Here is a 72,089-nt window from a genome sequence, read left to right as displayed (position 1 = left end):
TGTGCGTGAAATTTCACATTAAATAAAAATGAGAAGAGTAGTGAATGGTTAATATAACATATTTTCAATCTTCCCCTCGTGTATAAGTATTTTCCCTTTTGTACTTGGACTTCCTAACTTCTATTTGGGCCAATGAACATGTCCTACTAGCTTCTATTGCCTAGGGGATATATTGACATGATTCCCATGGATGACGTACGAAGAGGCCCATAGATGAGACTATAGTGAAGGAAGAGCTCATTGGCAAGGGGGAGCGAGTAGGAACTATTTGTTGGCCGAAATAAAAATTTAGAGATACAAAGACTCACATGTGAGACCGTGGCGGGCTAGCGGTCCAAGATTTCTTTTTAGGGGGTTCATTAAAAAACTTAAGTTAAACAAAATTAAATAAAAAGAGAACTTAAAAATATTGAGTTATAGATAATAAAAAAAGTCACACAAAAATATATGAAGTTTTACAATTTTCTTTTACAAGTCTTCATATTTTGTTAAGTTTGTATAACATTTTTATTTTTATGCAATTGTCATTATCTATTTGTCATTGTTTTTATAAAAATATTTTAAACTGAATGACATGCATTGAATTATTTATTAACCCAAAGAGCTACATTCATCTATATATATATATATATATATATATATATTACACTATGTGTCTACTTAATCAATCAAATGTTTGAACAATCACTAACTTTACTTTCTTTCTTTTTTAAATCACTAACTTCATAATAAAATGTTATTATAATATGATAACAATACACACATGTAACAAACCCTATATAGTTACTAATTATTAAATTATATTATATTTATATTATACACGCACACATTCATACAAATAACATTATAACAAAATATAAATAAATAGATAATGCACACGATCTGTATCCAATACACACTCACACAAATAATATATAAATTTATAATAAAAAGTGAACTCACAAACATTCACTCTTTACTCTTAGAATTGGGGATATTGATAGTTAGATAGAAAAAAGAGATTCATGAGAGAGAGAGAGAGAGAGAGAGAGAGAGAGAGATTTGTGATCTATATTGTTGGTTGGTTTTGGGATGGGCTGATTTGTATTATTGTTATATATATATATATATTTATTTATTTATTTATCAAGTCAAGGGTTCATTTGAACCCTTTGAAAAACAAGTAACGCGTCCCTGACGTGAGAGGGGGATTCTTAGGTATACATGTGTGAGCAAAATCCAACACAAAATAATAATGAAAAGATGAAATGATTAATGTACCATAGTTGGATCCATATTTATAAGTTTAACCTTTTGGGTAAGTAGTGTCACTGTAATATGTTATATAAACCCCACAACTAGAGGCTCTCAGGTTGTTATGGGCCTGCTTGGTAATGTTGTTCTAGTAATGTTGTTTAAGTGTTGTGAAAATACATGTAGGTGAGTGTTGTGAAAATACGTGTGGGTGAGTATTGTGAAAATATATGTTGTTTTGTTTAAACAATAAAAACTGTTGTTTAAGCAACACAACCAAACATGCCCTATATGTCTATCACTTATAGATAACTCAAGAGAGCAAAGTTCCTTGACTTTGACTTGAAAGAAGATGATAGAGGAGGAGGAAAATATAGTTGTGTGAGTGAGAAGAAAACAATAGATTGGATTTGGAAAAAAAAAAAAAAAAAAAAAAAGAATAATTAAATAAATTAGAGAAAGGATATAAAATCTATTTGGAGACTGCATTTGGAAAGTGAACAAGCTAATAGATAGATTTTATATTAAAAAAATTCCAACGACAACCTTTTTTTTTTTTTTTTTTAGCTTAATTCCAACGACAACTTGAATGTAAACTTGCCCACATTGTTGGAGATGTTTTAAGAGCCAATCCTAAACTTAAAAAGCCCAACAGTCGTATAACGCAACAACAAAACATAAGCATAATCTGAATGTGTGTTGGGTCAGGTTCCGCGCAAGTTTGCAACCACTTCTGAATCCAAAATAAACCAAACACATGCCACTGTGGCTTGGTAGCCCCTTTCAAGTTTCAAGTCATTACAATTTACACGTACAGCAAGGACAGTTGAGGAATCAAGCAATTGGGTGTTGATCCATTTTATACTCCAAACAAAGGAGACACCAAACGGAGTGTGGTTTGACGGTAGGAGTTTTTGTCCCAGCACCTAAAAAAGAGCGGTTTGAACGATAATCTCATTAAGACCTGTGTGGTACACGTGATATTATTCACTATCGTCACGTGACGTGAGCAGGGCCGGCTCTATGGTGGAGCAAGAAATGCGACCGCCTAAGGTCCCAAGTAAAAAAAAGGCCCCCAAATTTTAATCAATAGGATTATTTACTGCCGTCACGTGGCGTGAGGTCGATGAGTTCACACCAGAGACCTCCGTTTTTTAATTCAGCATAAACAAAAACAAAAACAAAACAAAGGAGATAGCATGGCATGATACCTTTGATTCAAACTCATGTAGAATTGCATTTCTTGATTTAATGTTTTTGCGGGGTGGACCATCCAACTCATGACTAGAAATAAATAAAAAGTAGTATATAATTTTACACTACCAATAATGACCTATTATTGACGCTTAGAGATAGAGTAGAGTGAAAGAAAAGTCATGCTCACAACTAACAAATTGAAAAGCGATTAATTATTTGGAATTGGTGCCCACTAACCTACCAAACTGCCCACTGTTTTTCTTTCTAGTAATAGCACTTAATCTTATGGGGTTAGTGCCGATGCAAGTAAAGGACTTTTTAATGTCTCTGTATCATCACCCATTAACAGAATATCATCATAAAAAAACTGTCATTACCTATAATAATATTGATTAGTGATACAGTGATTAGTTCATACTGTCCTTAAAATTTCATTTTGGAGTCTTTATGGACCTTTAAAACCTTCAATTCTAACACATTCCCGAAAACTGAGGCTATAAATGACCCCAGCACTTGAGGCAAGAATAAATGGGTTGCCTTTTGTTGGTTCTATTTTCTCTTGAAATCAATCATTTAGTTAGGTTCACACACACCATTCTTTTGACTTTGAGTCCTCATTGTAAGTTGTAACTTAAATTTTAAGACAATAGTTTCGGCGATGGATAGAGAAAAAAAAAAAGTCATTTGGTGAAATGAAGGGAACAGAATAACTTTGTATGTATTCTAGTCTATCTTTTTTTTTTTTTTTTTTTTGAGAAAAAGTATTCAAGTCTATCTAAGAATAGAAGCAAATAGGTTAGTTTGATGCAATATTAGCACATTCCCTCTGCAGTTAAAATGTAGTCATAGTGTAGCAAACACGAAAAATTAATGAGTTGTAATGACGTACTTTACAAATTAATGTCCTATATTTTCTTAGGTAGACTTTTTTTTCTAAGTCTCAAGTCTTTTTAGGTACAATTCATGCGTGTGGAATAATTAATTTTCCTTAAAAAATATATTGGTAAAAAATTAAGAGTGCTCAAAAACCCAATAGACTCATAAAAGTCTTATAAGACTCAACCCGAGTTGTTTTGAACTATTTTAACAGGGTCTTGTAACTTAATTAGCACCTCTTCAAGTACTCTAGAAAGGACTCAAGTTGCAGGATTATTAGCATATTGTAATTATCTTTTTAAAAAAAAGTTAAAAATATAGGAGTAATTATATATAGAAAAATAAAAAGTTTTTAAAACATTGCATCACTTAACACACATTTAGTAAAATTTAGTTAATCTAAAACACAAGCTTAGTCAAATTCAATTTATTTTTATCTCACACATATACTAATATATATTGAAAGAGGTTAAGAGCTTTGTAATTTTGTAATATAACCTAGCCTCTTTCATAAAGAGAAATAGAGTTCAAACCCTCTCTTTTTACTTGTAACAATTGAATTATGAACTTGACTAATGCTCCTATGCACTGAATCTACCAAGATCACGAAACGTAATCAAAATTGAACATGTTCCATAATTGTGACTAGTCCAATGCAAAGGAGTATTAGTTGAATGACTGGACCTAATCTTTGCTCTAGAATTATTTGTATATATACACACCAAATTTCACTCTTAATAAAATTAAAAAAAAAAAAAAAAATTTATTTATACATGCATGTTTGCCTCCACCAAATTAACTTTAGATATGGTCCATGGAATATGAGTCACGTGAAAGGTATACGAATGACCGGTATGTATTTGAAGACCTTTGCCAATGACCTTTGTAACGATCTATCGATCAGCAATTCCAATCTGCATGGATTCCAAATTTTCCAATGTATACTGTTTTGTGGGAGAAGTAGACTTGACTTTACGTTAAAGGTGTGTTAGGCAAACCGAACTAGTACCATCCGTTGCCCATTGCGAACAAAAGAGAAAACAATCCAATGACACTACTTGGGCCCCCCCTAGGCCTATCCATACGTCACGTCACTTTCTAACTTATATTATTAATTTATTTTTATTGCTTTTTATTTTCTATTTTGTGTCCTACACCAAATTCTTGCTGCCACGGTTTTTTTTTTGGATAAACCGGATGCATTTAAGAAAAGCTAAGAGTTTGACCGAGGCACATGGTACATACCGTTAATCAAAATACACCAGCATTGAAATTTCTAAAGGGAGAATCAAAAATAGAAAGGTCTTCCATATTGATGGCTCCAAACTTTGCGAGGGCGTCGGCACATTGGATGGCCTCTCTAAAGTAATGCTTGATCTACATTTATGGCAGCTGATTAAGAAGGTATTTGCAGTCCACAATACCAGAAGAATGAGAGTAATGCCACTGTTCATATTAATAAGTGTAATGCTAAATATACTGGGAAAAAATAGGTATTTGTCCATAATTTACAATTTATGTAGAAAAAGGCCTATGTTTTGAAATTATTGGGTAAAATACCTCTATCTTTGAAACTCGATGATAATAAAATCAAGTTGAAGGGGGAACCCGACATTAATAATGTCGAGTTCTATACATATGTTTCCACTTAGATTTTAAAAAAAATTTAAGTAGAATTCGACATTAACAATGACGAGTTGCACTTAAAAATATACTTAGAACTTGATTTTGAAGATATCAAGTTTTACACCGAACTTGATTTTGTTAAATAATGATGACTTGCTTTCAAAATAAGGGCATTTTGCTAAATAGTTTTACAAACAAGAGTATTTTGCTGCATAATTTGTAAATTAAGGACAAATGCTTATTTTTTCCCATATGCTAGAGTATTTGTACTTTTGTTGATTAGTGTCGTCAAGACCTAATAATTCACTTTGTGTCAACATTTGTTTGGGAAATTTCGGTGGCTTATTGCATGGTATTTGTTAAAAGTTATAATTTTTTTTTAACTTTTATGTTAAATTTGTTATAAGAAGTTAAAAGTTACTATTAATAGTTAAAAGTTAAAATATTGACAAAAAAATTGAGACAAAAAATTAAAGTAAAATTTTTTTTTCCAACAATTCCCAAACGCATATTCAATTTGGTTTGTTGGAGCGGAAAAATTACCATAATGATGGCTCATTTCTTATATGTAAAGAAGAAGAAGCAGCCTGGCAAAGCTTGATTTACTAGAGTTTATAGTACTTGAAAAAAAAAAAAAAAACACTTATTAGATCTGCTAGGTGGATGGAAAATAAATGAACAAATATCTGATAATTTTTTTGCTTTTGAGAAATAAAAAAAATAAAAAAGATAATTGAATATATATATATATATATATATATATCAAAGAAAGAATCTCTTATATCTTATCCCAAAAAAAAAAAAAAAAAAAGAATCTCTTATATATTAGTACTTTCCTATACAACATCAACAGCACCGTTAGCTCTTTCCTTTCTCTCTTCCCGAATTTGTACTTACACTGAAAAAGTACATAGCTTAAAGGCCCGTTTAGTTAAAGAAGTGAAAAAGTAGGAAAATGAAAAATTACAGAAAAGTAGGAGAATGGAAAAATTTTGGTTTTTCTTTATGTGTGTTTGGTTGGAGAAGTGGAAAAGTGGGAGGGTGAAAAACTTTTTTATTTGATTGGAGAGAAAAATGAGAAGATGGAAAATATAGTTTATATAAATTGACTATTATATCTTAACTATATAATATATAAGAAATATATATATTTAGGGGTTTATTTGGATACCGCTTATTTACTAAAAACTGAAAATTTATTGTTAAAAATACAGTAGGAAAATAATTTTTAAAGATGTGAATAGTACTGTGAAACCCAAAAATGCATAAGTTTGGTGCTCTCATAATCAGTGCCTAAGGACCCAAAAAAACGCCAAATGCCAAATGCATTAGAGCTATCCAAACTCACACTTACACTCATTAAATAATATAAAAATTAACACAAATACATATACATTTATATTACTTTTCTTTATTATTATATATAATTTAAAATTTATGGCAACAAAAATTGATTATGCTTGGAAGATATTTTCAAAAAAAAAAACCTTTATTCACATGATCATTGTTATGTAAACTGGGAAGACGTTTTCAAAATTAAAAAACTTTATACACTTGCCTTCTCAATAAAAAGGCTAGTGGGCGACTGGGCAAACCTGGCAAAACATCCTTCACCTGACAGCAGTTCAACTAGTTTTTAACACATCCTTCACCTAGCAGCAAAACACAATTCAACAAATATTTAAATTTTCTTCACCTGGCCAACAAAACTCGATATTCAATAAATATTTATAAGTTCTTTACATGTTTCAAACTAAATTTATCAACACATTATATATATATACATTCTTCCACTTCGTGGTCAAAGCAATCATGTTGAACATGAAATGATATTAATTTCATTCATTCATAGCACAGTGCAAGTTAAAATATTAAATTATCTTCTAGTGTTTTAATCGAAATACAAAGTCATCAAAAAATCAACAAGAAACAATAGATTAATGAGGAATATAGTAAGGACAAGAAACAATAGAATGAAGAATATAACGAGGACAAGGCGAACAAAAAAAAAAAAAATCCCTGCAGTTCACGTTGTTGTGCAGTGAAGATGCTAAGAAAGAGATAAGGATGAAGAAACAAAAGGTTAATCAAGTCACAGGTAGTTGGAAAGTGAGAGGGATAGGTAAGTGCAACAAAGGTGAGGATATTTGTGTATTTTATTACCCATATCATCTTTTCTCTTTAGTTTTCCTCTCAAATTGGGAGGACAAAATTATGTGGGCCCAGAGGGATTATTTTCCACCCCATTTTATTTTTCTCTTGTTTTATTTCCTGAACCAAATAAGAGAAAAATTCATTTTTCACCCTATTTTCCTCTTCTTCTTTTCCATTCTTCATGTTTTCACCCCAACCAAACATACCCTAAATTTATACATAAGTAACATAAAGCATCCATCCACGTTCTTGAGAGAGCTACTTCAATAAACTTCAAAAGTTTTATCTTTGCGACCTGTTATAGTTCATCAATTTTTTCTCCCTTTGAGAAGATTCGCCTATTTATAGTACACTACCTTTGCGCAATAGGAGGTATAATTGCCCAATTTTATTAAGTGGTTGTGTGACTCATATCAAACAAATGGTACATATATCCTATACCCTTTATACACCAGTTGTAGGTAAAGCACCTAAGATTTTTAGTTTGAAGTGAGTGGTGAAGTTGGGTAAACAGTGATGCTACTTTCATAAAAAATTTCACAACATATTTCATATTAGTTGAATTGACAAACTTTTATTGATTCTTAATTGCATCCACTTATTTCATCCAATTTTTTCTTCCTTTGAGAAGATTCACCTATTTATAGCACACTACCTTTGTGCAACATGAGGCATAATTGTCCAATTTTATTAAGTGGTTGTGTGATTCATATCAAACAAATGGTACATAGTATCCTATGCCCTTCATACACTAGTTGTAGGTAAAGCACCTAAGATTTTTAGTTTGAAGTGATTGGTGAAATTGGGTAACTAGTGATGCTACTTTAATAAATTTCACAACATATTTCATACTAGTTTAATTGACAAACTTTTATTGATTCTTAACTGCGTCCACTTATTTCATCCAATTTTTTTCTCCCTTTGAGAAGATTCGCCTATTTATAGCACACTACCTTTGCGCAGCAGGAGGCATAATTTTCCAATTTTATTAAGTGGTTGTGTGACTCATATCAAACTAATGGTACATAGTATCCTATACCCTGTATACACCAATTATAGGTAAAACACCTAAGATTTTTAGTTTGAAATGATTGGTGAAATTGGGTAACCAGTGATACTACTTTCATAAAAAATTTCACAACATATTTCATACCAGTTGAATTGACAAACTTTTATTGATTCTTAACTGCGTCCACTGCTAACATCATATTTTTATCTACAACTAACAATATGCCACATCAATATTTGTTAAATTTGTTGTCAAATATTTTGTGTCTATAAACTCTTTATAGGGTAACTAATTTTGCTCAATTAATGTTGGGTTCCAAATAATACTATCAACAATATTAGCAATCTAAAATAACAATCACACATAAGAACACAAATATTTACGTGGAAAATTTTTTTCCTTTGAAGGGAAAAATTACGGGATAAATTCTGAATAATTTCACTATTATCAAATCAGTTACAATAATAAAGAAAAATCTCTCTTATTTTTCTTTGCTCTCTCTCTCTCTCTCTCACACACACACACACACACACAAATTATCGCTTTTAAAGGTAGCAACAATTTTCTCTCTCCTCCTTTGTTATCTTCTCAAATGTAGCAACCCTTTACTTTCTCCTTCCTCTTGCGTTCCTCCCAAGTGAAATCCATTTTTTCTCACTTGGTTTCACGCTCTATTTTCCCTCTCCCCATAGGGAGGACCTTTGGGCCAAAGCCATCAAATTCTTTATTGTATTGTCTATTTATAAGACTCTTTTGCTATTCCCTTTTAGATTAAGAATTCATTACCTGTTTAACAAGGAATAGATTTTCTTCCACACCAATGAATAGTCTTTCATTTTATAACAAGGAAACCCAAATTAATTTTTCATTCATCAACTAGGAAACTTAATTGACTTTCCAAGTCACAATTGGAATTTAAGACAATTTCCGAACAGTTAAGTCAACAGTTAGTAGATTATGTGGTCTATTATTAGGAGTGATTTTAGTACCAAAAAAGGTCATTGCCACTATCACGCATCGTGATTGGTTGCTTATCACTTTCACATAGGCTTACATTTTTCTCTATTATTTTACAATTTGCCACATGGATAATTGTAGCAAAAATTGTGATTTTTTATATGACCTAGAATTTTTGCATTATTAGAGCATTCACATCAATCTGTTTATAATAAAAAAATGTAGAATTTATACAGTTTTACCTAGAAATGACTTATATCAGTTTATATATAATTGTATAAATTTATAAATTTACTATAATAACTATATAAATTTATACTGAAACTATTTATTTTTTATTTAATTATTTATTTATTTTACATATTTTGAAAATGAGAAAAGAGAATGGATGGAGATTGTTTGGGTGAAAAAATAAAAATAATTAAAAAAAATAAAAAAAATTAATACTTTAATAAAATATAATATAAAATAGATAATTTGTAGCAAAATATTTTAAAAGACATTTAAAATAATATAAAAATAAATAAGAATTTTTGCGGTGGTAAAAGTTTGGTTACATACTTCTAAAATGTAATCATTCTGTTGTAAGAATGCATGCCAGACATTGCATACGTAGTGACATGACATTGGTCTCAAAAGTAGAGCTCATATATATTGCAAGGTAGTGACAAGTAAAAGAGTGCACTCACAGGCAACAGCAAGGGCAGTGCGGTTAGATATTATATTTTTAATCTAAAGTGTACAAAAAACCATTTGTTTTCGTTTGAAGATTATAGAATGACGGCTCTTTTTTAAGACCACGTCTTTAAAATACAAGTTTAGGCCAAATAACTAGTTGAAGAGTTGTAATCAGAAACTAATGTCATAGATTGAAACTCTTAAAAAAAAAAGAAAGAAAAGAAACAACTATTGCTTTAACATACAAGTTACATCTTCAAATTAAGCTGATAATTTTACATATGACATAGTTTTGTCCATATAGATATGATAAATATATTTACATATTGAAGATGAAATTTCATATGAATAGTTTAAATCTATCTATTTTTTAGTGAAATTTTATCTTTAAGAAATGTGAAATTGCATATTCAAGATGCAATTTGGCCATCTTCTAAGGTTTAAGACTTAAGTACAAACTCACCTAACCCATGGCTGAAAATAAGTTTTCAACGGTTGGTAGAAGCCAAAATTGCAGCTAGTTTGGCATGATTGGACAGAAGAGGTATAAAGGTTTTTCGAAATCACTAATGCTGCAATGGGGGGTTGGAAGATAGAAAGGGAGATATACATTTCAATCATACAAAAAGTTGAAGTTGCACCTAAAAAAAAAACAAGTAAAATACTAAAGTTGCATGGTAAAGAATAAAGATAAGATTTTAGTCAGCCAAAAAAAAAAGATAAGATTTCATGATCTGATTTTATAAAAATGTGAAATAACTAAAGTGGAAATGTACCTTGAATGTACCATTTTAAAAAATAAAATAAAATTACATATTAAAAAAAATAGGATTTCAAAAAGGGTGAAATAACAAAAAGTAAATTGCATTTTCAAGATCGATTTCAACTCTTCTTGCAATTTTATATCCAGTATGTGATATCATCCTATTTACAAAAACAACACTATCATGTGTGTCATTGCTAACTCAACATAAATTAATCCCATTATTATTAAGATGTGATTTCACTTGAATTGGCATTTTGAAAATACAAGTTAAAAAGAAAGTGTTTCTCAAGGTAAGTTTCACCTAACAAGTTTTTTTTTTTTTTTTAAAACACTTTTTAGATTAAAATTATTACTTCATGCCATGTCATTCTACAACTACATTTCACAATTTTTATAGTCCTATCAAGTTTGAATATGAAAGCTTCCAAAACAGAGGAAAATAGAATAAAATTCTAGGTTCAACTTAAATTTGGACAATACCAAACTTAATGAGAAATTGAAAATGGGCCCAAGAAATAGTAATCAATCAACCTGTCCGAATTGGACTTCTCCCAAACCTTGATGACAAGACTAAAAATTTATCCTGTGCAAGACAGGTCAGCATGGTCCCTAGCCCCTCAAAGCAATGAATACTATAGGCAACCCCACAGCCACAACAATGGGCTTACTCTCTGTCCTCATTTTTGTTGTGGCGGTTGACATTCTTGGTCAAGAAGGGCACCATGCCCAACTTAATTAACATATAATTTTTGTTAGTAAAACCCATTTTTGTAAGCCGCAGTCCAAGCACAGAGCACATGATTAAAGCATCTAAAATCTGTGTCCTGTGTCCCAAAAACCACAAATGCAAATTCTAGGATCTAGCCAATGGATTTTGAAGTAGCAGCTGGTCTCTGGTCACTCAGTTTGAATCAAAAAGAAGGTTGCAACCAAGTTGATGAGTTCACGTTATGGTTACATTCGAGGTAAGTTTATATTGGGTGGCTTTTTTTTTTTACCATTTAGCGTGGGTTTGCATACTGCAGTTTCAGCGTTTACGTTTGCATTTGGTTGATCTTATGGCACTGATAATGGATCAGCTAAATTGCACAAAATGTGTGAATAGTATTTTGGTTGTTTAAAAAATATTTTGTTATAGTGTTTTTAGCAATAAATTTTTAGTTTTTTATAAATAAGCGGTATCTAAACAGATTCTTAATTTATTTTTACTACTATTCATAAATCTCATTACACATTTTAGTATTATTTATATATCCTACAATACTATTTCAGTTAATTAATTTTTAACCTTATCTATGCTAGTTTAAGCAAAATTTTTTTGCTTATTTAAGTTAAATACGTTTATAATTTCTTACACTCAATCCCAAGAAAATTAAAAGTTGTGTAGTCTTAATAGTCTTTAATACTCTTTCTGTCGGTGGCATTAACCATTTGCAATGTCAAACATCCAAAACATGGTTTCCGTGCATTGTCAGGGAAATTTACTAGAATAAATTGAATATTCGTATAGATAAACCTTGCTGAGCTGTACTCAACTATTGTTTTCATGGGTCCCACAATCTACGTGTATAAGTAGGGACATACAAACAATATCTAAAAGTCCTGCTCAGAAAGACTCAGCTCAGCTCCCACCGGTTACCTCACCATCCAATCGTATTAAGCCACGTCATCATACAGAAAAAGGAGATCTGATAATTTGTTCTGTTTCACTTTCCCAACATCATGACCCCTCAACCGTACATACCACTACTGGCGCGGTGTGATTTTCATTCACAGAGCCTCAGATATTTCCATTGCATAAAGAAAAAAATAATAAAAAAAATAAATATCTTAATTACTATTTTTAAAGTAAAATCAGACCATTTAAAATGGCACTATTTGTGCCGCCGTACATGAAGACACACTTCTTTTATTCAAAACTCGCCATCTTATATGATCTTAGTATTACTTCTGTTTGTATACGTTTAACAAAAATAAAATATTATTACTTTTTATATTGTAAAAATCAATTCCAGGTAGAATGGTATTGTTGTTCTTTATAATCATATTGATACACTAATCATTTTTTTTTTTTATATGAACGTAGGATTGGAACTTTAAGTTTTTTATTTAGTGAACAACAGATTTTATCAATGAAACTAACTAAAACTCATTAAAAATTCAAGTGTAAATTTCACTAACTTAGAAGTTTTGACTAAAGTCAAATATGTACTCTATTTCAAAATTGACTTATTTAGTCCTTAAACCCGACTTTGTATCTAAAAGGTAGAAAAAGAAAATAACTAACCGCCTTAACGATATTTAGAAACTAATGTTGTGTTTGATTTTAGCTTAAAAAGTCAATTTTTTTTACTATTTAGTTTATTTTTGTTACTATTTATGGAATTTATTGTACTTTTTAATACTGTTCATGGGTTCTATTGTATTTTTTTTTTTAAATTAGACATTTTTAACAAAAAATTTTCAGTTAAATAAGTTGTTCTCAAAACGACTTTAAGTTAACTTTAATGACTAAATTAATTAGTTTTAAAATGTCTTGATCTAATTAACATTAACCCTAGTTTTTATATATTTGTAAATGACAGAAATGACCTTGTAAATAATGACGTTGCTTACGATAACAGCGTCACTTTTTGGAAAAACGTAATTCCTTGTCCTTTCCCTTGTATGCTTCACCAAATATGCATTATAAAATATAATATGTCTGATTATTTATAATTCTTATAAAAAAAAAAAAGATTATTTATAATTAATCGCCTCAAAAACCAGTTATCAGCTCATCACCTAGGAAAGAAAAAAAAAAAAAAACCGAAAAAGGCAAGGCAAACTATGGTTAAGTCAAAGACAACAGGAACCAAACCAAGGTGCACCTTAAAAAAAAAATGCATGTGCCTCGTAATTGAAAAAGAAAGTGTGGGGCGGTTTAGTAACATTGTTGTAATAATATTATTTATATTTTCTTAAAATATGTATGGATAAAAATATATAAAAATATGTATTTATTTATTTTCATTTTTCAGCGTACAAAAATATTTACTATTTTATATATATAAAAACTAATAAGAAAAAGGATTTAGTTTCAGTTTCAAAAAAAAAATAAGAAAAAGGATTTAGTAAATGACAAAGGAATTAATTAAAAAAAAATAAAAGTAATGAGTACGTTGAAGTGGACAAGGAAAAAGCTTTTCCGCATGGAAAAAAGTTAGGTTAGTGAAAAGCGGTATTGTGATACTAACAATGAAACCACAGGAAGGTATAGCGGTAATAATGGCTTTTTTACACGAAAACAGAGGTGGTACAGCTCTAGAAAACACCAAACAGGTCCCTCAATTTTTTAGTATATAAGGATGTCTAGGCCTCACACTTTAATCACCACCCTCCGTGCTTTCCCTTCATTCTTTGCATTCTTGCGTTTACTTCATCTTTGAAGTTTTGAAGCTCTGTCTTCATTTTCTCTGTTTTTTTTTTCATTCTCATTGTGGCATTGTTGGCATTGTCCCAAGGTAAAATCTTGTTGCTTTACATACTGTATATTTTATTATTAGTGTTAGATCCATATGCTACAAGATTTTATTTTAATGACTTTGACACACTATATGTTTGTTTATAATATCTACGTCCGTCCAAGGCTGAAAATGATCAAATTAGGTAGCATATTCGTCATGGATAAAGGACCTTCTAAATTTATTTACTTATATTATGAATTGTGATTGTGATTTTTGTTTTTTATTATAATGTTTATCATGATTCGTGACTCCAATGTGTTTGTATTTTTTTTTTAAGACTCTACTCTATACATGTCCCTACGCATAAAGTAAAAGGTACAAAATAAAATGGTATTTGTACAATGCCCGATTTGAGAGGGTCAGATTTTAACCTTGGCTACCGCGTGAATCCATAGGCTGGGGTCTAAAAATTCTAGCTTGTGATCATGACCTTTTAGACATTTCACCAATCACGTAAAATCACACAAACACCAAAAGAGAGAGAAACTAGGCCCCACCACATTTTCTTTTGTAGCTTCTGGGTTCGTTCATGGGCCACCCACTGCCTAATTACCGTAAGTTGTTTTCCAATTACAATTAAATTTTCCTTGACTGAAAAAAATATTTTCCTGTCCTGGCTTGGGGTCCAAGGATCTGTCAAAATGACAATTTTTTTGACCCTCACGCCTTCCATTCCCACAAGATATTTCTCATTTTAACTTTTATCTTTACGTAATCTTAGCTCATAAATTACACGTAATCTTTAATAGATTACAAAGATGAATAAAATGGTTTAAGTCATTTAAATACATATTTTTAATTTTTAAACAATATTATTTGTATTTTTATATATTTTATTTTTATATATTTTATTAAGTAATAATTTTCAATTTTTAAGTGTGGTACTAAACATCCCTTTAATTTAAAAAAAATCTTATTTAATACTATTAATATAGAAGAATAGATACTTTATTTTACATTTATTTTTTAATCAAATCTAGGAATACTTGCTGGTTTTTGAAGTAAAATCAGTGAATGACAAAAATGTAATTGTGGTAAAACTAAAACCTGTCATAAATTTCTTTACAGATAAGCACCGCTCTCAAAAAAAAAAACGCAACTCCGTCTGTGTATAACTGTATAGTATATACCTTCCATTTCGTTTGACCTGTGAAATTTATTTTATGTCAATATTTTTACCAAAATACCCTTATCCCCCGAATCAACGGTTGAATGTCCTATGTCCCCACCTTTGGAGAATTTAGACAAAAGTGAAAGGGAATATATCTTTTATTTTTATTTTTTTACCGTATCAGATGGTTTTTGTTACTTTTTACCATCTTTATTTCGCGCTCCATTGTCTATAAATGTAGCCAAAAACACTCTTATTGCACCACCACCCTTTCATTTCTCCTCTCTGTTTTTCGGGTACTGTTATTCTCTTTGATTTTTCTTCTTTCTTCTTTCTTTTTCTCTTTGTTGTTTACAGTTATACTTTTCAAATGTTTGTGATTTTTTTTTTTCAATGAGAGAATTTTTTTTTTCCTTTTCTGGGAAAAAAAACTCTTTTCTTAGTATTTTGTTTTTGTGAGCTTGCTAGTTTTTGATCTAGTGTCTTTTATCACGCTTCTCTTCAAGCTAAAGAAGCTCCGTCTGATCTTTTCTTTTTATAGACATACATATGCTTATTTTAGTCTCCCTAAGCGAAAATGTTTACAATGGATCTGCTCTGCACTTTTGTTATCTGGCAAACCCTACTCCTATGGCCATGGACATGGATGGTTGTGAATTTTTTTGGTGATCTAAGCGAAGTTTAGCACATAATAATAAAATCAATTAATAAATTAATTAAGAGAGTGGTCACGCTGCGAAAAGCCACTAGAGAAAGATCGTACCGTGCATAGATAGATTCGTTCAAATCATTCTCTGAGAACTGGTTTTGGACGGCAAATTTAGTTGAACAATAAACCTCTTCGTTTAATATTTTTCTATGTAGTTGGTGGGGATGTTAGGTTTTGAAATCTACTAGCTCACAGAATTAATATTATTTATTTATATATATATATATATATTTTTTTTTTTCTACTTTTCGGAGTTTGCGTCCTTGACTTTGTTTATGAGGTTTATCCATCTTCTTCTTAATTTAATTATATTGTCTTAAATTTTTTGGATAAAGTTGGATCTGTGCTGAATATTACTTAACACAATCTTTGTTTATTGTTTGTGTTGTGTCTCTGTCTCTGATCTAGCAGTTTAAGGTTTTTGTAAGAATTTGAAGAAGTTGGCCATGGCCGGAAGTGCTCTGACCAGAGTCCATAGCCTCCGTGAGCGCTTGGATGAGACCCTCTCTGCTAACCGTAACGAAATTGTCGCACTGCTTTCAAGGTACTTCATGATCTAAGTCTTTTCCATTTTGTTTTAGTATAGGTTGTGAATTTTGTGATCATTATCATACGAGGTGTCTCAAGAAAAAAAAAATGGTGACAATTTTAGAAATCAGAGAAAAATTAAGTTTGACAGAGTGTTTGGTTAAATTATTGAACATTATTATTACATGTGGTGTTGTAGGATTGAAGGCAAGGGAAAAGGAATTTTGCAACACCATCAATTGATTGCTGAGGTAGAAGCAATCCCTGAAGCTAACAGGAAGACACTTTTGGATGGGCCCTTCGGTGAAGTTTTGAGAGCCGCTCAGGTTGGTAACAGTAACGCAGAATAATAGATCACATTCTGTTTTTGCTTGTGCTAATTTTAGTATAGTTTTGTTAGTTTCATGCTGAATTTTGCTGTACTTAACTTTTTTTGTGGTAATATATAGGAAGCCATTGTTCTGCCTCCATGGGTTGCCATGGCTGTTCGTCCAAGGCCTGGTGTTTGGGAATACATAAGAGTGAATGTCCATGCTCTTGTTGTTGAGGAGTTGCGTGTGCCCGAGTACTTGCACTTCAAAGAGGAACTCGTCGATGGAAGGTGACTTTACTTGCTTTTCTTGTGTTGTTTAGGTTCTGTTCTGTATTTTGCTTATTACATGTGGCCGACATGACTAATTTGTTGAGGATTAATAGTAGACCCAAAAAAATTAGGGACTTAAAAGATCTTTTGTTGTTGACTCATTGTTAATTATTTGGGCATCTAAAATCTTTGCTATATATGTTTATTGATGTCAATAATTTGAATGTGCAGTACCAATGGGAACTTTGTGCTTGAGTTGGATTTTGAACCCTTCACTGCATCATTTCCCCACCCCACTCTTTCAAAGTCCATTGGAAATGGCGTGGAGTTCCTTAACCGTCACCTTTCTGCAAAGCTCTTCCATGACAAGGAGAGCATGCACCCACTGCTTGAATTTCTCAGAGTTCACTGCTACAAGGGCAAGGTCTGTTTCAACATTTTCTGTCTTTGATCCACATTGTTGAAAATAATAAGTCATATAATCTATATATGTATGCAAATTATAGCAATAATTACTTGGAAAACCTTTTGAAACTGAATTGTATGGCTTCAATGGTGTTTCTCTGCAGACTATGATGCTGAATGACAGAATTCATAACGTAGATTCCCTCCAGTATGTACTTAGGAAGGCAGAGGAGTATCTGACTACACTTGCCCCTGAAACTCCTTATTCTTCGTTTGAGCACAAGTTCCAGGAGATTGGTTTGGAGAGAGGCTGGGGTGACATCGCTGAGCGCGTACTAGAAATGATCCAACTTCTTTTGGATCTTCTTGAAGCTCCTGACCCGTGCACCCTTGAGACATTTCTCGGCAAGATCCCTATGGTCTTTAACGTTGTAATCATGTCTCCCCATGGTTATTTCGCCCAGGATAATGTGTTGGGATACCCTGACACTGGTGGCCAGGTTAGACTTACAAGCCTAATTTGTCCATGTCTAACTTCAAATTGGTTGTGTTGTGTCAATTTGTTTAGGTTGAGACTAACTTGGGCTTGGACTATTTTGTTTCACATCTAGGTTGTGTATATCTTGGATCAAGTTCGGGCCTTGGAGAGTGAGATGCTTAAGCGTATCAAGCAGCAAGGCTTGGATATCACCCCCCGAATCCTCATTGTAAGTCTCGCTTAGGTTTTGTGTAAGAATTTTAGCTCATAAATTCGTATAACTTTGTGACTATTTACTCTATTTAATGCTTAATTTTATTTCTATACGCAGGTCACCCGACTCCTCCCTGATGCAGTAGGAACCACATGTGGTCAGCGTCTTGAGAAAGTATTTGGGTGTGAGCATGCAAATATTCTTCGAGTTCCTTTTAGAGATGAGAAGGGAATGGTCCGCAAATGGATCTCAAGATTCGAAGTTTGGCCATATCTAGAGAATTACACCGAGGTAGACTTTAATTGTAGTGCTTTTTGGGGCTTATTGCTTTTTTACTTAAATTTAATGGTATCATAGTGTCCTTGTGGCCTTTGTCTATTGAGATCTAAAATTGAACAATTTATATTTTATTATTAGGATGTTGCACAAGAACTTAACAAAGAGTTACAAGGAAAGCCAGATTTGATCATTGGAAATTACAGTGATGGAAACATTGTTGCCTCATTGTTGGCCCATAAATTTGGTGTTACACAGGTTTGTCAGGACATCCTTCTTATCTCTTGTGATTTTTACTGCATGTGATCAACAGTTTTGCTTTGCAGCCTAAAATGTTGAATAAGCTCTCATTTTTTCCTGTCTTTTTCAGTGCACCATTGCTCATGCCCTTGAGAAGACAAAGTATCCTGAATCTGACATTTACTGGAAAAAATTTGAGGAGAAGTACCACTTCTCTTGCCAATTTACTGCTGATCTTATTGCCATGAATCATACCGATTTCATTATCACCAGTACTTTCCAAGAAATTGCTGGAAGGTGAGACACTCCTCTTATTTATGGTATTTATTCTTATCATCAATCATTGCTTTGAGGCTAACATTGTTTCCCTTTCATGGTTTTAGCAAAGACACCGTTGGTCAATATGAGAGTCACACTTCTTTCACCCTTCCTGGACTTTATCGTGTTGTTCATGGGATAAATGTGTTTGATCCTAAATTCAACATCGTCTCCCCTGGAGCAGATATGGATATTTACTTCCCCTACACTGAGGAAAAGAAAAGGTTGACAGCCTTCCACCCCGAAATTGAAGAGCTCCTTTACTCCTCTGTGGAGAATGAAGAACACTTGTGAGTTTTCGGCTATTTTGCCTTTTCTTCTATTTCCACTTTCTATTTCTAAGTGAACAAATTTTTATTCATATATTGCTGTCTTAACAGGTGTGTATTGAAAGACAAGAACAAGCCTATAATCTTTACAATGGCAAGGCTAGATCGTGTGAAGAACATAACCGGACTTGTTGAGTGGTATGGCAAGAATAAACGTCTTAGGGAGTTGGTTAACCTTGTTGTTGTTGCTGGGGATCGGAGAAAGGAGTCTAAGGACTTGGAAGAGCAGGCTGAGATGAAGAAAATGCATGCTCTTATTGAAACCTACAAGTTGAATGGCCAGTTTAGATGGATTTCTTCCCAGATGAACCGAGTGAGGAATGGTGAACTCTATCGGTATATTGCTGATACAAAGGGAGCCTTTGTGCAGCCTGCCGTATATGAAGCTTTTGGGTTGACAGTTGTTGAGGCCATGACTTGTGGATTGCCAACATTTGCTACTTGTAATGGTGGCCCAGCTGAGATTATTGTACATGGTAAATCAGGCTTCCACATTGATCCTTATCATGGTGAACAAGCAGCCGACCTCCTCGTTGGCTTCTTTGAGAAGTGTCAGAAAGACCCTTCTCACTGGGACCAAATCTCTCAAGGAGGATTGAAGCGGATCTATGAGAAGTTAGTGAAACTGACTTTCCCCTTCACACTTGTATTATTGTTTGGTACTGTTTATAATCAAATATCTGATTCTTTGCTTTGTTCCATAGGTACACATGGCAGATTTATTCCGAGAGGTTGTTGACCCTTACTGGGGTTTATGGCTTTTGGAAGCACGTGTCTAATCTGGATCGCCGTGAGAGCCGTCGTTATCTTGAGATGTTCTATGCTCTCAAGTACCGTAAGCTGGTAAATTTCTTTCTAGTATGAATAATTTCACTTTTGTGTTATTAATCTACCAAGGTAATTCTTGAGGTGGATTTGAAAATTTTAGCTCACCATGGTTAATCTACTAGTTTATATGAGCATACACTTGCACCGCATATATTTCTTACTAGAAATGTGTCCTTCAATCTTCATTCCCATGTTAGTAATAGTCTTGATTTCCACTCCTTATAAAAGAACAACATTGATGAACCATTCCTTGGTTCTTTTCTCACATTCCTGCTTTCATAAATGAGATATTTGTTGTTCTGGTTTTGATTCAATTTTCTTGTTTAACATTTCAGGCTGAGTCCGTCCCTCCTGCCGTCGATAATTGAAATTGAAATTTGAAGGGTAAATAAAAAGAGGCAGCATTGGGCTTGAACAATGAGTTTTTTTCTGAATTCTGAGGAAATAATGGCCATGGTTTTCGAGATATGTGATTAAAAATAGGATTAAGCTTTTTATTTTTTATTTTGGTTCTTTTTTGCTTGATGCTTGCTGGGAATGTTTGAACTTGGTATTAAGCCACATCCATTTTCCATTCAATTTAAAGTTGTGATGTTTGAATTTTCTATCTGCTGTAAAATGTATTTGTTTTCTTAGTTTCAATTATTTCCTTGTTATGGAAATGAATCAAAGATCATTTTTTCCTCTGCTTCTATGTTAATTTAAATGGAAAATAATGCATAAATGGAAGACTTGAAGGTTCTGGAGTAATTTAAAAGCATGGTCCATTGCTTTAGTGTTGCCAACAGAGCTTGTGTACTAGAATAGTATAATAAAGAAAAATCAACTATTAGCTTTGTACCATTGTCAATTTTATCATCCACCCAGAGCTTGTGTACTAGAACAGTATAATAAAGAAAAATCAACTATTAGCTTTGTACCATTGTCAATTTTATCATCCACCCAACCATGTGGATTCGAGCTTAAACCATTAATCGTTTGTCTCTTACCTTCGTGTGTACATGGTTCACAAAAATCTAGTCTTCCTTTTGGCAAAAGACGAGTCTCTCAACCTGTGTGATTGGTTCACAAATACAAATGCTCCTTTTTCTGGCAAACGGAGTAATTGATTTTGTTTACTTTTTTTAGAGAATGGTCGGAGCCTCGGAGGTTGTTGTACATGAGTGTGGTCCACAATCTATCCATTTCTCTCTTAAACGCAGAGAGACAACCTTCCAGATTTTCAACCTGCTACCTAACATTCTTGTTAGCGACCTTCCAGATTTTCAACCTGTTACCTAACATTAATGTTTTTCACCAAGTTTAGGGGTAACGATTTTTATAATTTGTTCATAATTATTGAATTATCGGGTTGTGACACTTGTATATTAGTCAATACAACCAAACGTGTGTACACATACATACACACATATATATAGGAAAATAGTATTTTGTGTTGTTTGAAAATGAGAGAAAAGATAAAAAATAGTATTTCACTCTATTTAGGTCTTGCTTAGACTTTCTCTCTCTGAGAATGAAAGTATTTTTCTTGTGTATTTTGAACTCTTTTAGTCTTCCCATTGTGAATTCTATTCCCATATTTTAGAAATTAATTGTGTACATCAAGAATACTTGTAATTGACAAAGCCTTGAGTGTTTTTCACGCCCACAATAATATATATTATATTATATTATATTATATATAATAATAAAGGAAAATAATATACCGAGTACAAAGAGTTAATAATTAATATATTATATTATATTATATCATATATCAATGTTATTTTTATTTATAATAATTAATATTTTTTTCTTATCTAATAAGTACAAAGAAATTCTATTTTAAATATTATGTACTGAGGGCATAAAAATAAATTTATATAAACTACATTTTCTATTCTTTCACTTATCTACTTAACTAAACAAAAAAGTTTTTCATCTCTTAATTTTTTCATCCCTCCAATCAAACATATATTGAAAGAAAACTAAATATATATATATATATATATATATTTTTTTGTCTTTTCACCATTTTCTATCCTTGATCCCACTACCATTAATTATATATATATTTTAACGAGTCATTCACTTGTTTAATAGCCACATAATGTGATAAAAAGATAGATTCAAACATGTTTGGTATCAAATTTCATTGAAAATTTAATAGATATAAAAGAGCACATTGTACGATAAAAAATGAAATTATTACACCAATTGTTTTTTTATAAAGCATTATTGTGGACTAAATCAAATATTTGAGAACAACTCCTTTTAAAATAACTAGCTTGTAACCACAGGTATATGCATGGATATATTTAAAAGATATATATTAAGATGCATAATATAATTCTTACATATATAATTTAAATATTATTGATAGTCATTCTTATATATATATCTTTTAACTCTTTAAAAAGTCTTGTAAGAATATTATTAAGTAGAAAATGTAAATTGTCCATTTAAATTTTTTTTTTAATGTTTATTAATTCTAGATTCTTTGGTTTTTGTACGCAATAACTTATTTGGATAGATATTTATGATATGGTCCCATATTTGACTCCAAAATCTATATATATTAATAGGCAAAACTTAGAGAAAATCCAATTAGATTATACAATTGAAGTTCAATTTTGCGTCATGTGTCTTAAATTATTAATTTTTAGATAGTGTTTTATTTCTTAATTTTGGAGTTAAATGTGGGACCGCATCATAAATATCCATCCAAGTAAGTTTTTGCATACAAAAAACAAAAAGTCTAGTTTTAATAAACATAAAAAAAAAAATAGACAATTTACATTTTCTACCAAATAATAATATTCTTACAATAATTTTTAAAAAGTTAAAAAAATATATAAAAATGACTATCAATAATATTTAAATTATATATGTAATAATTGTACTATGCATTTCAATGTATATCTTTTAAGTATATCCCTACATATGCATGGGGTTACAAGATAGTTAAGAAATAAAACTCTCTCGGGCACTCACATGTGTAGCTCCGCCCCTCACCATTCAACGCATCCCAACTGCAATAGGAAATAAACTAGGCTAAAATACCCAACAAGAGCCCCACTTAGGATAAATTATAAGGTCCACATGGTGGATAAGTGGCGTGGTCTACCATTCTACTAAAAAACTCACACCTGTTTAAAATTGCTGAGTTAAAAATTTTTTTTAAACAAAAACTGATTACTGACTCAGAAATTTTAAATAAGTGAAAGATTTTTAATAGAATGGTAGACAAATAACATGGTCCACCAGAGTACTGTATAATTTCTCCTGACTTAGCTAGCCCGTCCACCGCCTAATTACAGTTATCTTGGACTCTATTATTATGTCTCTCCAATCTCCTCTATGATATCGATAATGTATGTCAATTCAAAGAACTTCACTTTGGAAGCTACACTCTCCATCGCTAGTTTCACTTTCACATCCCCATCCAAAAGTAATTTTCTCAGTTGTATTAGTACTTTGAGCACCGAATAGTTTTTCAAATCTGACTAGACATGAGCATTCAGCATTATCGAGCATTTGATTAAAAAACTGAGCTTGAAAATGAAGTACAAGCTTTTTTGTTAAACTATTCTTTTCCCATTTCTTTTTATTATTTTAGAGAATCTCCAGAATAATGACTTCACTCAAGAAAATCTCCAGAATTATTATCCTATTGGGGCTAGAAAAAATGTACTTGATTGGTGAGCTATTACGCACCCCTATTTATTTATTTTTTTTTTCAACCGAACCTACTAGTATTTCTAAGCTTATCTCATAGTATTGTTCGAGAGAAAAATTGGTTGAGAATTAATCAGGTCCCATTGGGGTAATAATTCTTGAGATTCTCTAAAACAATAAAAAGAATTGGAAATTAATTTTACCGACAAAATAAGCTTGGTACTTCATTTTCATGCTCAATTTTTTAGTTGACCACAAATCATCCATTTATTTGCGTTTACGATTTTAATTTTTTATTCTGCCTTCAGTTAAAGGACCAGACCTTTAGCAGCATTGGGCGCGGTAGCCATGGTCCAGGGGGTTCAAATGAACCCCCTAACTTGGCAAGAAAGAATATATAATATATAATATATAATATATAATATATAATATATAAAATATTTATTTTATTTTGACTCTTTAAAATAAAATTTTGAATACTTTAACCTTAAATATAATCCTTTTACCAATATTTTGGCATTTTTAAACCCAAAAAAAGAGTCCAACAACTAGCTAATTTAATCTAAAACCTTAAAAAGAAAAATTTGTAACTATATCTGAAGTGCATATAATTTATTATTTGTTGAGTAGGGATTAGGAGTGTGGAACAGGCCAAGAGTGATTGAATGAAGACAAAAACAAATGTTAACACAACAAAAATTTTCTTAACATTTATTTGTGAATAGTTTATCTAACTTTTTGCTTAAAGTATAAAATAAGTAGGAAATCATATGAGACTGCAAATAGTAGGAAAAAAAATGAAGTAATAAGTTGGTTTATAATCATGACCCAAACATACTTAATACAGTTACAAAGATCAATAGTTGTCAAAGTCGAGTTGAATTGTTAAATATACGAATTGTAAAGAGTTAAAACAGACTAATAGATAGAAGTATTCTGAGCAATGATAATTAAAGTTCACTTAGCAATAATAATTAATAATTTTATTGCATTTTTTAAACTATGGATGATTTTCAAGATTTCATCTTAGCAATAATAATGATTATGTTCATTGTATTATGATACTATATGCCAAATGAACTAATAGTTTATATCTTATTTTCTTGCTAGAATTATGGACAAATTTGTAATAAACAAACATTGTAGACCACAAGATTCATTTTCTATCTAAGGTTTATCTTCTTATTGAACCCCTTAGAAAAAAATCCTGGAGCCACCATTGTTTAGCAACACTTTAGGAATTGAAATAGAAGCTCTCTAGAACCCCAAGCATATGAATGCGACTCATATGGGATAAAAAAAAATTACTCATTTGGCTTGACCTACCCTGCCTCATGCAAGTTTTCCCTACTTTGAAGAAGTGACATGGGTTTTACTTACCTTGTACCATTTTATTTCACCCTACCCTAGTGGCGGCTCTGGGATCTCTTTTAATGCTTCATAAAAAAACTTAAGTTAAACAAAATTTAATAAAAAGATAAATATATTGAGTTATCAATGAAAAAAAAAAGTCACACGCAAATATATAAAGTTTTACAATTTTCTTCTATAAGTTTTCATATTTTAAAATCTTTACATTATAATTCACTAACTTGTAACCCCATGCATATGCATGGATATAATTAAAATATAAACATTAAGATGTATAGTATAATTCTTACATATATAATTTAAATATTATTGATAGCCATTTTTTTTTTAAATTATAAAACTAGTCTTTAAAAAGTCTTGTAAGAATATTATTAGGTAGAAAATATAAATTGTCTATTTTTTTATTCATTAATTTTAAACTATTTAGTTTTTTACGCAATAACTCACTTGAATAGATATTTATGGTGTGTTACTGGTCCCACATTTGACTTCAAAATTAAAAATAAAATTCTCTCTAAAAATAAATAATTTAGGACACATGATGCAAAATTGGACTTCAATTGTAGAATCTAATTGGATTTTCTCTAAGTTTTACATATATATATATATATATATATATAGATTATTTGTTGTCATTATCTATTGTCAATGTAGGTAGATGTAACCATTTTATTTAGTTAAATTTGTATAGCATTTTTATTTTTATGCAATTTTCATTATCTATTTGTCATTGTTTTTATAAAAATGTTTTAAACTGAATGACAAAACTCAACCCATAGGCATTGAATTAATTATTAAATTAAAAAAAACTACATCCATCCATACATACATATATAAATAATTAATTATGTGTTTACTTAATCAATCAAATACTTAAACAATCACTAACTTTAATTTATTTCTTTTTTAAATCACTAACTTTATAACAAAATGTTATTATAACATCATAATAATACACACCTGTAATAAACCCTCTATATTTACTAATTATTAAATTATATATATTTATATTATACATGTACACATTCACTCAAATAACATAATAACAAAATAATAATAATAATAATCATACAATCAGTATCGTGCACACACTCACCCTAATAATATATAGATTCATAATAAAAAGAGAACTTACAAATACTTACTTTTTACTTTTAGAGTTGGAGATACTGATAGTCAAATAGAAAAATAGATTCATGAGAGAGAGAGAGAGAGAGAGAGAGAGAGAGAGAGAGGTTTGTGATCTATATTGTTGGTTGGTTTTCGGATGGGTTAATTTGTATTATTGTTTGGTTTTGGGTTAGAGTGATCTGTGTTAGAGTGTGCAAAATTTAAATCAAGGTGTGCAAAAATATTTTCAAAGGTAAATTAAACTAAATTTTTGTTATATATAAATATATATATTTTTTTACCAAGTTAGGGGGTTCATTTGAACTCCCTAAAGAACAAGTAACGCCACCCTACCCTACCCAGGCCCTATCCCGTCTCGAAGGTTTATGTGTATCATTTATATTTATAATTTAATCTTTTTAATACATATCTTATTTATAATTTATTTATTTTTGTTTATATTTTATTACAATACACCAAATTATTGTTTTTTCTTTATCCCTCTGTTACCCCATTTTTTATTTCATCTTTATCTTATTAATGTTGAAACCACTTCATTATAGATGAAAAAATATCTCAAAATTTCCCCAAACCCAACCTACCTGCTCAAGTTTTTCCCATGCTGAAGAGAGGATGGGGGAATTCCTAATTTGACCTTTCTCTACCCTGTTGCCATCTTCAACCCTAATCAGAACAAGAAGAACCCCTCAATCTAGGCCCTCCCCAACCTCAGCAGTTCCACACTAACCTCTAGTGAAGATTTACTTGTTTTTTTTTTTTTTTTTTTTTTTTTTTTTGGGTATTGACAACATATTAATTTGTAAATATTATGTAATTGAAAAAAAAAAAAAATTTATAGAGGTTAAGTAGCATCCTAATATCACTCATTCATAATTTCTCACATTTATTTTATAATTTCACCAAACAGTAAATAAAACTCTTTGCAAACATCCGCCTATTACGGGTCTCGCATTAAAGACAATTTTGAATAAGAATGATGTGCTACTATTTGGTATGTTAATAATTAAGACCCAATAATCTATACTCCAAATCCTCATGAAAAATATTAGAGTCCCGTGTGCACATAATTTAGAATTCAGATTCTCTAGATTTTCTAAGATACTCTACCAAATAAATTTTCTTAAATCTTAATTATTCTTTAATGATTTAATGGTTTAGATTTTGCCATGTCAACATCTCACTAACAATAATCTTAAATGTTTTATTTGCAACATTATTTTATTATGGGAAATGCTAACGAGTGCCCTAAGGACACTCATTAATAATCCATTTAAAAAAAGTTTTTATGGGAAATAAAAAAAAAGTAATTAATATTTTGACAGTTTTTTTCATTTTCCATAAAGTGGTATCAAAACTTTTCTAAAATAGACTATTAACGAGTGCCCTTAGGGCATTTGTTAGCATAACTTTTATTATTTTAAGAATATTGTTAATGGAATGTAGACATAGCAGAATCAAGACCATTAAATCATTAATAAGTAGTTAGAATTTAAGAAAATCTATTGGTAGAATACTCTAGGAAATTTAGAGGATCTGAATCCCATAATTTACTAAACAATTAATACATAAAATAGGAACACGTACGTACAAGGAAGAACTTTGCATATACTCCACTAAAATCTTTGATTCCTACCTATTCAGTGATGTTCCCCGGAATTACTGGCTTTGCTTATTAATGGAAATAGTTTCCATTTGGGTTTCAAAAATCATTTTCATTTCGAGAATAAATCTTGCATATCTCTGTATATTCAATTTTCAAGGCCTTAACTCAAAGCATTTTCCCCTATTGATTCCTTCTGTCTTCTACCAAACTATTTTCTCTTTCCACTGATCAATCTCTGCTTGGGGTTTTGAGTGTTCTTGAAGTTCTTTTCCATAGAAGCCAACTGCGTTCTTGGTCCGGTATTTTTCTACTCACACAATTTGTTATTGCTCTATTCAACACTCTTTAATTTAGTTATATTTTGTAAAACTCATACATATACATCTATATATATATATATATATATATTTTTTTTTTTTTGAGAAAAAAGACATCGAAACTTTTATTAAGAAAAATCAGCTAAATTAGCCTAAAATTCAAAAAGAAATTGTGGTGGAACAATCTTCATTCACACAATATATTTTAAGATATGTAAAACATACTTAGTTAGACTATGAGCAATCTTATTACCCTCTTAGGATGAAAGTAAAGTAATTCATTAAAAAAACTGGAAAAACGACACACATCTGTGATCAACAGACCACTGGTCGAAAATTAATTAATAGTTGCAAGATGCAAAAGGATATCTAATATATTCCTTTTTTCTTTTTTTTTTTCCTACTTTCTAATTTTCACACCTCTTGTTCAGCAGGATATCCATTACGATGGTGATGGTTCTGATTCTGATTCTTGTTTTGATGATGGTGTGGTACACGATGAAACCGCCTGTAAGAGAACCATATAGGTATCAAGAGTATCGGTATCGAGTAGGTATGTACGAGAGGCAGCCGCCACGACCACCAGCTGCTTATTATGATTATCATGGACCAATGGTGCCACCGCCACAACGGTCGCCACCACCGCCTGCTTATGATCCGTACTATTAATCGCGGGATCAACCAGTTGGGCAACTCTTTCTTTAACTATTTTAGTGATGATAGCATTTTGTTTATGAGTTGTTGCTACTGTTGCAGAGAGTGTTGCTTGTCTTTTGGCTTTCTCTACAAAGAGACTACTACATTCTCTACCTATTTGGCCCTTGAATTTTATTTGGCCTTTTCCTTAAGGAATTTTTTTTTTTTTTTCGACTTTTTTATTACTTCAGAACATTTGGGATGAAGCTTGCTATGGTATACAAATTATGAAGTGATTATTTATTACAAACTTCATAATTAATTTTTCTCTCTGTTTCTTGACTCACACTCTCTTATTCTTTAGCTACAAAATACAAATCATTTGTACCATTTTTTGCCTGATATATGAAAGAAATTGAAACAACGGAAGAAATTAAAGACTTGTCTTTAGTCATGCTTGTTCAAGTGCGTGAAGAGAACCCAAATTTGGAGGGAAAATAGTTTACGTCTTTGGAACCATTTATCCATGACAACCTTCCTTTGGAATTGTTAAGTAATCGTCAATTAACTCAATTATGTGATCACAATTTTAATGATATAAAGCACAAAAATAACACCTCACCAAATCTAAAAGCGAAACAATAAACAGAATAAATGCAAAAGACAATTATAATATGATATGATGACGGCATAATTAGTAAAATGCGGTATGTGTTTGATAACAGGTATTATTTTGACATATTTTAAAAAAGTATGTTTCAAAAATTCGGCATAAAAATATGGAAACAGTAAAAAATAGTACATATATAGAACGAATATAATACGTTTAGTTTTTAAAAAATACATAACAAAAATATAAAAATATATACCATATACTTTTTTTTAAGACAAATATAATAATTTTTGCATCATAGCCTTTTTTTTTTTTTTTTTTACAAGGTAGAAATTTTACTCTAACCTAATTTAAGTGTATATATGTAAAATTTTATCTTGGAGACTTAAACCTAGCCCTTACCCCCTTTGAGGATTCATAATTCACTTAACCACGTTTGTTTGTTTGTTTGTTTGTTTTTTTTTTTTTTTTTTGAAACCAGCGTATTTAGCAAGCCGTCTTTTATATCTAACGTAACAAATGGCTATTAAACTTTTAGATTAAGAAAAAAAAAAAAACAAATGCATTTAGTTTCGTACAGTAGGAATCAAAATGGGAGATGAAAGTTGTTGTTGTTGTTGTTCTTTTTTTTTTTTTTTTTTTAATTTATTTATTTTAGTTTGAGATGTATGCATACTGCATTTTTACTAACTAGGGGTGACGAAATTAAAAATTGATGGAGAACTTCTCCAAGGGAAAAACCATTATCGAGGTAACGAATCTTAAATAAAGTAACCCACTAAATGTGAATGATTTTACAATCAAGAAAAAAAAATCTTTAATTTATTACCTAGACTTTACGACTCAGTAGATAACTCACTGTTTGCGACCGACAATAGCTTTAAAATTCTGAATTTCTTGTACATGAATCCCTTTACGAATGACCAGTTTGTATCAAAGAATCAGAACCTTGACCTACTCCGAGGTGTCTCCTTGAAGTTTTGATCTACACTCGTATGAAATATTTGTGGTTTCAAGCTTTGATCAAAAGTATGGCAATTAATTAAATAGGTATAGATCTCTCATGGAAGCACAAGAGATTGGTGCAAATGTCCTACCTTTCTAAGGTCAGTAAAATCATGCTAAAGTTGTGGTAAATAGATTTTTAAGTAGAGTTACAAGTTTGTTGAAAACAGAGTTCAAAACATAGTAGGCATTTGGTTTCTCGCTCGATTAAGCCTTGGTCTCCACTTGAGGGATGTTCTCGCTTGAAGGAGTATTGATCTTTGTTTGAGCTAGCTTCTTCCATTTACACATAATTTAACCCATTTTACATCAAATGAAATACACCAAGAATTATATTTGATTGGATGAAAATGTCGTGGAATGGGCCAAGACTAAAACTTAACATGAAAGACATTGGCTTTGTAAACAGTATTCATTTGCAATCCTCCAAGAAAAACATTTTAAGTTTGTTTGAATGTTGCATTTCTCCAAATAGCTTTCCACCTTCTAGGTGGTAGGAGTGGGTAACCACCTATCCCATTCATGATTTGACTGTAATCGCATACCATCCTCCACCTACTATTGCTGCCGTACGTTGGATTATCCTTGTAGTCTCATGTATACTTCTCTAGGCATAAGAATTTAAGACTTGTGCCCCACCTTTGCCTTCATGAAAAGAATTGTTCGGAGAGTTAGCTTTCAAAACTCTTTCAAATGATTTTACAATATTTTTAGAAATGATTAGTATGAAAAATTTTTATTGGTCCTTTTTTTGAACCCACAATTAATATCATTTTTTTACTTATCAATAATTACTCATTATATTAGTAATTTATAAAAAAATTTGTAAAATAATTTGTGTTTTTAACATTTTCAAAAACATTTTTTTTTTAGAAACAAACATACACAAAAGAGTGAAATGAGAAAAATGATTCTAACACAAACACATTTTCAACACTTTATACACTAGTGACTGATGATGAATCTACGTGAGTTTCCATCTTTTACTTAATTAGGAGTGCGAGGTTGAAAGCCCCTAAATAAGAAAAGCACAGTCCTACCTGTGATTTAAATTGACACAACCTCTCCCATCTTATCCAATGTCTACCCCCACCAAAACGTGCTTGCCAATGAATTCAGTTCCCCACATAGAGGGACAGGTAGTTTGAAGACACCTGTAGTGCACGAGGGATTGCGTGCATTATTGATTTGATAATGATCTCTCTCCCAGTTTTTTACATGAGTTTTTTTTAGAGCTTTTCTATCAATCCTTGAATACTCTTCCACACCCACTTCTTGAATACTCTTTCACAAGCAATGCACAATAAAGTTTAATAAAATAGTTTCTCAAAAAAAAAAAAAAGTTTAATAAAATATGATTTTTTTTTCATCTTCTTTTTCTTTAGTTAAATATAAAATATAATAATTATGATAATTATTCATAGTTATTATTATTTTTTGTTTAAATATGAAAATTGATAATTATGGTATTAATTAATTATCTAGATATGAAATTTGATAATTATGGTATTAATTAATTATCTAGATATGAAATTTGATAATTATGATAGTTATTAATATTTTTTTTAATTAGAGTAATGCTATAGATACAAACTATTTTACAACATTTTTACAAACTATTGATGTGACAAATTCTTACTAGTTTTAATATGAGTCTATCACTAATATCACATTTTTACTTACAATATTATTTGGAAAATGCTAAAGTCACCTAAGCAGTTTGTAAAAATGTTATAAAATAGTTTGTGTCTTCCATTTGGAAAATGCTAAAACCACTTCAGCAGTTTGTAAAAATGTTATAAAATAATTTGTGTCTATAGCATTATTCCTTTAATTATGTCAAAATAATAATGGAGGGTTTAACTATTGGATTTAAATAGATCCTATGGTAAAAAAAAAAAAAAAAAGATACTCATTAATGCTTATATTTTGATTAGGATCTTATTTAATATCCATTTTTATGACATTCTATTTCTCTCTATATATCTATTAGAATAATGACGTGTAAAATTATGAGATTCCAGAACTTTTTTTATTTTTTTTTGAGAAGAAGATTTCAAAAACTTATATAGCAAAATATTATGATGTCAACCGAATTTCAAATGTTTTTCAATTATATATATATATATATATATATGTTATAAATTATAAATCATAGATTGATCCAAGATGCTTTTTAAGACCTTGGCTATTTCAAAAAAGAATTTGATAATATATTTCTTAAAATAACACAAGTTATACATATTTTAGTTAAAAGAAAATCTTTCTAAAAAAAAAAAGTTAAAAGAAAATCTAAAAACACAACTTTTACCATAACTTTTATGTGATCGATTGTTAGAGATGGAGGAAAAATGGTGGTTAATATGAATGTGGTTATTTATTCATCAATTATGGCAAGTTAGGAAAAATTGTGACAAATTGTATAGAAGACATAATGCAATTAATATAGAGAAATTCAAATACCCACGTGAATAAGATAAGGAGAAAGGGTATGAATAAAAAAGCCCATTGGGCTCAACCAAACTTGTCATTAGTATTGGACTAAATCTATTGTTACGTTACTGCATGCATGAAAATGGCAAAGATTTTATTTTCCATCTTTATTGATTCTCTCCATTCTGAGCTCGCGTTTAGGTTTTGCTTGTACATCACTCCATATATTTTCTATATAAACTCACTCAAGCAAGGCCTACTCACTCATTGTGTCTCGTTTCTTCTCTAAAACTCTGTTTTCTCTAGTGAGTTCTCTGGTTTTTCTCTATCTCTTTGCAGACCATTCTGATTGTTTATCAGTCTTTTTTTCTTTCTCTTTACTATTTTCTCAGGGCTACTTCTTCAGATTTAATCTATATTCTTATTTTCTTGTTGATGCTTAAAGGTTTATTACACACAGAAGCCATGGAATTGATCAATGGAACCATCAGTGCTCACCGAGAGGAATTGCTAGGCTTCCTTTCAAGGTATGATGCGGTTAGATCTGATAAGTACCTTCCATATATACAAAATCTCACTTCTGAATAGTGTGATTCTGACCTGGGATTTTTGGATGTTATAGGCTTGGAGGCAAGCCTAAAGGAATCTACAAGACCAAACAACTTGTGGAAGAGTTTGAAGGACTTTCGAATGGGACTCATGCTGGATTCTCTGGTGTTTTGAAATGCACCCAGGTAAGAAATCACCAGGGGCGGCGCCAAGGCCAGGGTGGTCGGTACCACCCTGACCTGAATTTTTTTTTTTTTAATTTATATATATAATAATAATTTAAAATTTTTTATTTGCCTAGCCTTCAAACAAAATTTGGACTTCAAGTTTTTTTTTTTTATTTTTTTTTTATGTCAATAAAATTAAATTTTGCTTTATAATTTATTCTATAATTAGTGGATGAATAATTTTTTAGTTATTTATATTGAAAGAGACATATATAACTTGTAATATCGATAATAAAACTATTATGTAACGATTTTAAAATATGAAAATTTGTAAAAAATAATTATAAACTTAATATATTTACGTATTTTTTTATTATTATTGTGGTGTATATATGAATTTTTTTTTTATTAAATTGTATAATTTATATTTTTTAAATAACACTGAAAAAATTCCTGTTGGCCACTGAAAATCACAATTACTATGGTCAAAGTTCGAACCTTTCGGCTTTTCTGGAATATGTTTTTGAATTCTGACCATCTTTTTTTGTGTGGTTTTTCTTATATAGGAAGCGTTAGTATTGGCTGATTCAATCGCACTTGCTATTCGTCCCAGGCCAGGTGTCTGGGAATATGTGAGTGTGGCTGTGAGTCAGAGTGGACCTAAGGTTCAGACAATAACTCCATCTCAGTATTTGCAGTACAAGGAAGAAGTTGTTGGGTCAAGGTAATTGTAGTCAATTTCTAGATTTCTTACTTTGTTTGCTGCGTTGTGTTCTTATTTTTTTTAATATATTGGTTCCAATAAATTACTGTATTTGCAGTGGTGGAGATGGAATCTTTGAGTTGGATTTTGAACCATTCTCTGAGTTTTCAACACCCCCAACTCTTTCAAAGTACATCGGGAATGGCTTGGAATTCCTCAATCGACACCTTTCTACAAGTTTTGTACATGAAAAAGAGAAGATGCAGCCTCTTCTTGACTTTCTCAGACTCCATGAGTACAACGGCAAGGTATAATAATCGTCCCAGATGCATATACTTTTTTTTGTGGTGTTGTGTCAAACTTTTCTTTTTGATAAACGTGTGTCTACTTTTATTTCAAGCCTATCTCAATTAACAAATGGTTGTTTATTACATGTGTTTAAATAATGTTATCAAAAAATATGAACAATGTTATTAAAACAACTGTCTCTAAGGGTCCGTTTGGATTGAGCTTATTGTTGCTGAAACTGAAAACACTGTAATAAAATAATTTTTAAATGTGTAAATAGTACCGTGAGACCAGGGACGGAGGGAAGGGGGGGCGAGAGGGGGCAGATGCCCCCCCTGAACTTTCAATTTTTTTTACTGATATGCGATAATAATAATGTATTGAACTGAAATATGTTATTTGCCCCCCCTACACAAAAGACAAAAAAAAAAAAAAACTTTTCTATACAACCTACAGCTACATGGTTCAGAACTCAACAATAACTCTAAAACTACTGTAACTTTAATATAAAACTATTGGTACCACCTAGTAATGACTAAAAAAAAAAAAAAACTACTGCTAATGCTATATGCCTATACGGAATAGGAATCACAACAGCCTAATACTAAAGCACGCCTCCCCTTAAAAAATATATATATATAAAAAAATAAAAAATAAAAAAAAACTCTTGGAATTCTTTTAAAATTAAGTAAGAGAGGGGATAATTAACTTTTTCATAGTTTGTTATTTTGTTAATATAGTAAGGATAAATTTGATAATTCATTTAGTTCAGCACTTCTAAGTTCTGCTCTCCCTCAAAATCTCTCTAATTTTGGAAAATTAAAAATGAGGGATTAGAAGTAGTTAGAACCCTTCCAAATCTCTTCTCCTCTTAAAAAACATCAAAATAAGATAATTTAACTTACTCTTCCTTTCTCTACCTTACTTCCCTATATTCCCCCTCCATCCAAACAAGCTATTAGAGTTTCTGTTTCATTTTTAAAAGCATTCAAACTAAGTTTTTAAAAGCATTCAAGTCATTGAGTCACGTTTAAATATTCATAGATATATTGCGTACTTTAAATATTCATGTTTAAATTTTTTTAGATTAGTTTTTTACTTTCAATCTTATCTTTTGATCTTGCCCCCCCTAAACTACATTTCTGGCTCCGCCACTGCGTGGGACCCATTTTTAATATTTTTTATTATGTAAATAGTGTATATAGAGTTCATGAACTCATAACAGTATATTTTGTCCCCTAAAGTCAACGTATGCAGGCAAAAGAAAAAAAGAGAAAAAAAAAAACAAAGAAAACGCAACAGGAAAACGTGGACGCAGGAAAATGTGGAATCCAAACGCCCTCTAAGTTTTCAAAATTTTAAATATTTCTATAATTAAAATTCTATTATCAAAAGGCTAAGAAACTTAAATATAAAATTTATATGCTTATTTTTAATTATTTGGATAATTTATTACAATTTTACATTTTACTTTATACTTTTAGGACACTGTTAACAAAATTATTTTAAATATGACAATTAAAACCGAATCTGTCAAGTCAAACTTGAAATGGTCCAACATGTGAAGACACAGTTTTGTCATAAGTTTTCTGTGGATAAATTAATAAGAAGGTAGTGGAAGCTTCCCGTTTCCTCTGCTTCTTCTGCTTCATTTTATTTATTTATTTTTAAAAAAAGTAATAGTTAGAAGTGATATGGCTGTAATAAGAGTCTGGGTACAATTAAAAACAAAACACTCCCAATTGTATGGGTACAATTAAAAAAACAATACACACACATCATATACACATATTTGAAGTTAATAAATTTGAATTATTTTTAATGAGACAAAAAAATGACATTAAAAAGCAAAATCTTTTAATAGAATTGAATTTTTTATTAGACATCTCATATTTTGTATTGAATTAACTAAATTGTCATAAAAATTAAAAGAACTTACATGGACGTAGACATGACATGTGGTACAAAATTTGACTCGAATTGAAATCTAAATTATAATAATTGTCGCTCATTTGTGTCACTTATCTTATTTAATTTTTTTTTAATTTTTATGTCAAGTCAATTATTGGATACAAAAATTGAAGAGTATATAAATTATAATTGTTGCTCATTTGCATCACGTATTCTATTTAATTTTTAAATTTTTTTATTTCAAGTCAATCATTGGATACAAAAATTGAAGAGTATAAATTATAATTGTCGCTCATTTGTGTCACGTATCCTATTTAATTTTTTTAAAATTTTTATGTCAAGTCAATTATTGGATACAAAAATTGAAGAGTACAAATCCAATTAGATTTCAATTGGAGTTCAATTTTACCCCACTATCCTATCTAATTTTGTAATTTTTGTGGTTAGTAAATTATTTGGTGCAAAAACCAAAAAGTCTGAATCCAATTAGATTCTAAATTATATATATACACACATATTTATATATATATATATATATATATATATGAGAAACCATTACATATTTTAAAAATATATGATTTCAAAAATGTGCAAATTGTATCTCTTACACTAAGTATAATTTTTACTCATATATGTTGTGATTGTTTTTAATTTTACCATATATGTGCGTAGGGTTGTACATTAGTTACAATAGTTGCAGTGAACTTGATAATTCTAATTGTAATATATGGTGTTGTTTTGCAGGCTATGATGCTGAATGAGAGAATCAAGAGCCTAGATGCTCTCCAGACTGTTCTGAGGAAGGCAGTGGATTACCTATCTGCCATTGCACCTGAAACTCCATATTCAGAGTTTGAGCACAAGCTCCAGGAGATTGGTTTGGAGAGAGGGTGGGGTAATAATGCTGAACGAGTTTCAGAAATGATTCATCTTCTTTTGGATCTCCTTGAAGCTCCTGAACCAAGAACCCTTGAGACATTCCTTGGGAGAATTCCTATGGTTTTTAATGTTGTAATCATGTCTCCCCATGGCTATTTTGCCCAGGATAATGTCTTGGGATACCCTGACACTGGTGGCCAGGTTAGTGAACATGACAAGCCTAATTTGTCATATATGTTTAACTTCAAATTGGCTGTGTTTTGTCAATTTATCTAACTTGGGATTGGACTATTTGGTTTCACATCTAGGTTGTTTATATCTTGGATCAAGTTCGGGCCTTGGAGAGTGAGATGCTTCTTCGTATCAAGCAACAAGGCTTGGATATCATCCCTCGTATCCTCATTGTAAGCTCTGCTAGCTGATGCTTTTTTTGCATGAACTTTAAATAATATGTACAACAATGCTACATACTGACATATACAACACATTTCATAACTTCTTGTGTTAGTTAATGTTATTTACTGTGTTAAACTTATAATAATGTGATGCTTAAATAATTTCCTTATTAATTTGTTGTACCCAGGTCACAAGACTTCTACCTGATGCAGTAGGAACCACATGTGGTGAGCGTCTTGAAAAGGTGTATGGGACCGAACATTCATTTATTCTTCGAGTTCCATTCCGATCAGAGAAGGGAATTGTCCGTAAATGGATCTCCAGATTTGAAGTGTGGCCCTATCTTGAGACTTATGCTGAGGTAAACTTAAGATATTAATTGTTATGCTACTTCATGTAGCCTGAGCTAGCTCCCACTTGATTCTAAGATTGAATAAATTAATTTTCCTGTTATTAGGATGTTGCAAATGAACTTTCTATAGAGTTCAAAGGGAAGCCAGATCTGATCGTTGGAAACTACAGTGATGGAAACATTGTTGCCACTTTGTTAGCAAGTAAATTTGGGGTTCCACAGGTTTGTCATGAGATTTTACTTGGTTTAAACACATCCATAGTTGTCTCTAGTGATTCTTACCATAGCTATAAGCTATTATTGCAACATAACAATAACATGCTATCTTCTACAGTGCACCATAGCACATGCCCTTGAGAAGACAAAGTACCCCGATTCTGACGTAAATTGGAAGAACTTTGACAAGTATAACTTTTCTTGCCAATTTTCTGCTGATCTTATAGCAATGAATCAAACTGATTTCATTATCACCAGCACTTTCCAAGAGATTGCTGGAAGGTGAATCATTTAATCACACTATTCTCTTATTATTCATCAATCCTTATTGAAAAATGTACTTACCATTATTTAATGCATGGTTTCAGCAAGGACACCCTTGGACAGTATGAGAGTCACTCTGCTTTTACCATGCCTGGACTCTACCGCGTGGTTCATGGCATAGATTCCTTCGATCCTAGGTTCAACATTGTGTCTCCTGGAGCAGATACCGACATCTACTTCCCCTATACTGAGGAGAAACGAAGGTTGACATCCTTCCACCCTGAAATTGAAGAGCTTCTTTTCTCGTCTGTGGAGAACAAAGAACACTTGTGAGCCTCTCTCTCTTTTTGCAATTTCTTATATCTATTGTGAAGAGTTGTTATAGCCCAGGATATCTAAACAGTAGGCTCAATTACCTGTGTGAAGTAAAGTAACTCTAATGTTAAATTAGGATTAGCTACTGAATCACAGTAATTCTTGTTTCACGTATTCTTTGTTTACTTTATACAGATGTGTATTGAAAGACCGGAACAAGCCTATAATCTTTACAATGGCAAGGCTAGATCGTGTGAAGAACATAACCGGACTTGTTGAGTGGTATGGCAAGAATAAACGTCTTAGGGAGTTGGTTAACCTTGTTGTTGTTGCTGGGGATCGTAGAAAGGAGTCTAAGGACTTAGAAGAGCAAGCTGAGATGAAGAAAATGTATGGTCTTATTGAGACCTATAATTTGAATGGACAGTTCAGATGGATTTCTTCCCAAATGAACCGAGTCAGGAACGGTGAACTCTATCGTTACATTGCTGATACAAAGGGAGCCTTTGTGCAGCCTGCTGTATATGAAGCTTTTGGCTTGACAGTTGTTGAGGCCATGACTTGTGGATTGCCAACATTTGCTACTTGTAATGGTGGTCCAGCTGAGATTATTGTGAATGGTAAATCAGGCTTCCATATTGACCCCTATCAAGGTGATCAAGTGTCTCAGCTCCTTGTTGATTTCTTTGAAAAGTGTAAGGTAGACCCTAGTCATTGGGACAAAATCTCCCACGGAGGCCTAAAGCGCATTGAAGAGAAGTAAGTACTAAGCAAAAGAACACTGCAAATTTTATTACAAAGCTTTTACAAATTGATGTTTATTATGTTCTGAAATTCTCTAATCAAATCTATTGTCGTGTTATAAACCTTATATAGTAAAATTTGTAGCGCCTTTAGCATTTTACTTCCTATTGACATTCTAGATTGCTATATACTATTTGTATTTTGGTTTTTTAATTATTCTTTGCAATTCAACAGGTATACATGGCAGATTTACTCCGAGAGGCTACTAACCTTGACTGGAGTTTATGGCTTTTGGAAGCGTGTTTCTAATAACACAGAGAAGCGTCGCTACCTTGAAATGTTTTATGCCCTCATGTATCGTAAGCTGGTAAGCTAGCTTATATTGCCCGATACCCTTTTGCTTGTGCTTGAATATTTCTTTCTTAGATCTTAATTAGCTTTGTGTAACAACTATACACATGTGCTTGTATGATCATTAGATATTTGCTCTTATTTTTACTAATACTTTTTTATTGGTGTAACCTTTCAGGCCGATTCAGTTCCTCTTGCTGTTGAAGAGTAAATTAAAGCTTATGGATTAATAAAATGCTGAAGCATTGGGCTGGCTTTGATGGAGTCCTTTTGAGTTCAAGGAGCAATGGAAATTGTGTTTGAGATTTTTTATCAAATTAGGCAAAAGGCTTTTTATTTTGTTCTTTTTTTTTTTTCCAATCCTTCAAAGGATTATTTGAACATGGGTGTTTTATAGCCCATCATTTCGATATAAATTCATGAATTTTGGTTTACCATCCATTTTGTTGTCTAATGGTTATATTTTTAATAATTTATACTAATCTTGGGATGAATATATATATATATATATATATATATATATATAGGTAAAATTTAGATAAAATCTAATTAGATTCTACAATTGAAGTCCAATATCTCACCATGTGAGAATGACTATCAATAATATTTAAATTATAAAAATGATTATCAATAAGAATAACTATCCATGCCTATCAATAATATTTAATTTATATATTTAAGAATTATACTATGCATCTTAATGTATATATTTTAAATATATCCATGCATATGGGGTTACAAGCTAATCTATATATCTATATATATAATAATATGTGAAATTGAGAGAAACTCAAATTAGAATTTCAAATTAGAATTCCAATTTTGCGCTATGTGTCATAAATTATTTATTCTTAAAGAGTTTTATTTCTTAATTTTAGAATCAAATGTGGGATCACATCATAAATATTCATCCGAGTGAATTATTATGTAAAAAAACCAAAGAGTCTAAAATAAATGAATCGTAAGAAAAAAAAAGGTGCTTCATAATAATTTAAAAAAAAAAAACATTGACAATTTACATTTTATACCTAATAATATCCTTACAAATTTTTTTAAAGAGTTAATAGAATATAAAAATGACTATCAATAGTATTTAAATTATATATATATAAATTATATTATGCGTCTAAATTAGATTTTGTGGCGCAAAATTAGACTTCAATTTAGATTCTGAAAGCTTGGATTTGTGTGAAAACACAAAAACTTGTTTAGACCTCTAATTAAAAAATACGGTTCGGTTGCTTTTACTCTAACTTATGTATTACTTTAACGCATAATATTAAACCTACGGAATTAAATGGGTTATGCTTTGTATTGTCTCAAGTGTTTATAGGTTATTTTGATTTTCGATATAATGATAATGAAGAAAAACTATACTATACAACTAAGCAACTTTGTACAAACCTTTTTGTTTGGTTGACATTTGGTAGTATATAATTGTAATTTATATATTACTTCAACACATAATATTAAACCTACTCAATTAAATGGGTAATGTTTTGTATTGTCCCAAGTGTTTATATGTTATTTTGATTTTTAATATAATGATGATAATAATGAACTATACTATACTATAGTACTATACTATACTATAGTGTAGTATTATACTATACTATTAAGCCTCTTTGTATAAACCTTTTTGTTTTGTTGACATTGGGTAGTATATAATTGTAATTTATGTATTACTTTAACGCATAATATTAAACCTATGAGTTATGCTTTGTATTGTTCTAAGGGTTCATAGGTCATTTTGATTTTTGATATAATGATGATGATGTAGACCTATACTATAATATAGTACTACACTATACTATAATGATGATGAGGAAGAATTATACCATACTCCTACTAATATTTTTAATAATATTTATTAAAAATATTAGTAGTAGTATGGCAACTCCAAGAGATTAAAACAAAATGCAAGGTTGAAATGAAGCACTAAACCAAGGGTGACCAAACAGAGCTGAGCCAGTATAAAAGTATAAAAGTTTGCTTTGTAAAAGATAAAAGATTTATGTGCTAGTGTTTGGTAATCTAAAAAGAAATTGCATCGACTTAGTCAGTTTACTTTATTCATGGAAAGTATAAAAGATATTTGGGTTTGAAATGTGGAGATTTAGTTAGTTTTAAGGCAAGAATAGAAACCAATGTTACTACTAATATAATATAATACTAGCTAAGATAAGAACAACTAACACATCAATGTATATATATTCTTGATTCTTTATATGCAAATTATCAACAAATTAAATGGTTTTTAATGGATAACATTAGTAATAAGCAATAATAGAAGATAGCTTGTCATTATACAATTAAATTTAGAAAAATTCCTATTTACATTAGTAACAAAGCATTAGACAAATCTATAACTTCTGGTAGAGTCATATGGATTAGCAAATAGAATATCTACTAAATTTTTGCCTCTAAGGTGAAATTCCTGCCTATGAAGGCCACAGAGGATTGCATCAAGCAATTTTGAACAAATTTCTAAAAACAAGCTATTCATATCTTTGTTGATATCTTAGTGCACTGCAGCCTGCAATACAAATAGAAAGGTCAATTTATGTACATTGCAATTGAATGTATTTCTTTTTTGCTATTGCAATACCAAAAAAGAAATACATTCATACATACTCTATTTTTGCCATGGAAATGCTCATGCAGATTCCTCAAATACTCTGGAAGACTGTTAACGTTGTTTTGATACTTGTTTTTGTTATGATCATATACTTCACGTAGAGGACCAGAAATGGAAATGCGAGCACGCCAGTCATGTAGTCCATACGTTGAACAATGTAAATAGGTATTACAATAGAAAAAATTTCGACCTCTTGCCTTTAGATCAAATGACGGCGTTTAGAAATCTCATGCGGTCTTCAGAACCGTAAAATATTGGATGCATAAGTTGCATATTTGAATGATCTAAAACTGCATGCTAAGTGAAAATGGAAGAAAAGAACAATTTGAAGCTATCTGGCATGAAACCAATATAACTACCCTTGTTCCCAATTTTTCTTTTTCTTTTTTGGTTAAACGTTTTTGGGATTCTTGAACTTTGTTTTTGAGAGGCTAAAAGAAATGGAGAAGAAAGAAGGTTGTGGGGGAGAACGGCTACAGCTTGAAGTGAGAGAGAAGAGATAAAACTTAGGATTAGTAGGGTTATATACGTAGTTTCATTAAAATAAGGAGAGAATAAATAAAACTGCATTTACTATGGGTCAAACCTGAGTTAAAAAAGTGAAAACGCGTGTCCTTGCCACTAGGATACTAGGATCTTTCTTGATATTATTTGTACAAATTAATATTTAATATATTTCGGTTTGGTTTTGGTCGGGTCGGTGTATTTTTGTGGGACATCGAAACTGAAACCAAAATTTTCAGTTTTTATAAAATGAAAATCGAAACAAAACTGAACCGAAACCAAACCGAAATTTTTGCAGCGGTTCAGTTGGTTTGAAGCGGCTTTTCGATTCCTCGGTTTTTTGCACACCCCTAGAAATAGGTCTTCACTAGCTTGGCCACCATATACCTTATGTTGGATATATTTAAACAAATTACTTTTGTGATTAAGAAAATACTAACAACATACATATCTAATTATAAGCAATAATGCAAAAAAGATGTGATAGACAAAAACAATAAATAGATGTTGTATATATAAGAAGAAATTTGCAAAGAATAAGGGTAGTTATGAAGCCCACGGAGGATTGCATCAAGCAATTTTGAACAAAATTTTGGAAACAAACTATTTATATCTTTGTCAACATCTCAGTGCATTGCAACCTGCAATACAAATAGAAAAGTCAATTTATACACATTATAATTGTAACAAAATAAAACAATTGTTTTCTTTTTTTGCAATTGCAATTGCAATGAAATTCTGATTTGAATGTATTTCTTTTTTGGTATTGCAATACCAAAAAAGAAATACATTCATATCATACTTTATTTTTGACATGGAACTTACTTGGCATAATGTTGTTACTGCTAATCCTTCTACACAGTTTACCCCATCAACAATTGGTATTTCCAGGTTATATACTCCATGCTTATTTGTTGTTCTATTGACTGAAAATGTGATCTGGAAATGGTATATATGGTCTTCCAGTACGCAACTGGAAGAACCAAAAATGGCCGCTGCTTCCTATATAAAAAGGAAGCAGCACCACGAGTTCTCAACACCTCGTTCTTCTTCCGATCTCTCAAGTTCGCACATATACAAGTTCGGTAATCTTCGCCCTTGTATATTACCTTTAAGTAACAAAACAATTAACAAACTTCTTGGTTTTTATTTGATTAAATAATTTGTAGCAATCTTGCTTCCCTTCTATTCCATAATTACCATTACAATCACATGCATTATCCGCAATACCAAAATGATAGAATTGCCATAATAATAATTGTTTTGGAATGAAAAACATTAATTGTTTTTTTTTTCTCATCCTTAATTAATGAAATTGTAATATTCTTTTTGCAGATGGATGATGTCTTTGTTACACGGCCTATCGAGCCTAATCTTGGTGTTTGGCATAACCATTTTAATGCCACCTTTATGACCACCGTTTGCATTTTGATGCTTATGACTTTGGTGATATATGTGGCATATCTATACCGTTGTACTAGGCTTCCTATAGGCGTTCGGACAGTAATTTTCCATGATATTATAGATATCCCGTATAACGCGGAAATATGTTCTATTTGTTTATGTGATTTTACTGTTGGAGATTGATTAGCTACTATCCAACCGTGTAAGCATGTGTATCACCGAAGGTATGGTAATAAAAAGGGTTTTGCAGTGGTTAAAAGAACATCTAGAAAGGGAAATGATGGGGAGGTGTAGTTTTTTACTATAGCTTGTAATCGTTCTAGAAATCAACAGATTAAAGCTAGCAACTCACTTAAAGCACAACCACAATCGAAAACAGGTTGAAAAACTCATTTTAATATGATTCGATGCTTAGATGGGTGGATATTGGAATCCATGGAACTTGACCATAACCATGGATTAAGTCCAAGCAAAACCTGATTTTATAAATGCAACAGAGTATTAAAACCACATGTGAAAAGACAACTTGAGTTGAATGCCAAAGTTGGTATTAAAATGAACAAGAGTTTCAATTCATTGGTGGTTGAGGTAGGGGGGCATGAAAACTTGCCATTTCTAGAGAAAGATTGTAGAAACCACATGGATAAAGTCAAGTGTTTGGAGCTCGGGGAAGGAGATATTGTAGCAATGAATAAGTATTTTTTAAAAAAGCGAGCCGACAATTCAAATTTCTTTTACACAATGGATTTTACTGAAGATAGTCGATTAAATAATGTATTTTGGGCAGACACAAGAAGTAAGGAAGCATTTAAAGAGTTTGGTGATGTGGTTACATTTGACACAACATACTTGGTTAACAAATACAGCATGCCATTTGCTCCTTTTGTTGGGGTAAACCATCATGGACAATCGATATTGCTAGGATGTGGATTGATTTCAGGTGAAGATACAGATACATTTAGATGGCTATTTGAGTCTTGGCTTACATGCATGTCTGGAGTTCCTCCTAGTGCAATAATTACAGATCAAGACAAGGCCATGAAAAAAGCAATACAGATTGTTTTTCCAAAAGCATGACATCGATGGTGCTTGTGGCATATCTTGAAAAAGATGCCTGAAAAATTTAAAGGATATAGAGAATATAAATCAATCAAATTTTGTTTGGAAAATGTTGTTTATGATTCCTTAACAAAAGAGGAATTTGAAGAAAGGTGGGGTAGGTTCATTGAAAAATATCATCTTGAAAGCCATGAATGGTTACTTGAGTTGTATAATGAAAGGTATTATTGGGTGCTTGCCTTTGTGAAGGATACATTCTAGGCAGGAATGTCAACCACACAACGGAGTGAAAGCATATATCCATTCTTTGATGGGTATGTACATCATCTTGAAAGAATTTGTTGAACAATATGATAAGGCTTTGGCAAAAAATGTGGTAAATGAAAATACTGAAGATTTCAATTCATTTTAATCATCCATACCATGTTTTACTCATTATGCTATGGAGAAACAATTTCAAAGTGTTTACACAACAGCAAAATACAAAGAGTTTTGAAAAGAGTTTCTAGGGAAGGTTTGTTGTAATTTTTCTTCATGTAAGGAAGATGGTGTCATTTCAGAAAATGAAATACGTGAAGATGGAGCATTTGGAGAAAATTCCCAACATGCAACCTTCCTTGTTTATTTTAACAAGGATACCAATGAAGTAAATTGTAATTGTCGGTTTTTTGAATTTAGGGGAATATTGTGTAGGCATCAAATTACAGTGCTCTTTCACATGAAGATTGACCAGGTATCAAACAAGTACATCTTGAAAAGATGGTGCCAAAATATTAAGAGGAGCCACACCAAAGTTCGCATCAACTATGACAACCGGCTTGTCAAACCTGAAACAGAATGCTTTGATAAAATGTACAAAGTCTTCAATGAGGTTGCAAACTTGGCAATAGATTCTGAAGATAAGTGTGAGATGGTGGTGGCATGAATTCTTGAATTAAAAGGAGAGTTCCAATAAGAAAAACTTGTTTGTGGAAGTAATGAACCCATTTCTACAGGTATTCATTGTTTGTTGATTTTTTTTTTTTTTTGTCTTATCATTTTATTTTGCATCATTTTTGTGCCTACTTATGTATTAGGATTGCATTTTTCTATTAATAAATTTATTTACTTAATCAAAATAAAATTTCTATAGGTATTCCTACAGATTCAACCTTATGTGGAGATGATCTTGCAATTTCTAAAGAGACTAAAAACATACTTGATCCAGTAGTTGTTAGACAAAAGGGACGACCACCATCTAAAAGGAAGCAGTCAATAGTTGAAAAAATTGTTAGAAAAAAGGAGGAAAGGAAAAAGAAAAAGAAAACCAAAGTAAGTGAGAGAAATGAATTCAAGAAAAAGAATGTTTTAGTATATTTCTTGTTGATTTTAAATTAATAATTGTTTATAGTATTTACTAACTATTATTGTTTACATTTTGTAGATAGTTACTAAGGTTGAGAATGTGTCTTGTGCAACCCCTACTATGGGATTGAGGGTGCTTGGAGTACAAAAGAGTTTTAACTTAAATATTGGAATCTTAATTTTGTATCACAAGGAAATTAAGATTTATTTGGTTTAATCGTTTAAGTATATTGAATTTTATATTGTACATAATGCAGGAGTTGGAACTGCAACAGTCACAACAGATTGGTAAAGAGAGTTATGAAGAATCCATCATGTGGCCAAACATTAATTGCCCTCCTAATATCATCGGGATGAGTTCATATTATGGGCTGTCAAATATGCTACAAGGAGGAAACTCACCATTTCAGTCAAGTATGATAAGACAAGTGGTTGGAATGCAACCATTTAGTTACCATGAAAACACATCTCAGGCATGCATTTACTTACTTTGCTATTCTTATGTGTTTTTTATTTTTTTTTATTTTTTTCTTTTAGGGTTAACTGTTTGTTTATCTACACCAAATTTCTAAATATTGTAGTGTTCTCTTTACATTTAAAGAACTCATGAGACTCAATTTGAATTGTAATTTATCATGTTATAAAGCATGGTATTACTGAGAATAATATCCTTCTTAATATGCAATTGAATTTAAATAGATTAGGCATTTTTTTTCTTTATTCAATTGCTTCTCATATATGTAATTTTGTCAAACTAAATGTTTTCATTTTTTTTTTTTAGGATGATTCTCCACTCCAGAAGGCATGTTATGATTTGTCAAATGAGCATCCAAGCAATTCTATTGGGAAGTTTGGTACCAATGATGTGATAAATGTTGGAAATCCAAAATTACACGAAGATGGCAGGGGCAATTAGTTTGTTTATGATATATAGGGTCATAAGATTAGTTTAAACATAGAAACTTGACAGTTAATATTTTAGTCTCATAATGTAGCCCATTGGGCAACCTTTTGTAATAAGGTAAGAACCTTCTCTAACTCTAAAACATTAATGTAAAAGTTCTTTTTAAATGCAAATCATTTTTTATCATCATCTGTTTGTACATAATTTCTTTCTCCTTTGCTAACATAAGTTGGCTAATATTAAGAAGCAATAAGTATTTTCCAAGATAATCTCTCTTTATTGAGGTGCAAAGATGATTCACCATAGGCGGCATATTTTGAAACCAAACAAAAACATCATGGCTAGTATTGCCCATTTTTGACAATAGTTCTGATAGTTAGTTATCATAGAAATTATATATATCATATCACAACAAAGGAAAAAAGAAAAAAACAAAAACAATCTTCAAGAACTTTATTAACCACAACTGGTTTTACAATATCCACTTAATATTATAACAACTAATTAACACAAAAAAATCTAATAGACTAATTCTATGACTAATATAGACTCTTGTTACAAAGAAACGGTAAGTATACAACACAATAGGTGACCAAAATATACATTAACACCCAAAATAAACAAATACATCAAATGATTGCAAATAGCAGTTTTGGCTACATTGCATTCCAATTTCTAAAGCTAGCACTTGAGCATCTATGCTTTATGATATCCACTAGAGGAAGTACATCTTGAACAAAATCCCACTTGAATTGGTGCTAATAGTAGCAACATTGCCTTCCAAAGCCAAAATTTGAGCTTCCATACTTTAAGAGATCTACAAAAGGAAGTACATTTTAAACAACACCATAATAGAATTGCTTCACACTCTAACCAATATTTTCCAACTAGTTTCCAACATATCTAACTGTACCATGTGCATAAAAGCAATTAAAAATTGTGAGAGGAAATAGATTCCAAGTGATTGGCAGAATCTCAGAAAGCAAACTAGAATGAAAAGAAATATTTCTCTAACAGGTACACAGAAAATGAAATGCCCAACATGCGAAGCAAAAAAGACAATAAAGATTGCATATAGTTGATGACTATAGATGAACAACTCAAACTTGTTACTTCTCATTGGATTAAGTGATGTCATCCACTTTATTCCTAAGAACATGAAATGACATCACCAAAGTTCCAAACTACCACTAAAACATGAAATTGTACATAACACCCTCTCCCTTTCTCTTCCTGTATGTGTCCATATACTTTATACGAATTAATGGCTACCTTCTGAGTTAGCTTGAATAATCACAATTGGAATGTTGGGGAAAAAATTCAATGAAACATTAAAATGAAAATAAAACACCAAACTGTAAAAACTTGAAAGGTAGCAGCTACATCCAAGAGTTTTCAAAATATGCAAGAAAAGAACTGCATTTAATAAGATTTCCAAAATTAAAACCACTAGAATTTGTCGGTCTTAAGTACATTAATGTGAAATGTATCTATTATATGGCCAGCAATGTCAACTAAAAACAGTGTTAAGGGGAAATGTACCACTGGAGGGACCATTAAAGGACATTTGTCAAAAGGGGTCATAAAATACTGAGCAAGCAACAAAGGCCTACATTGTCCACTTATATTTTCATCACAAAGAGATTGTCACTTCATGTGATGATGTTGCTTAATGCATAGAGGGGAAGTATTGTGATTATATGACTAGGACCTTAATCTGAAAGGGAGATAAATTGAAGTGGGAGCACCAAACCACCTAGCATGAGATGCTGTTCTATGTTGCTAACATCTCAACCCAACTTGACCAGAACCACCAAATTCAGCAAGCCATGTCTCTAATGAAGAAATTTTTTTATTTTGTTTGGGCAAAACAAATTTCTATGGGTTCGACCATTACTAGCTAGCCAAAATGATCAATTATTGACCATCTCTATTATGCTTATTGATCAAGGCTTCATCAAGATTTCTTTCAGGCATTGTATCAAACACTTTGCAAGAAAATTTTAATGTTACAGTTTAAAAATTTTAATGACATTTTTATGTGGAAAATAAATAAATAGAGAAGTCCAATAATTATTATTTTTTGTTGTGAATGTAGAGAAGTCCAGCTTTCTTTCAATGAGAATGAAATGTTACAGAGCAAGAAACAACAAAATTACAATCACAACTAAAGACTTAATACCACTTTAAAAAACTGAAGACTTGTTATAATCACAGCCAGAAAATTTTACAGAAATTCGACCCATTTGGCTAAATTTTATTGTCAAAAAATGAAAATGAATGATGAAATCTTTAATCTTTTCACCATTTTGCATCCTAAAAAGCAAAAATACCCAAGCAGCAGTAAAATGGGTTCTTAAAAAAAAAAAAAAAAATCATTCCCTACCATAGTGTTCGTCTAGTTTGAAAACAGAGGGTGATTTATTAGGATTCATATTCTTAACACTTCACCTATCAGAAACCCACAAAACAAATACAAAACAAAAAGAGAAAAATTACTTCTCTGTCGTAATCCCATTTTTTGACGATGTGCGGCAGCAGGGAGAAGAAAGTGAGCATCTCTGCCTCCGGCTCTGCCCTCTGCCCTCTGCCTTTGCCTCTACCCTCTGCCCTTTGCCTCCGTCTGCACCTCCACCTCCGCCCCTGGTGTGTGAAAGTAAGATTCTTCCTTCTACAAAACCCCTAAATTTGCTTATGTTCTGAATTTCATCTAATCGTTTGTTTAGTTTTCTTAATCTTTTTATTTTGTTTTGAATTCTCATTTTATTTTTTTTTGTTTTCTTTTCCTAGTCAGATGATTTAAGTTGTGTTTTGTGACTTGGTAGTGACAGGTAAGCAATGTTGTAAAAATGTTGTAGAATTGTTGTAGACGTAGCATTTCTCTAAAACAATTGTTTTATTTTGTTGCAATTGCAACAATATAGAAAAGTCAGTTTTGTTGCAATTGCAATTGCAACAAAATTCTGATATGAATGTATTTCTTTTTTAGTTTGTAATACCAAAAAAGAAATATATTCATATCATACTCTATTTTTGCCATGGAAATGCTCATGCAGATTCCTCAAATGCTCTAGAAGATTGTTAACATTGTTCTGATATTTGCTCCTGTCATGATCATATACTTCACGTAGAGGACCAGAAATGGGAATGCGAGCACGCTAGTCATGTACTCCATATGTTGAACAATGTATCTTAATGTATATTATGCATCTTAATGTATATCTTTTAAATAAATCTGTGCATATGCATGGAGTTACAAGCTAATCTATATATCTATATATAATAATAATAAGTGAAGTTGAGAGAAATTCAAATTAGAATTCCAAATTAGAGTTCTAATTTTGTGCCATGTGTCCTAAATTATTTATTCTTAAAGAGTTTTATTTGTTAATTTTAGAATCAAATGTGGGATCACATCATAAATATTCATCTAAGTGAGTTATTATGTACAAAAACGAAAGAGTCTAGAATAAATGAAATGTAAAAAAAAAAGGTGCTTCGTAATAATTTTTTTTTTTTAAAAATTGATAATTTACACTTTATACCTAATAATATCCTTACAAATTTTTTTAAAGAGTTAACAAAATATAAAAATGACTATCAATAATACTTAAATTTTATATATAGGAATTATACTATGCATCTAAATTAGATTTTGTGGCGCAAAATTAGACTTCAATTTAGATTCTGAAAGCTTAGATTTGTGTGAAAATACAAGAGTTTGTTTAGACCTCCAATTAAAAAATACGACTCGGTTGCTTTTACTCTAATTTGAACTAAGTGTGGAATAAAAGTAAATGTGCGTAAACAACAGATAAAACTACTTTAAGCCATATTCAACAAATACCAACAATAAAATGAAAGTTTAAAGAGTAGGGAAAAAGGATGCAAAAACAAGATAACACTGAGACGTGTTATTGAAGAGGAAACCGAAGAATTCGGCGAAAAACCTCTCCGCTGCCCTCCAAGCGATAATTGATCCGCTAAAGAATAGAGTTGGAGTATACGAATAACAAAAGACCCTCCAAGCCTAGTCTACTCGATGTACTTGAGCACTCCAAGCTCTTGCTACCAACGGACTTCTCGGAGTCATGTCTTCTTTAGCTTTTCGGATTCCACAATACGCCCGATTGCATCCGCCAAGCCTCATCAGTTTCTTTAGTCAAATCCCCAGAACTTCCCAAGCTCCAAAACACTCTCTATACTCTAAAAGGGTGTGAGTTGTGTTTGGGTACAAATCTCCTCCCAAGATATGACAATGGGAAAGGGAAGGAGAAGAGGTTATAATGATTTCACATTAAGGATGAGTAGCTCTCTCTCTAAAAGATAAGTGTGTGTGTGTGTTATAGAAAGCCTATCTAGGGTTCTCTCTCTCTGAATGGCCTCACATACTTTTATGGGTAATGAGGGTATATAGTGAGTGAAGGGTAAGAAAGTCACACTTAAAATCCTTTAGGCAGAGAGTTTTGTGGGTATCTCGCGAGAAGGCCTTACCCGCGAGACACTCGCGAAATTCTCCAAGTTGGCATGACTCTTCAGCTTCCAACATATGCTTCTCACGTGCTCTTTTCGCAGGAACCCTTCTCGCTAGCTACTCACGAGCCAATCGCGAAACTGCATTGATTCTTCATTTCATGCTTGATTCTTCACCAACTTAATACTAAACCTAATACAATAAAATCCCACAAAATATAAGGAACAAAATTAAAGCAATTACAACATTTTTTGTCATGGAATAAAACCAACATAAAACATAATTGTAAATCACAACTTTACAGATTCTAAATTATCTATTAGGTGCAAAAGTCAAAGATTCTAAATTCAATTAGATTTTGTGGCAAGTAAATTATTGGGTACAAAACTGAATAGTCTAGATCTAATTAGATTTTAAATCTCTCTCACACACACACACACACACACACATATATACATATATAAATATATAATTGTGATTGTTTTTAAATATACCAATGCATGACTAGAAGGGTAGATGATGGCTAGATTCGAAAGCATGGTCCATAAGTTGTGTTGGTTGGCGCACATCATAGCTCTTACTAGTGTGGTGGGTTTCCATTAATTGAATAGCTAAAGTTTTGGATTTGAATCCCCATTACCTAAAATTTTTTTTATTAGTGTCTTGAATTAATTTTAAAGATCTCTCATTGTAGTGTGTAAAATCATAAAGGCCACCACTTAGGCCATGGCCTTATCTTTATAGACAAAGGCCCCCAAATGGTAAAATATGTGAAAAAAAATATTTACCGTTTTTTTAAATAAAAATAAAAAATTGGATACATATTGCTCTTCCCTTTTAAGAAGACAACAAATTGAGTGATATTAGAAATACTACATATTTTATTACTGGTACCTTTTGTAGTAAAATTTGAAGTAATTTTAGTATTTTCCCCAAAAAATATATCCAAATCATTGCACCATTAAATGATTGAAAAATAATTACCAAAATTTTACTGCCAAAAAAGATATACAAACTTATGTGGCAAAAATATGATGTGTCACTTAATAACATAATAAATTAATGAATGTTTGAATCAATTTTTCTCAATTAGTGACTTATCAGCTTGTAAGACCTATGCAATAAAATCTGTAGTATCCACAGTATCTCTCAAGTGAATTAATCATATTAAAAGCATGAGAATAATATATTGTAAATATAAAATAATATAGAACAATAAATAAATTGATATAGTTAATAAACTAAATATTATTTAACTGATATTTAAATCTTAAAAAGGTCATTTACAATTTTCTCCTTAGGCCTCAAATTGTATTGGGCTAGCCCTACAAATCAGCACCTTTAAAAGAATCATGTACGCATGAAGGATTATTCATACACCAAAGAGAAGCAAATCGTGATCATACAAATTATCGACACCACTCAAGCATCAATGACAGTTTTTACAGAGCAACTGGAGCTACAGTTTTTGTCTGATGAACTTGACATAGCTATAACTGATCTTGGAGAAAATCCGAGGCTTGAAGTATCTTGCAACCGTCACTAGTTACATTTTGATTAAATGTATATATGCTGACTAAAGTACCATGTACATGGTGCTGAATTGAACATCTTTTGATTATTCGAACAAATTAACTGCTGGCATTATCACCAAACTTTTATTACAATTCAAAAGAACAGAATGAATGAGATATGGTCTTTCCTTTTGAGTCAAATATAAAATCTTGGGGTGGGGGGGAATTATTTGTGCAGTATGAGGAAATTTATGAAACACCACAAGCACCAACAAAACCAGCCATAGGATTGACATGTAATCAAAGTTGTCACTCCGTGGTGCCAACTCTTGATGATCTTTCAAGTAACTCATCTCCCTGGTCAGCCACGCTGAAGGTTTTGGCACTCCATGCATGTTTTGTGCAGGCTGTCAACATGCCTGATGGGGCTGAGGTTTTTTTTTTTTTAGTGGTATTGTTAAGTTTTTAGTATGTGAAAATATTTGCAATCTTATCAATGTTATGAAATCTTTGAAATTGTCTTTCTGTTGTGTGTAGGTCTGATTTGTTTGATTTGAAATGTAGAGGCTACTTCAAAGGGCGTATTGAAGCAAATGCATGTTGAAGGTTTGACCATCTATCATGTGAAAAGCCACTTACAGGTACTTACATATATCTGCTGAATTAAGTGTATATTTTCAATCAGTTACCATTCATATTAAGCCTGTTTTGTTGTATGTCTATGCAGAAATATTGACTCGCCAAGTATATGCCCGAGAGAAAAGAAGGTAAGGAACAAAAAAGTGGAAAGACGTTAAAATTAAAGCAACCATCTTAATGAATAATACGTCAAATGACCTTAACCACAAAGTAAAATAGGCCTCAAAACAAAGAATAGCGCCTAGTACAAGAGCGGAGCAGAGGGGGGCCAGGGGCCCAAAAAAAAATATTTGTGTATAATTTGCTTCTTCTGTTTTTTCTTTAATTGATTCCCTAGAGTAATAATTGGTTCTTCTTCAGACTAGTTTTGCGTAAACAAGGCACAATTACTTAACTCTATATTTTGATATTATTTTCAGATTAAATTTTAAAATGTCAGGTGCAAAGACATTCTTGATATAGTTTTAAAGTTATTATTACGAATTGAACATTTTATAAATACAATGCACGTAAAAATCACCATTAGCGAATATTTATAAAGAACAATATTATGATTGTATTACATCCTCCTTTAATTCAAAGCTAACAGGGTCTATCCATCCCCTCCTCTCTAAAAGGCTTTGGAATAAATAAGATTCATAAAAGCAACCAGAGGCTCTCAATCTTGGACCAATCTAGAGAATCAAACATCCCAATAGGACACCCATTAGAAAAATGTAGAACATCATCTATTGAGGATTCTTTATGATGACTGATACTAAATAACTCCGGGAAAGCCACCTTAAGTGGGCAATCACCGCACCACATATCATGCCAAAATTTCACTTTAATGCTATCCCCCACATCAAATTGAAGGAACTTGGAAAAAGTCAACCAACCTTGTTGTATGAATTTCCAAAAGTTTACACAATAGGGACCCTCTACAGAATGAGAACATACCCCCGATTCATTTCCATATTTAGCCTCAATAACCCTCCTCCAAAGATGCTCATTCTCGGTCCGTATCTCTACAGCCACTTTCCTAATAAAGCTTGATTAGATCTTCTCAAGTTTCTTAAGTTTGATATATATATATATATATATATATATATATATATATTATAACCAAAATAAAACTAATTTACGTAAGTTGTACCTGGGTTCTATTTAGTTTCAAAAAAATCCTTGTAAATCATAAATTTTACAAATAGAATTTTGATTTATAAAAAAAATAGAAAACAGGTTTTCATATGTAAACAACCAAAAAGATAAATCCAACACAAATATGCTATCTCTTTTTAGTTTTTTTGCATTAAAATATCACTTAATGTTCACATGATTGGCTTTTTATTTTCCAAGTTGACTCATTTAATATATATATATATATATATGTGTGTGTGTGTGTGTGTGTGTGTGTGTTTTTTTTTTTTTAAATTTGCCCCCCCTAAAGTCAAATCCCAACTATAAACACTATCAAATTGTTATAACATACGAGAGATGAAAAACTACTTCTCTCTCTCTATCCATAAGAAAAGGAGAAATAAGACAAATAATAGAGAATAAAGGCAGGCAAACAAATGGGAAAAGATCAACTTACAAGATTAAGTAATGGAGAGCAAGAGAGTAGGATAGGACCAAAAACTTAAGTATAAGATTAATTATGAAAGAAACCAAAAGACAGTTTTTTTCTTTTAGTTAAAATGGGGGAAGGGGAGATTTGAACCTTGGACGTCACGGACACTCGAGTTGAGGTACAAGGCTTGACAAGACAGTGCAACTATAAATTGTTGGATGTCAAAAATCACAATACCAGATTTCTAAAAAAGCATAATCAAACCTCAATCTGTTCATGCAGCTGTTTCTGAACTTCCATTTGCATGTGCAAAGCCTCCGAAATTTAAATGCACCAACTATCACAGATTCATAGGATAAAATAGAAAATTTCATAATTTCTTTCCAACATAAGAAAACAGTAAAATATATATACTACACACGACATCAAAACACAATATATATATATTTATATATATATATATAAACAAAAATCAAAACAATATTGAACCTATTATACATTCATCACTTTCATTGCTAGTTGAAGCTGCTTTATTTCCTTCAGAGCTAGAAGCCTTCTCTGAAAAAAGAGGACATGGCAAAAGTAAACTATCTGCAAAAGAAAGTTTAACTGCCATATTCAAATGCAGTTTTCTGCTTTTATTGGCTGATTTTGGAGTCATGCCAGTATGTAAATTACTGTAGCAATATTGATACCAACAGTCAATATATATTTGGATGCATAATCCAAATTTTTGGTGAGTATGGATTAAGCAGATTGCCAAATAGGTCTATCTTAAAAAGCTGTTGACTTTTACATTCTCCTGGACAGGTAATGCACCAGAGAGAAGGAGAGAGAGAACAACTCTAATCCACAAATTCTCAAAACCGATCACCACTTCCAGACATCAGCACGTAAGTTTATGTTCCTAGACAAGGAACATAAAGTTTCCTCCAAGAAATAAAAAGTTTGCAAGAAACATGCCATTTACACTAGTACAGAAAAATGAATGAGTGTCATAGTCAAGGATAAGGAATATGATATATATATATATATATATATATATCACATTCTTTAAAATTTGACACAGCATGTTGGGATATCACCTTAACTTGCAAGTTTAAGTCAATGGGTTTAAATCCAACAATGTTACATTAACTGCGCATTTTTTTCACTACCATCCAATGTGGGATTTGACTACTTAACCAATAATCACTCACAAGTAAATATTTAAACAAATCTCTCCCTTCACATGTGAGTCTTCTATCACCCCAAGGTATCATATGAAGGTGGAAATGAGATTAAAAGCAATAAGGCATCCCTCTGAATTTTAGCCTTCATGCTTGACAATAGAATAATTAAAGCTATTGAAATATTATGTATTTTATTTTTAACTTATGGAAAATGGAAACCAAGTGTGTTATATGGTAAAGTGAATCCGTCCCAATGTTTATAGATTCTATTCTTATTTGCACATAATTTTTTTTATTTCCATTGTATCTTTTTCGACCTCTTCGTGTATTTTTGCATGAAGTAGTCTTTTTACAATAAATATTTTCTTACCTATAAAAAATAAAAGGTGTGTTACATGGTAAAGGAGCAATTGTCTAGCACATGGACATATCTAGTGAATCACAAGTAGAAGGAAATATACAAAGGCAATATAAGTTGAACAAAAGTGGGTCCAGAGTCCAGACATGAATAATATATATCATAATGCTACCATTGCAGGTATCGCTCCAAAGAGTTTTGCCAGTGAAATAGGATGCAAGCTTCTGAAACTTTTATTCTTCTTTAAGTATAAGTTACACATGCACCTAATGTGGTCTTGAACCCTCAATATCACCCTCTCTCTATTCTTAGAGGGTAAGGGGTCATTTGAACTACAGCTCATTGACAACATAAGCTGCTAAAAATGAATAAATGAGATGTTTATACTGACATGGTTTATAATTTCTGAAAGATGACGATTAGGATGAGGGTGAACTTAGGCATCACTTTATTTCCATTTTTTTGTTCTTTACCTTCTTTTCTCTCGGGCATTTACTTGGCAAGTCAGTATTTCTGCATAGACATACAACAAAACAGGCTTAATATGAATGGTAGCTGATTGAAAATTTACACTTAATTCAGCAAATATATGTAAGTACCTGTAAGTAGCTTTTAACATGATAGATGGTCAAACCTTCAACATGCATATGCTTTAATATGCACTTTGGAGTAGCGTCTACATTTCAGATCAAACAAACCAGACCTACACGCAACAGAAAGACAATAGGACTTTCAAAGATTTCATAACAGTTGATAAGATTGCAAATTTTTTCACATACTAAAAACATAACAATACCACTAAAAAAAAACCTCAGCCCCATTAGGCATGTTGACAGCCTGCCCTAGATTTTATATTTGACTCAAAAGGAAAGTCCATATCTCATTCATTCTGTTCTTTTGAATTGTAATAAAAGTTTGGTGATAATGCTAGAAGTTGATTTGTTCGAATAATCAAGTCATATTCGAATCAACACAATGTACTACCATCCTTACCCTCTACATGGTACTTTAGTCAGCATATATACATTTAATCAGAATGTAACTAGTGACAGTCGCAACTCACAAGATTCTTACTTCAAGCCTCGGATTTTCTCCCTGGTCAGTAATAGCTATGTCAAGTTCATCAGACAAAAACTGTAGCTCCAGTTGCTTTGTAAAAACTGTCGCTTGCACAACTTACATTGTGAAGGCTATCAGATTTTAGAAGCATCTCCAGAAAAATTAAGAAAGCCTTTCATATGAACCTCTGAATGCTCCTCATCATACAGATTGTCTAAATCCCTACTAGAAACCAATGGAGCTTCTGAATCATGTGCAGAAATAGACTGGTCGAAGGATGGAGGACGTGGAAGAGATGAAAGGTTTCCAAGCTGCCAATGGCTTTCAGAGCTTAAAGAAGAAAACCGGTATAAGCTCGATCAGAACACGGATGAACCTGAAAATGTGATCTTAGAATTTTGTACATAAGAACTAGGAGACAGAGAACTATTTGATCCAGATTTCAAAAAATGCTTTTGAGGCTGGACAGTAGATGCTCAGGTATGAGTAGGAGAACTAAAAGATTTTGTTCAAATGAAAGGCGATGGATGTCAAAATGAACACTCACTAGCAGATAAACTTTTGCATTCTGATTCATCAATCAAAAAAATATGTACTTAAGAGACGGTAGCATAATATGACTGACTCCTCTAGTGGCCCCACTTTATTAAGATACTATTGTGATTCATGGTCCTAAATAGCAGCTGAACCTTCATACCCCTATGAAATCGACAAATGCGATATAGCTTCACTAGCAGATAAACTTTTGCATTCTGATTCATCAGTCAAAAAAATATGTACTTAAGAGACGGTAGCATAATATGACTGACTCCTCTAGTGGCCCCACTTTATTAAGATACTATTGTGATTCATGGTCCAAATAGCAGCTGAACCTTCATCCACCTATGAAATCGACAAATGTGATATTGCTTAACTCAGTAGAAAGCTTAAAATTTATAAATTACTTTGAGATACAAGGATTACAATTTAAAGGCTTCATTGGGTTGAATATACATGAGGTATAGGTACATTACAAAGAAACAACACATGGTCAAAACAGAAACAAGAAGTCACATACAGTCTACATATCTATGAAAATTTTCTTTCTTTCTCCCCAAAGCAGAAAGAAATCTCATTTCAAAGTCAAGAATCTGCTACAGTACTTCTTTTAATAGAGTAGTTTGGTATTCCCACAATATTGGCTTATTAGACAACTAAAACTCTTAACCTGTTACTGTTTCATTTTAGTGGCAGGGAGTGGTCAATCCACAAAGTAAACCAGTGAATTGAAAGCCAAAGGAACCATGTCAAATTGAATTCATCAACAAATGAGTACAAAGAAAAATGTCCAAGACCTGCAAAACAGACCATCAGTTGAGTGATCAGCCATATGCCATCCAGTAACACCAGAAGAAATCATGTTATAATAAAATCACTCCAATCACTTAACTGATTCATGTAAGAAGTGGTTACGATTAGTCTTCCAATCTTAAGTCATGAAAAGGTGGGCCAACACTTACCCTGTAGAATAATCAAGTTCCACATACTAACAATTTCATGGATAATATATTTATTGGTTAAAAGAGCAAGTAGGGACCACAACAAAATCACTGGACTGATCAATTGCTATAATGAGCTCAACTACAAGTTAGCAGTGCTAACAGAAAGCCACATCAAAAACCCCTTCCTGGTCACAAAATAAAATAGTAAAAATTTTACACATTCATTATAGTAGTTAATGTTTAGTTGATACTTACTGGACCAAATCTGGAATGGCACAGATCGGAGTCTAACTGAAACCAACCAGCTCATTTGTGATCATGTTATAAAGCAGCAACACATACAAAACCATTAAACAATCCATGTGCAGCTTCTCCCAGTGACCACGGGAGAGGAGGATTTCAGTTTTTTTCTGGCAGAAACCTGCCGCTGCAATTCTTTGTGGTTGGGATAACAGGACTTTGAAATCAATCAGCCCTTGCACTTCTTTTTTCTTTATTTAATTGATGGAAAGGCTCTTCCAATAGGATCAACACTTCACACCAATATGGCAGCCTCAAAATCATGGTATTGATGAATGGTGAATCAGTCATATGATGAAACTAATTCTCATGAATTAATGCAACTGTGACCAGTTATTTTCCTAACTCCTCTTTCATTCATCTTTTCCCTCACAAGATAAACATCTGACCACCGATCTGCTGCTGCATAGATGTTGGACAAAGACACATAATTACCAGCATTATGTGGCTCAAGCTCAAGAAGGCGAGCAGCAATAACCTCCCCTAATTCAATATTGCAATGCAACTTACAAGCCCCAAGAAGTGCACCCCAAGCACCAGCATGTGGCTCCACAGGCATTGAGTTTAGAAGCTCATAAGCTTCTTTCAATCTTCCTGCCCCGCTAAGAAGATCAACCATACAAGCATAGTGATCAGGAGAAGGAAGTAAAGAGTACTCATATCTCATCCTTTCAAAATAGTGCCAACCCTCTTCAACGAATCCGGCATGACTACATGCTGACAAGATGATGGTGAAGGCCACCTCATAACCAGCCCTTCATTTATTATCTTATTGAAAAGTTCAACAGCTTTGTTCCCATGCCCATGATATGACAACCCTTGTATCATGGAACAATACGAGATTAGGTCCTTTTTGGGCATCTCTTCAAACAACTTCGTTGCTTGCTCCATGTTTCCACACTTGGCATTCATGTCAACAAGAGCCGCAGCTACATGAGGTTGTTGAGTATCCATTGTGCTCCGGCTCACATAAGAATCAACCCATTTAGCCAATTCCAAATTACCAATTTGAGATCAAGCAGACATCAAGCTCACCATAACAAACTCATCGGGCTTTACATCCCTTGAATCCATTTCAAGGAAAGCTTTCACCGCTTCATTAGGCTGACCACTTTGAGCATAACCCGATATCAATGCGGACCACGCAGAAATATCCCTTTGAGGCACCTGCTCAAACAGAAACCTCACAGACGCCATATCACCTGCCTTTGCATACCCATCAATCATGGTAGTATACAAAACCACATTCCTCTCGGGCATTTCATCAAACATCATCCTCGCACCCTTCAAGTCACCCAGTTTCACAAGGCCACAAATGATAGCATTCCAGGACGCCACATTCTTCTGCGGCATTTCATTGAACAACCTCTTTGCTCTTCTAAATCCCCAACAGTTCTATACCTAACAACCATAGCCGTCCATGAAACGACATTTCTGCCAGACATATCATCGAACAGCTCACGAGCACTGAAAATATGTTTACATTTCCCATAGAAGTCAATCAAACTAGTCCTGACAAAGAGATCCCGTTCAACCCCGCACCTCAATGCTGACCCAAAAAGGGCACTCCCTAGGCTAACCTCACACTGGGTGGAACACGCTTTAATGACTGATGGGTAGGTGTAGCAGTCAGGTACATCACCCTCTCTCTTCATGCGAATGAAGAGTGAAACAATGTGGATGAAATGAGAGTTTTTTAGAGAATAAACTCTAATGAGAGAGTTCCAGAGGAACGTAATGGGTCTGCGAACGCAGTTGAAGACGGAAGTGGAATAGGAAAGAGTGGAGAGGGAAATGAAAAGGGTGAAGAGAAAGTGGTCTTGCTCGAGGCCTTTACGGATGATGTGGGCGTGAAGTTGGTGGAGGTGGAGAGAGGTCTTGCAAGCTCTGAGGAGAGTTGGGATTGAATTTGAATTTGAATTTGAATTGAAGGAGGTGGTGGTGGTGGTGGCGGCGGTGGCTTTGGGAAGGCTACTGCTATTGCTACTGATACAGGGAAAAGAGAGAGAGTATCGACATCGATGGATAAAGGACATGAACCTCTCTGCGTTCTCAGTTTATTGAGGCAAGAGTATGTTTTGTTTTCTCAGCTAATCGGCGGATGGGGATTTGTTTTTCAGTGCGGGGGAACGACGTCGTTCCCTTAATTTTTTTTTTTTTTTTTAAAATTAACGTTTTTCAGTTTTTATTTATTTATTATTTATTTTTAAATTAAGAAATTAAAAATATATATACATACATCCAAAATGGCCGTTGTTTTGGTTAGTACTAAAATGACAAATTGTGAAATTTAGAGAGTCAATTTTACATTTTAGCCTAAATAAAATTATAAACATGCAAGAAACTAAAACTACAAATACAACAATTTATGATAGTTATTAATAATTTTTTTTTTTTTTATATTTTAATTAGAGTAATGCTACATATACAAACCATTTTACAATATTTTTACAAACTGTTGATGTAACAAATTCTTACTAGTTCTAATATGAGTCCATCACTAATATCATATTTTTACTTACAATAATTATTTGGAAAATGCTAAAGTCACCTCAACAGTTTGTAAAAATATTGTAAAATAGTTTGTGTCTTACAATAACTATTTGGAAAATGCTAAAACCATCTCAGCAATTTGTAAAAATGTTATAAAATAATTTGTGTTTATAGCATTACTCATTAATGCTTATATTTTGATTAGGATATTATTTAATATCCATTTTTATGACATTCTATTTCTCTCTATATATCTATCAGAATAATGAGGTGTAAAATTATGAGATTCCAAATTTTTTTTTTTTTTTTTTGAGAAGAAGATTTCAAAAACTTATATAGCAAAATATTATAAAGTAAAACGAATTTCAAATGTTTTTCAATTATATATATATATATATGTTATAAATTATAAATCATAGATTGATCCAAGATGCTTTTTAAGACCTTGGCTATTTCAAAAAAGAATTTGATAATATATTTCTTAAAATAACACAAGTTATACATATTTTATTAAAAGAAAATCTTTCTAAAAAAAAAAGTTAAAAGAAAATCTAAAAACACAACTTTTACCATAACTTTTATGTGATCAATTGTTAGAGATAAAGAAAAAATGGTGGTTAATATGAACGTGGTTATTTATTCATCAATTGTGACAAGTTAGGAAAAATTGTGATAAATTGTATAGAAGACATAATGCAATTAATATAGAGAAATTCAAATACCCACGTGAATAAAATAAGGAGAAAGGATATGAATAAAAAAGCCCATTGGGCTCAAACTTCAGTATTGGACTAAATCTATTGTTACGTTAACGCATGCATGAAAATGGCAAAGATTACGTTTTCCATCTTTATTGATTTTCTCCATTCTGAGCTCGCGTTAAGGTTTTGCTTGGACACCACTCCATATATTTTCTATATAAACTCACTCAAGCAAGGCCTACTCACTTCATTGTGTCTCGTTTCTTCTCTAAAACTCTGTTTTCTCTAGTGAGTTCTCTGGTTTTTCTCTATCTCTTTGCAGTCCGTTTCTGATTGTTTATCCTAGTCTTTTTTATCTTTTTCTTTACTATTTCCACAGGGCTACTTCTTTAGATTTAATCTGTATTCTTATTTTCTTGTTGATGCTTAAAGATTTATTACACACAGAAGCCATGGAATTGATCAATGGAACCATCAGTGCTCACCGAGAGGAATTGCTAGGCTTCCTTTCAAGGTATGATGCGGTTAGATCTGATAAGTACCTTCCATATATACAAAATCTCACTTCTGAATAGTGTGATTCTGACCTGGGATTTTTGGATGTTATAGGCTTGGAGGCAAGCCTAAAGGAATCTACAAGACCAAACAACTTGTGGAAGAGTTTGAAGGACTTTCGAATGGGACTCATGCTGGATTCTCTGGTGTTTTGAAATGCACCCAGGTAAGAAATCACCAGGGGCGGCGCCAAGGTCAGGGTGGTCGGTACCACCCTGACCTGAATTTTAAAAAAAAAATTATATATATATATATATAATTTAAAATTTTTTATTTGTCTAGCCTTCAAACAAAATTTGGAAACATTTTAAGTTTTTTTTTATGTCAATAAAATTAAATTTTGCTTTATAATTTGTTCTACAATTAGTGGATGAATATTTTTTTGGTTCTTTACATTGAAAGAGACTTAACTTGTAGTATTGATAATGAGACTATTATGTAATGATTTCAAAATATGAAAACTCTCAGAAAATAATTGTAAACTTAATATATTTACATATTTTTTTATTATTATTGTTGCCAATACACACTTTAAGTTTTTTTTATGTCAATAAAATTAAATTTTGCTTTATAATTTGTTCTACAATTAGTGGATGAATAATTTTTTTATTGTTTATATTGAAAGAGACGTAACTTGTAACTTGTAGTATTGATAATAAGACTATTCTGTAACGATTTCAAAATATAAAAACTCGTAGAAAATAATTGTAAACTTAATATATTTACGTATTTTTTTATTATTATTGTTGTCGATATATGAATTTTTTTTATTAAATTATATAAATTATATTTTTTAAATAACACTCTGAAAAAATTCCTGTTGGCCACTGAAAATCACAATTACTATGGTCAAAGTTCGAACCTTTCGGCTTTTCTGAAATTTGTTTTTGAATTCTGACCATCTTTTTTTGTGTGGTTTTTCTTATATAGGAAGCGTTAGTATTGGCTGATTCAATCGCACTTGCCATTCGTCCCAAGCCAGGTGTCTGGGAATATGTGAGTGTGGCTATGAGTCAGAGTGGACCTAAGGTTCAGACAATAACTCCATCTCAGTATTTGCAGTACAAGGAAGAAGTTGTTGGGTCAAGGTAATTGTAGTCAATTTCTGGATTTCTTAGCTTTTGTTTGCTGCGTTGTATTCTTATTTTTATATATATTTTGGTTGCAATAAATTAATGTATTTTGCAGTGGTGGAGATGGAATTTTTGAGTTGGATTTTGAACCATTCTCTGAGTTTTCAACTCCCCCTACTCTTTCAAAGTACATTGGGAATGGCTTGGAATTCCTCAATCGACACCTTTCTACTAGTTTTGTACATGAAAAACAGAAGATGCAGCCTCTACTTGATTTTCTCAGGCTCCATGAGTACAACGGCAAGGTATAATAATAATCGTCCCAGATGCATATACTTTTTTTTTGTGTGTGGTGTTGTGTCAAACTTTTCTTTTTTGTTAAACGTGTGTTTACTTTTCTTTCAGGCATAACTCAATTAGCAAATCAATTACCACCGGGCCTTGTGCCTGAGTGGTACCCGGGCCTTAGTGCCTTGTCAAACTCGGTGGTTCGATCCCCTATAAACCAATTACCCAGCAAAAAAAAAAATAAAAAAAAAAATAAAAAAATTAGCAAATGTCTATTTCGTACATGTGTTTAAATAACGTTACCAACGTGACTAGAACAACTTTTAAGCTTTTAAAATTTTAAATATTTTTATAATTAAAATTCTATTATCAAAAGGCTAAGAAACTTAAAAATAAAATTTATTTGCTTTTTTTTAATTATTTGGATAATTTATTACAATTTTACATTTTACTTTATACTTTTAGGACACTGTAAACAAAATTATTTTAAATATGACAAAATTAAAACCGAATCTGTCAAGTCAAACTTGAAATGGTCCAACATGTTAAGACACAGTTTTGTCATAAATTTTCTGTGGATAAATTAATAAGAAGGTAGTGGAAGCTTCCCTTGTCCTCTACTTCTTTTTCTTTTTATTTATTTATTTTTAAAAGTAATTGTTAAAAGTGATATGGCTGTAATAAGTGGCAATAGTCTTGTGGTATATGATTTACTATTTGAGATTTTTTTTATTGGGTATAGTTTGCCTTTTACAACATACAATTAAAACATTGTTTTTTAATGTTACCAATTTGTTAAATTTTATTGCATAATTGATAATAGAATTAACTGTTTGTTGAATATATTGTAACAAAGAAATACCTAACGTATATTTTTTTAGTGATGTGTTGCTTGTCAAACGACTCACATGTTTGCTTGTCATACGACTCACGTACATAATGTATTAATTAAAAATAAAAATAAAAACACACACACACACACACAAATCATTGAAAAATTCCCTAAAAGTCAACACTTTGGCTTACTTGGAATAGATAACTAGGATTGGTTGAAGTTAGCACAAAGTCATTGGCAGAAAATTATATATTTTATTAATTAAATAAAATGTAAATAGAGTTCCCTAGTTTTATATTTAATGTGAAACTAGTTTAGATTCTTTAGAACCGAGCATATGCATGGTTGCATGCTTGCAATTAAATAAAATAAAAAAAAAAATAAAAAAAAACACTCCCAATTGTATGGGTACAAGTAAAAAAACAAAACACACACACATCATATACACATATTTGAAGTTAATAAATTTGAATTATTCTTAACAAGACAAACAAATGACATTGAAAAGCAAAATCTTTCAATAGAATTGAATTTTTATATTAAACATTTCGTATTTTGTATTGAATTAATTCAACTATCATAAAAATTAAAAAAAAAAAAAACTTATGTGGACTTAGACATGACATGTGATACAAAATTTGACTCCAATTGAAATCTAAATTATAATTGTTGCTCATTTGCGTTTATAATTTGCGTTTATAATTGTTGCTCATTTGCATCACGTATCTTATTTAATTTTTTTTTTAAATTTTATGTCAAGTCAATTATTAGATACAAAAATTGAAGAGTATAAATTATAATTGTCGCTCTTTTGCATCACGTATCTTATTTAATTTTTATGTCAAGTCAATTATTTTATACAAAAATTGAAGAGAACAAATTCAATTAGATTTCAACTGGAGTTCAATTTTGCACCACTTCCTATCTAAGTTTATAATTTTTGTGTTTAGTAATTTATTTGGTGCAAAAACCAAAAAGTCCGAATCCAATTAGATTCTAAATTATATATATATATATATATATATATGAGAAACCATTACTTATTTTAAAAATATACGCTTTAAATAATGTGTAAATTGTAACTCTTACACCAAGTATAATTTTTACTCATATATGTTGTGATTGTTTTTAATTGTACCCTACATGTGCGTAGGGTTGTACATTAGTTACAATAGTTGCATGGAACTTGATGATTCTAATTGTAATATATGGTGTTGTTTTGCAGGCTATGATGCTGAATGAGAGAATCAAGAGCCTAGATGCTCTCCAGACTGTTCTGAGGAAGGCAGTGGATTACCTATCTGCCATTGCACCTGAAACTCCATATTCGGAGTTTGAGCACAAGCTCCAGGAGATTGGTTTGGAGAGAGGGTGGGGTAATAATGCTGAACGAGTTTCAGAAATGATTCATCTTCTTTTGGATCTCCTTGAAGCTCCTGAACCAAGAACCCTTGAGACATTCCTTGGGAAAATTCCTATGGTTTTTAATGTTGTAATCATGTCTCCCCATGGCTATTTTGCCCAGGATAATGTCTTGGGATACCCTGACACTGGTGGCCAGGTTAGAGAACATTACAAGCCAAATTTGTCATGTTTAACTTCAAATTGGCTGTGTTGTGTCAATTTATTTAACTTGGGATTAATGGACTATTTGGTTTCATATCCAGGTTGTTTATATCTTGGATCAAGTTCGGGCCTTGGAGAGTGAGATGCTTCTTCGTATCAAGCATCAAGGCTTGGATATCATCCCTCGTATCCTCATTGTAAGCTCTGCTAGCTGATGCTTTTTTTGCATGAACTTTAAATAATATGTACAACAATGCTACGTACTGACATATACAACACATTTCATAACTTCTTGTGTTAGTTAATGTTATTTACTGTGTTAAACTTATAATAATGTGATGCTTAAATAATTTCTTTATTAATTTGTTGTACCCAGGTCACAAGACTTCTACCTGATGCAGTAGGAACCACATGTGGTGAGCGTCTTGAAAAGGTGTATGGGACCGAACATTCATTTATTCTTCGAGTTCCATTCCGATCAGAGAAGGGAATTGTCCGTAAATGGATCTCCAGATTTGAAGTGTGGCCCTATCTTGAGACTTATGCTGAGGTAAACTTCAGATATTAATTGTTATGCTACTTCATGTAGCCTGAGCTAGCTCCCACTTGATTCTAAGATTGAATAAATTAATTTTCCTGTTATTAGGATGTTGCAAATGAACTTTCTATAGAGTTCAAAGGGAAGCCAGATCTGATCGTTGGAAACTACAGTGATGGAAACATTGTTGCCACTTTGTTAGCAAGTAAATTTGGGGTTCCACAGGTTTGTCATGAGATTTTATTTGGTTTAGACACATCCATAGTTGTCTCTAGTGATTCTTACCATAGCTATAAGCTATTATTGCAACATAACAATAACATGCTATCTTCTACAGTGCACCATAGCACATGCCCTTGAGAAGACAAAGTACCCCGATTCTGACGTAAATTGGAAGAAATTTGACAAGTATAACTTTTCTTGCCAATTTTCTGCTGATCTTATAGCAATGAATCAAACTGATTTCATTATCACCAGCACTTTCCAAGAGATTGCTGGAAGGTGAATCATTTAATCACACTATTCTCTTATTATTCATCAATCCTTATTGAAAATGTACTTACCATTATTTAATGCATGGTTTCAGCAAGGACACCCTCGGACAGTATGAGAGTCACTCTGCTTTTACCATGCCTGGACTCTACCGCGTGGTTCATGGGATAGATTCCTTCGATCCTAGGTTCAACATTGTGTCTCCTGGAGCAGATACCGACATCTACTTCCCCTATACTGAGGAGAAACGAAGGTTGACATCCTTCCACCCTGAAATTGAAGAGCTTCTTTTCTCGTCTGTGGAGAACAAAGAACACTTGTGAGCCTCTCTCTCTCTTTTTGCAATTTCTTATATCTATTGTGAAGAGTTGTTATAGCCCAGGATATCTAAACAGTAGGCTCAATTACCTGTGTGAAGTAAAGTAACTCTAATGTTAAATTAGGATTAGCTATTATATAAACGTTACATTGGATTCATTGTAACATGTACATTTCAATATAAAAGCTTTTCACTATGGATGTAGGTTGTCAAATTGAATCACATTAATTCTTGTTTCACGTATTCTTTGTTTACTTTATACAGATGCGTATTGAAAGACCGGAACAAGCCTATAATCTTTACAATGGCAAGGCTAGATCGTGTGAAGAACATAACCGGACTTGTTGAGTGGTATGGCAAGAATAAACGTCTTAGGGAGTTGGTTAACCTTGTTGTTGTTGCTGGGGATCGTAGAAAGGAGTCTAAGGACTTAGAAGAGCAAGCTGAGATGAAGAAAATGTATGGTCTTATTGAGACCTATAATTTGAATGGACAGTTCAGATGGATTTCTTCCCAAATGAACCGAGTCAGGAACGGTGAACTCTATCGTTACATTGCTGATACAAAGGGAGCCTTTGTGCAGCCTGCTGTATATGAAGCTTTTGGCTTGACAGTTGTTGAGGCCATGACTTGTGGATTGCCAACATTTGCTACTTGTAATGGTGGTCCAGCGGAGATTATTGTGAATGGTAAATCAGGCTTCCATATTGACCCCTATCAAGGTGATCAAGTGTCTCAGCTCCTTGTTGATTTCTTTGAAAAATGTAAGGTAGACCCTAGTCATTGGGACAAAATCTCTCACGGAGGCCTAAAGCGCATTGAAGAGAAGTAAGTACTAAGCAAAAGAACACTGCAAATTTTATTACAAAGCTTTTACAAAGTGATGTTTATTATGTTCTGAAATTCTCTAATCAAATCTATTGTCGTGTTATAAACCTTATATAGTAAAATTTGTAGCGCCTTTAGCATTTTACTTCCTATTGACATTCTAGATTGCTATATACTATTTGTATTTTGGTTTTTTAATTATTCTTTGCAATTCAACAGGTATACATGGCAGATTTACTCCGAGAGGCTACTAACCTTGACTGGAGTTTATGGCTTTTGGAAGCGTGTGTCTAATAACACGGAGAAGCGTCGCTACCTTGAAATGTTTTATGCCCTCATGTATCGTAAGCTGGTAAGCTAGCTTATATTGCCCGATACCCTTTTGCTTGTGCTTGAATATTTCTTTCTTAGATCTTAATTAGCTTTGTGTAACAACTATACACATATGCTTGTATGATCATTAGATATTTGCTCTTATCTTTACTGATACTTTTTTATTGGTGTAACCTTTCAGGCCGATTCAGTTCCTCTTGCTGTTGAAGAGTAAATAAAAGCTTATGGATTAATAAAATGCCGAAGCATTGGGCTGTCTTCGATGGAGTCCTTTTGAGTTCAAGGAACAATGGAAATTGTGTTTGAGATTTTTTATCAAATTAGGCAAAAGGCTTCTTTTTTTTTGTTCTTTTTTTTTTCCCCAATCCTTAAGGGATTATTTGAACATGGGTGTTTTATAGCCCATCATTTCGATATAAATTCATTTCTTTTTTTTTGTTCTTTTTTTTTTCCCCAATCCTTAAGGGATTATTTGAACATGGGTGTTTTATAGCCCATCATTTCGATATAAATTCATGACTTTTGGTTTCCCATCCATTTTGTTGTCTAATGATTATATTTTTAATAATTTATAATAATCATGGGATGAAATCTATATATATATATATATATATATATAGGTAAAATTTAGAAAAAAATCCAATTAGATTCTACAATTGAAGTCCAATTTCTCATCATGTGAGAATAACTATCAATAATATTTAAATTATAAAAATGATTATCAATAAGCCTATCAATAATATTTAATTTATATATGTAAGAATTATACTATGCATCTTAATATATATCTTTTAAATATATCCATGCATATGCATGTGGTTACAAGCTAATCTATATAATAATAATAATAATAATAATAATAATAATAATAATAGTAGGTGAAGTTGAGAGAAACTTAAATTAAAATTCCAAATTAGAGTTCTAATTTTGTGCCATGTGTCCTAAATTATTTATTCTTAAAGAGTATTATTTCTTAATTTTAGAATCAAATGTGGGATCACGTCATAAATATTCATCAAAATGAGTTATTATGTACAAAAACCAAAAAGTCTAGAATAAATGAATCGTAAAAAAAAAGGTGCTTCATAATAATTTTTTTTTTTTAATTTTAAATATTGACAATTTACATTTTATACCTAATAATATCCTTACAAATTTTTTTAAAGAGTTAACAAAATATAAAAATGACTATCAATAGTATTTAAATTTTATATATAGGAATTATATTATGCGTCTAAATTAGCTTTTGTGGCGCAAAATTAGTCTTCAATTTAGATTTTGAAAGCTCGGATTTGTGTGAAAACACAAAAACTTGTTTAGACCCTCAATTAAAAAATATGACTCGGTTGCTTTTACTCTAACTTGAAATAAGTGCGGAATAAGAATAAATGTGCGTACACAACCGATAAAACTACTCTAAGCCATATTCAACAAATACCAATAACAAAATGAAAGTTTAAAGAATAGGGAAGAAGGATGCAAACACAAGATAACACTGAGACGTGTTATCGAAGACGTTTGTAAGGTTTGAAGTTTGGTATGAACTTTTAAGAACCCAACATAGTTACTGGCCATTGGATTAAAAGCAACGATCAAAATGGTTGTAGGGCTCTTGGGCCCAAGAGTTCATTATCTACCTGTATATTAGGCCTGTGGCCTAAGTCAAGGACAAGGATCTGTTCGAGGAGGAGAAGTCTTCGTCAGAAGAGATTGTGTTGATGAATAAAAAGGTTAGTTTTGGTCA

General features: G+C 31.7%; 3 protein-coding genes and 2 pseudogenes across 6 annotated transcripts; 3 read left to right on the top strand and 2 right to left on the bottom strand.

The window, feature by feature from the left end:
* Positions 1–13,872: 13,872 nt before the first annotated feature.
* LOC115969119 (sucrose synthase) lies at positions 13,873–20,707 on the top strand. 2 transcript variants are annotated; one of them, XM_031088691.1, is made up of 14 exons: positions 13,873–13,999; positions 16,234–16,366; positions 16,550–16,676; positions 16,800–16,951; positions 17,165–17,357; positions 17,503–17,838; positions 17,950–18,045; positions 18,148–18,321; positions 18,448–18,564; positions 18,677–18,843; positions 18,930–19,154; positions 19,245–19,808; positions 19,898–20,036; positions 20,357–20,707. In XM_031088691.1, exons 2-14 carry the CDS (start codon positions 16,269–16,271, stop codon positions 20,387–20,389), a joined length of 2,421 nt encoding a protein of 806 aa, XP_030944551.1. In that variant the 5' UTR covers positions 13,873–13,999; positions 16,234–16,268; the 3' UTR covers positions 20,390–20,707. The 2 variants fall into 2 exon arrangements, with proteins under 2 accessions (XP_030944551.1, XP_030944550.1); XM_031088690.1 differs by lacking the exon at positions 13,873–13,999 and adding an exon at positions 15,306–15,409.
* A 12,328-nt stretch (positions 20,708–33,035) lies between these two features.
* LOC115968544 (sucrose synthase-like) lies at positions 33,036–40,363 on the top strand. Its single transcript, XM_031087960.1, has 14 exons — positions 33,036–33,092; positions 33,233–33,314; positions 33,410–33,521; positions 34,070–34,227; positions 34,325–34,514; positions 37,150–37,485; positions 37,593–37,688; positions 37,868–38,041; positions 38,138–38,254; positions 38,367–38,530; positions 38,617–38,841; positions 39,023–39,586; positions 39,806–39,938; positions 40,101–40,363. The coding sequence occupies exons 2-14, from the start codon at positions 33,253–33,255 to the stop codon at positions 40,131–40,133; spliced, it is 2,364 nt and encodes a 787-aa protein (XP_030943820.1). The 5' UTR covers positions 33,036–33,092; positions 33,233–33,252; the 3' UTR covers positions 40,134–40,363.
* A 14,554-nt stretch (positions 40,364–54,917) lies between these two features.
* On the bottom strand, positions 54,918–59,304 carry LOC115968491 (annotated as a pseudogene).
* On the bottom strand, positions 58,955–62,390 carry LOC115969014 (annotated as a pseudogene). Its single transcript, XR_004086848.1, has 2 exons — positions 59,973–62,390; positions 58,955–59,877 (listed from the first exon to the last, which is right to left on the bottom strand). The product of XR_004086848.1 is annotated as a putative pentatricopeptide repeat-containing protein At5g37570 (transcript).
* Positions 62,391–63,762: 1,372 nt separating this feature from the next.
* LOC115969012 (sucrose synthase-like) lies at positions 63,763–70,676 on the top strand. Of its 2 annotated transcripts, none has more exons than XM_031088573.1 (14): positions 63,763–63,806; positions 63,951–64,032; positions 64,128–64,239; positions 65,004–65,161; positions 65,262–65,451; positions 67,495–67,830; positions 67,937–68,032; positions 68,212–68,385; positions 68,482–68,598; positions 68,711–68,874; positions 68,960–69,184; positions 69,449–70,012; positions 70,232–70,364; positions 70,527–70,676. In XM_031088573.1, exons 2-14 carry the CDS (start codon positions 63,971–63,973, stop codon positions 70,557–70,559), a joined length of 2,364 nt encoding a protein of 787 aa, XP_030944433.1. In that variant the 5' UTR covers positions 63,763–63,806; positions 63,951–63,970; the 3' UTR covers positions 70,560–70,676. The 2 variants fall into 2 exon arrangements, with proteins under 2 accessions (XP_030944433.1, XP_030944434.1); XM_031088574.1 differs by having other exon boundaries at positions 63,777–63,806; positions 63,966–64,032; positions 70,527–70,636.
* The last annotated feature ends 1,413 nt before the right edge of the window (positions 70,677–72,089 follow it).

The sequence above is a fragment of the Quercus lobata genome, chromosome 11, assembly GCF_001633185.2.
Source record: "Quercus lobata isolate SW786 chromosome 11, ValleyOak3.0 Primary Assembly, whole genome shotgun sequence".
In the NCBI taxonomy this organism is placed as follows: Eukaryota; Viridiplantae; Streptophyta; class Magnoliopsida; order Fagales; family Fagaceae; genus Quercus; species Quercus lobata.
Note: the sequence above shows the minus strand (reverse complement) of the source record. Positions and strands in the feature narration are given on the sequence as shown.

What these genes read in the sequence shown, in the direction of transcription:
- LOC115969119 (XM_031088691.1), top strand. Translation starts at nt 16,269, where the DNA reads ATGGCCGGAAGTGCTCTGACCAGAGTCCATAGCCTCCGTGAGCGCTTG. An exon ending in AAGTTTTGAGAGCCGCTCAG is followed by an intron (nt 16,677 to 16,799) that starts GTTGGTAACAGT and finishes GGTAATATATAG; the next exon opens with GAAGCCATTGTTCTGCCTCC. An exon ending in TTGAAGCGGATCTATGAGAA is followed by an intron (nt 19,809 to 19,897) that starts GTTAGTGAAACT and finishes TTTGTTCCATAG; the next exon opens with GTACACATGGCAGATTTATT.
- LOC115968544 (XM_031087960.1), top strand. Translation starts at nt 33,253, where the DNA reads ATGGAATTGATCAATGGAACCATCAGTGCTCACCGAGAGGAATTGCTA. An exon ending in GAAGAAGTTGTTGGGTCAAG is followed by an intron (nt 34,228 to 34,324) that starts GTAATTGTAGTC and finishes CTGTATTTGCAG; the next exon opens with TGGTGGAGATGGAATCTTTG. An exon ending in TCATCCCTCGTATCCTCATT is followed by an intron (nt 37,689 to 37,867) that starts GTAAGCTCTGCT and finishes TGTTGTACCCAG; the next exon opens with GTCACAAGACTTCTACCTGA.
- LOC115969012 (XM_031088573.1), top strand. Translation starts at nt 63,971, where the DNA reads ATGGAATTGATCAATGGAACCATCAGTGCTCACCGAGAGGAATTGCTA. An exon ending in TTGCTAGGCTTCCTTTCAAG is followed by an intron (nt 64,033 to 64,127) that starts GTATGATGCGGT and finishes TGGATGTTATAG; the next exon opens with GCTTGGAGGCAAGCCTAAAG. An exon ending in TTCCAAGAGATTGCTGGAAG is followed by an intron (nt 68,875 to 68,959) that starts GTGAATCATTTA and finishes GCATGGTTTCAG; the next exon opens with CAAGGACACCCTCGGACAGT.